Here is a 72,089-nt window from a genome sequence, read left to right as displayed (position 1 = left end):
TGACCCCTTTCCTGCAGAGGGTTTTGATTCTTGAATCCCTGGGCAGTGCTGGGATTGTCAGCATGGGAACAAAGCAAAGGATGGACGATGATACTACTTGCACACCCGGCAGCAACTCATCATCATCATCAAGAGCAGTATTATTGCCACGTGTGATCATTTCCTATGACGATGTATTTCCTGATGATACGTGGGGTGCGCTCCGTAATGGCGTCGCTTCACGGATCTCCCGAAGTGTTGTCTCGCTAGCTTCATTCGATGGAAATGCGGCGTTTTTTGCTTGCACAGGGTTTGTTATAGACTGCAACGCATGCTCCGCAAAAATCGTCACTTCGGCGAGTCTGGTCAGAGTTTCTGGTGATGTTAAGAAGATCAAGACAGACCTGAGGATTGAAGTGTGCCTTAGGAATCGATTTCGGGTCATAGGGATATTGAAAAGCTACGATTTAACGCTCAATGTAGCTTGCATTGAGATCATGGGGTACTGGAATCTTCTTGCATTGCGAGTCAGCCCACATGCCTATGATGGTCATGACATAGATGTAATTGTTGGATTATTAGGCAATTTCCGTGTGAGTTTAATTACCGAAAGCAAGATTACAGATGCACAAGCATACTTAACCATACACATCAGACTAAGCACATGCATCAGATCTGAACATGGAACAAGTAGCAGTGCAAGGTAGGAGAGGAAAAGCACGTACATAGCGACCGGGAAGGTCGCACCAGCAGCAGCACCACCACCACCATGGGAGTTGTTGATGTCCCCCATGGTGTAGTCGGATCTGTCGATGAAGCAGCCGAACCGTCGATGAAGAAGACGAACAGCAGCGAGCAGTCGCGCCGAGACGCTCCCCAAAAACCTTATCGCCCGTCTCCCGGTGCAGGATCACAACGGACGGGGTTTCGGAGGCCTGCTCTCCCGGACGACTGTGCACGCAATCGCCGGATGGGGAAGACTAGAGAGTAGCACAGCAAAAGGAACTTCGCGAGAGAGAGAGATCTAAGAGCACTGTTCTCCAGATCTGATCGGTCTCCTTGTATACCCTGGGAGGAGAGCCGCCCCGACCGCGTTGACACGCGTAGGAAGCCGGGGACACGCGGCGAGCATGCACATGCAGGTCGACACGTACCCAACACAGCTTGGTGCACCAAGCAAAAATTTAGGCTTCCTTGAGTGTGTCTCGAACTCGAACTCGAGTCACGAAACGCGACGTGCGTGACGTGTCGTGACGTGACGTGACGTGCCGAGCCGAGACGGGCGGGCGGAGGAGGAGGAGTGCGCGAGGGCTTCTTCTATTCTCACTCACTTGGAATGACTAGAACAGCAGCCCTTATATACCACTCCAACTCTCTCCCAACTAGCAATGTGGGACTAAACTTTGTCCCCCAAGGCTGTCCCAAGCTGCCAACGTGATGGGCCTTGAGATTTCAGGAATTGTAGACTATATGGGCTGCCTTACTGGGCTGCAGCCTCATCTACATTTAACAATCCCCCACCATATCTCATATGCACATCGGATGACACATTAGTTCCATTTACTCGTTTAATATACCTGCACTTCGGTGGAGACCGTTAAGTTGAACTTCCACTTAGGCAAGGTGCTACGCTTGACTACAACCGAACAATGGACTATGCCTTGAATTGTCGGTCTTTGTGCAGCAAGTTTCGCTCAATGCCGGCACGGTACTAGGCTACCTTAGCCTTCCCTCGGGTGGAGCTTATAAGTCATACTCCTCGGCCCTTCATGAGCTTACTAGAGATTCACCCAAATCTCCCACACTATGACCAGTAGTGTCACTCATATAGGTGTGTTCTTCAAAAGATCGCCCCGTAGGACGGCGTCTTCGCTCATCAAGAGCCGCTCGTAACACATTAAGACATTGTCAACCTGCCTTACAAGTAGCTATGAGAGAATTGCATCCGCAGCGGAGTGGGAGTATTAAATTTTCTCTCAACTCGCCTGCTCCGGTTTGTTTTCCCAGGTCCTACTTCACGGAATTTCCGATCACATAGGTTGGGTTACCCCCTCGCAACTCAAGTGGGTCTCAAACCCATCTCCCTCGATGCTAGGTCTATCATATTTCTTGATAGTCCTTTTGTGAAAGGATCTCGCCAGATTTTTAGCACTTTGGACATAATCCAATGCTATCACTCCGGAGTTCTTCAGCTTTCTCGACGGACTTCAATCTCCTCTTGATATGTTTGGAACTTTTCATATTATCCTTAGAACTTTTCACTTTGACAATCACAGCTTGATTATCACAGTTCATGAGGATAGCCGGTATTGGTTTTTCAACCATAGGCAAGTCCATCAAGAGCTCACGAAGCCATTCCGCTTCGACGATAGCCGTATCTAATGCCGTGAGTTCTGCTTCCATAGTTGACCTCGTTAAGATGGTCCGCTTGCAAGACTTCCAGAAACAGCGCCACCACCAAGAGTGAAAACATATCCACTTGTGGCTTTCATTTTAGCATCGTAAATCCAATTGGAATCACTATACCCTTCAAGTCCTCTTGGATACCCGGTATAATGAATTCCATAACTCATGGTTCCCTTTAGATAGCGCATTACTCTCTCAAGAGCATGCCAATGATCATCTCCCGGGTTGGCCACAAACCGGCTAAGTTTGCATACAGCAAACGAGATATCGAGCCTCGTAGCGCAAGCTAAGTACATGAGTGAACCAATGATTTGAGAGTATCTCAATTGATCTTTAGTTGCCTTTTCATTCTTTCGAAGCAAGACACTAGGATCATAAGGTGTGAGAGAAGATTTGCAATCAGCATAGCCAAATCTGCTCAACACCTTCTCAACATAATGAGATTGCACAAGAGTAATCCCATTATTCCCATCTCTCAATAGCTTGATGTTCAATATAACATCAGCTTTCCCCAAGATCTTTCATCTCAAAACACTGAGATAAGAAGGTTTTTACCTCCTCAATCACTTTGAGACTTGTCCCAAAAATTAGTATGTCATCCACATACAAGCATAGGACAACTCCCTCACCCCCACCATGGCGGTAATACACACATTTGTCGGCTTCATTAACAACAAAGCCCACAGATGTCAAAGTTCTTTCGAACTTCTCATGCCATTGTTTGGGTGCTTGTTTGAGACCATACAAAGATTTCTTTAATTTACACACCTTTCTTTCTTGACCTTGTAGTACAAAACCATCAGCCGTTCCATGTAAATTTCCTCGTCCAACTCTCCATTTAGGAAAGCCGTCTTAACGTCCATTTGATGAACGAGAAGACCGGTCTGAGGCAGCCAATGACAGTAGTACTCGAATGGTGGTCAATCTCGCCACTGGTGAGTAGGTATCGAAGAAATCTTCGCCTTCCTTTTGGGTATAGCCTTTGGCTACAAGCCGAGCCTTGTACTTCTCAATAGTACCATCAGCTCGAAGCTTCTTCTTAAATACCCATTTACATCCTACGAGTTTGCACCCATAAGGTCGCTCCGATAACTCCCACGTTCCATTAGCTAAGATGGAATCCATCTCGCTTTGAACCGCTTCCTTCCGATAGTCCGCATCGAGAGATGCGAGAGCTTCGAAATGGTAGTGGGAGTATCATCCACAAGATACACAATGAAATCATTACCAAAAGACTTTGCAGCTCCTTTGTCTCTTACTCCTTGTGGGAGCTTCATTGTCATCTTCATCGAATCTGAACTCTCATCATCGTATTCCTCATCGTACTCCATAGGAGTTTCATGTATTGGATCAGATTCCCAACTAGACATGCCATGCATATCTCTCATAGGAAATATATCCTCAAAGAATGTAGCATCTCTTGATTCAAAGATGGTGCCAACATTCATGTCGTCCACTCTGCATTTCATCATAAGAAATCTATAAGCAATGCTATGGGCAGCATAGCCAAGAAAGACACAGTCCACGGTTTTTGGTCCAAGCTTTCGCTTTTTGGTGATTGGCAAATTCACTTTTGCCAAACAACCCCAAGTTCGTAGGTAGGAGAGTGTTGGTCTTTTCTTTTCCCATTCCTCATAAGGGGTTGATACGTCTCCAACGTATCGATAATTTCTTGTGTTCCATGCCACATTATTGATGTTATCTACATGTTTTATGCACACTTTATGTCATATTCGTGCATTTTCTGGAACTAACCTATTAACAAGATGCCGAAATGCCGCTTGTCGTTTTCTCGCTGTTTTTGGTTTCAGAAATCCTAGTAAAGAAATATTCTCGGAATTGGACGAAATAAAAGCCCAGCAGGCCTATTTTCTCACGAAGCTTCCGGAAGACCGAAGACGAGACGGAGAGGGGCCACGGGGTGGCCAAACCCTAGGGCGGCGCGGCCCCACCCTTGGCCGCGCCGGCCTATGGTGTGGGCCCCCCGTGCCGCCTCTCGACTTGCCCTTCCGCCTACTTAAAGCCTCCGTGACGAAACCCCCAGTACCGAGAGCCACGATACGGAAAACCTTACTGAGACGCCGTCGCCGCCGATCCCATCTCGGGGGATCCCGGAGATCGCCTCCGGCACCCCGCCGGAGAGGGGAATCATCTCCCGGAGGACTCTACACCGCCATGGTCGCCTCCGGAGTGATGAGTGAGTAGTATACCCCTGGACTATGGGTCCATAGCAGTAGCTAGATGGTTGTCTTCTCCCCATTGTGCTATCATTGTCGGATCTTGTGAGCTGCCTATCATGATCAAGATCATCTATATGTAATTCTATATGTTGCGTTTGTTGGGATCCGATGAATAGAGAATACTTGTTATGTTGATTATCAAAGTTATGCTTATGTGTTGTTTATGATCTTGCATGCTCTCCGTTATTAGTAGATGCTCTGGCCAAGTAGATGCTTTTAACTCCAAGAGGGAGTACTTATGCTCGATAGTGGGTTCATGTCTGCATTGACACCTGGGACAGTGACAGAAAGTTCTAAGGTTGTGTTGTGCTGTTGCCACTAGGGATAAAACATTGATGCTATGTCTAAGGATGTAGTTGTTGATTACATTACGCACCATACTTAATGCAATTGTCTGTTGCTTTGCAACTTAATACCTGGAGGGGTTCGGATGATAACCTCGAAGGTGGACTTTTTAGGCATAGATGCAGTTGGATGGCGGTCTATGTACTTTGTCGTAATGCCCAATTAAATCTCACTATACTCATCATGATATGTATGTGCATGGTCATGCTCTCTTTATTTGTCAATTGCCCAACCGTAATTTGTTCACCCAACATGCTGTTCGTCTTATGGGAGAGACACCTCTAGTGAACTGTGGACCCCGGTCCAATTCTCTTTACTGAAATACAATCTACTTGCAATACTTGTTTTTACTGTTTTCTCTCGCAAACAATCATCTTCCACACAATACGGTTAATCCTTTGTTACAGCAAGCCGGTGAGATTGACAACCTCATCTGTTTCGTTGGGGCAAAGTACTTTGGTTGTGTTGTGCAGGTTCCACGTTGGCGCCGGAATCTCGGTGTTGCGCCGCACTACATCCCGCCGCCATCAACCTTCAACGTGCTTCTTGGCTCCTCCTGGTTCGATAAACCTTGGTTTCTTTCTGAGGGAAAACTTGCTGCTGTGCGCATCATACCTTCCTCTTGGGGTTGCCCAACGAACGTGTGAAATACACGCCATCAAGCTCTTTTTCTGGCGCCGTTGCCGGGAAACGAAGAAAAGTTACACCACAAAGATTTTCAACTCCCACGTCAACAGCTCTTTTCCTGGCGCCGTTGCCGGGGAGATCAAGACACGCTGCAAGGGGAGTCTCCACTTCTCAATCTCTTTACTTTGTTTTTGTCTTGCTTTATTTTATTTACTACTTTGTTTGCTGCACTAAATCAAAACACAAAAAAATTAGTTGCTAGTTTGTTTACTGTCTTGCACTCTATATCAAAATACAAAAAAATTAGTTGCTAGTTTTACTTTATTTACTATCTTGTTTGCTATATTGAAAACACAAAAAAATTAGTTACTAGCATTTACTTTACTTATTTCATCATGTTTCCTTTTAATTTTACCACAAAGAACATACCGGTAGGACGTGGGTCTATAGTTGGGAGAAATAATATAGAAGAATTCTTCAACCATGTTAGTACTATTGATGATTTTGAGGATAGACACTTGGTAGACCTTGCGCCTACTTATGAAATTGCTGCCGCGCATTTAGTTCGCTTGTTGGAAACCAAATTTATTAATCTCAATCCTATAATCCAACATATGTTTTTCACACTTGGTGATATGGAAGAAGGGGAAAAGAAAGATTTTGTTTTAGAAACCCTTCTTAGAGAATTTGGTGGTCTAGCAAGAGAAGCTAGAAAGGTCTTTGCTAAATTTAATATGCTTGGTTCTCCTACTAATTTTGCTAGTCTCCTTGAAAAGATGGATATGGATAGAATAAGATACACTAATAATATTGATGATGGAGAGGAGATCAAAGCACCAATACCATGCAAGCTCCTAGCTATGAATGATGCACTAGAAAATAATTATGCTTGGCTTGTTCCTGAAAATTTGTTTGATGAGAGTAGCACACCTAAGACTAATGAAAAGGGAGATGCTAAAACTTATGTATCTAATATAATATGCCTAGTTGAGAAAACTCCACACCTCGCTGAGAATGCACCACCATTCGATAATACTTGATACACACTTTCTGCGCCTAGCTGAAAGGCGTTAAAGAAAAGCGCTTATGGGAGACAACCCATGTTTTTACCTACAGTGCTTTGTTTTTATTTTGTGTCTTGGAAGTTGTTTACTACTGTAGCAACCTCTCCTTATCTTAGTTTTGAGTTTTGTTGTGCCAAGTTAAGCCGTTGATAGAAAAGTAAGTACTAGATTTGGATTACTGCGCAGTTCCAGATTTCTTTGCTGTCACGAATCTGAGCCCACTGCCCTGCAGGAAGCTCAGAAAATTATGCCAATTTACGTGCATGATCCTCAGATATGTACGCAACTTTCATTCAATTTGAGCATTTTCATTTGAGCAAGTCTGGTGCCATTTTAAAATTCGTCAATACGAACTGTTCTGTTTTGACAGATTCTGCCTTTTATTTCGCATTGCCTCTTTCGCTATGTTGGATGAATTTCTTTGATCCACTAATGTCCAGTAGCATTATGCAATGTCCAGAAGTGTTAAGAATGATTGTGTCACCTCTGAATATGTCAATTTATATTGTGCACTAACCCTCTAATGAGTTGTTTCGAGTTTGGTGTGGAGGAAGTTTTCAAGGATCAAGAGAGGAGTATGATGCAACATGATCAAGGAGAGTGAAAGCTCTAAGCTTGGGGATGCACCCGGTGGTTCACCCCTGCATATATCAAGAAGACTCAAGCGTCTAAGCTTGGGGATGCCCAAGGCATCCCCTTCTTCATCAACAAATTATCAGGTTCCTCCCCTGAAACTACATTTTTATTCGGCCACATCTTATGTGCTTTTTCTTGGAGCGTCGGTTTGTTTTTGTTTTTGTTTTGTTTGAATAAAATGGATCCTAGCATTCACTTTATGGGAGAGATACACGCTCCGCTGTAGCATATGGACAAATATGTCCTTGGTTTCTACTCATAGTATTCATGGCGAAGTTTCTCCTTCGTTAAATTGTTATATGGTTGGAATTGGAAAATGATACATGTAGTAATTGCTATAAATGTTTTGGGTAATGTGATACTTGGAAATTGTTGTGCTCATGTTTAAGCTCTTGCATCATATGCTTTGCACCCATTAATGAAGAAATACATAGAGCATGCTAAAATTTGGTTTGCATATTTGGTTTCTCTAAGGTCTAGATAATTTCTAGTGTTGAGTTTGAACAACAAGGAAGACGGTGTAGAGTCTTATAATGCTTTCAGTATGTCTTTTATGTGAGTTTTGCTGCACCGGTTCATCCTTGTGTTTGTTTCAAATAAGCCTTGCTAGCCTAAACCTTGTATCGAGAGGGAATACTTCTCATGCATCCAAAATACTTGAGCCAACCACTATGCCATTTGTGTCCACCATACCTACCTATACTACATGGTATTTTCCCGCCATTCCAAAGTAAATTGCTTGAGTGCTACCTTTAAAACTCCATCATTCACCTTTGCAATATATAGCTCATGGGACAAATAGCTTAAAAACTATTGTGGTATTGAATATGTAATTATGCACTTTATCTCTTATTAAGTTGCTTGTTGTGCGATAACCATGTTTACTGGGGAACGCCATCAACTCATTGTTGAATTTCATGTGAGTTGCTATGCATGTTCGTCTTGTATGAAGTAAGGGCGATCTACACTGAGTTGAATGGTTTGAGCATGCATATTGTGAGAGAAGAACATTGGGCCGCTAACTAAAGCCATGATTCATGGTGGAAGTTTCAGTTTTGGACAAATATCCTCAAATCTCTAATGAGAAAAGAATTAATTGTTGTCAAATGCTTAAAGCATTAAAAGAGGAGTCCATTATCTCGTTGTCTATGTTGTCCCGGTATGGATGTCTAAGTTGAGAATAATCAAAAGCGAGAAATCCAAATGCGAGCTTTCTCCTTAGACCTTTGTACGAGCGGCATAGAGGTACCCCTTTGTGAAACTTGGTTAAAGCATATGTATTGCGGTGATAATCCAGGTAGTCCAAGCTAATTAGGACAAGGTGCGAGCACTATTAGTACACTATGCATGAGGTTTGCAACTTATAAGATATAATTTACATGATGCATATGCTTTATTACTACCGTTGACAAAATTGTTTCATGTTTTCAAAATCAAAGCTCTAGCACAAATATAGCAATCGATGCTTTTCCTCTATGAGGACCATTCTTTTACTTTCAATGTTGAGTCGGTTCACCTATTTCTCTCCACCTCAAGAAGCAAACACTTGTGTGAACTGTGCATTGATTCTTACATATTTGCTTATTGCACTTATTATATTACTCTATGTTGACAATATCCATGAGATATACATGTTACAAGTTGAAAGCAACCGCTGAAACTTAATCTTCTTTTGTGTTGCTTCAATACCTTTACTTTGAATTATTGCTTTATGAGTTAACTCTTATGCAAGACTTATTGATGCTTGTCTTGAAGTGCTATTCATGAAAAGTCTTTGCTTTATGATTCACTTGTTTACTCATGTCATACACATTGTTTTGATCGCTGCATTCTCTACATATGCTTTACAAATAGTATGATCAAGTTTATGATGGCATGTCACTCCAGAAATTATCTTTGTTATCGTTTTACCGGCTCGGGACGAGCAGAACTAAGCTTGGGGATGCTGATACGTCTCCAACGTATCGATAATTTCTTGTGTTCCATGCCACATTATTGATGTTATCTACATGTTTTATGCACACTTTATGTCATATTCGTGCATTTTACGGAACTAACCTATTAACAAGATGCCGAAGTGCCGATTGCTTGTTTTCTGCTGTTTTTGGTTTCAGAAATCCTAGTAAAGAAATATTCTCGGAATTGGACGAAATAAAAGCCCAGAGGCCTATTTTCTCACGAAGCTTCCAGAAGACCGAAGACGAGACGGAGAGGGGCCACGGGGTGGCCAAACCCTAGGGCGGCGCGGCCCCACCCTTGGCCGCGCCGGCCTATGGTGTGGGCCCCCCGTGCCGCCTCTCGACTTGCCCTTCCGCCTACTTAAAGCCTCCATGACGAAACCCCCAGTACCGAGAGCCACGATACGGAAAACCTTACTGAGACGCCGTCGCCGCCGATCCCATCTCGGGGGATCCCGGAGATCGCCTCCGGCACCCTGCCGGAGAGGGGAATCATCTCCCGGAGGACTCTACACCGCCATGGTCGCTCTCGGAGTGATGAGTGAGTAGTCTACCCCTGGACTATGGGTCCATAGCAGTAGCTAGATGGTTGTCTTCTCCCCATTGTGCTATCATTGTCGGATCTTGTGAGCTGCCTATCATGATCAAGATCATCTATATGTAATTCTATATGTTGCGTTTGTTGGGATCCGATGAATAGAGAATACTTGTTATGTTGATTATCAAAGTTATGCTTATGTGTTGTTTATGATCTTGCATGCTCTCCGTTATTAGTAGATGCTGCGGCCAAGTAGATGCTTTTAACTCCAAGAGGGAGTACTTATGCTCGATAGTGGGTTCATGCCCGCATTGACACCGGGACGAGTGACGAAAGTTCTAAGGTTGTGTTGTGCTCGTTGCCACTAGGGATAAAACATTGATGCTATGTCTAAGGATGTAGTTGTTGATTACATTACGCACCATACTTAATGCAATTGTCTCGTTGCTTTGCAACTTAATACTCGGAGGGGTTCGGATGATAACTCGAAGGTGGACTTTTTAGGCATAGATGCAGTTGGATGGCGGTCTATGTACTTTGTCGTAATGCCCAATTAAATCTCACTATACTCATCATGATATGTATGTGCATGGTCATGCTCTCTTTATTTGTCAATTGCCCAACTGTAATTTGTTCACCCAACATGCTCGTTCGTCTTATGGGAGAGACACCTCTAGTGAACTGTGGACCCCGGTCCAATTCTCTTTACTTGAAATACAATCTACTGCAATACTTGTTTTTACTCGTTTTCTCTGCAAACAATCATCTTCCACACAATACGGTTAATCCTTTGTTACGAGCAAGCCGGTGAGATTGACAACCTCACTCGTTTCGTTGGGGCAAAGTACTTTGGTTGTGTTGTGCAGGTTCCACGTTGGCGCCGGAATCTCCGGTGTTGCGCCGCACTACATCCCGCCGCCATCAACCTTCAACGTGCTTCTTGGCTCCTCCTCGGTTCGATAAACCTTGGTTTCTTTACGAGGGAAAACTTGCTGCTGTGCGCATCATACCTTCCTCTTGGGGTTGCCCAACGAACGTGTGAAATACACGCCATCGGGGGTAATCTCTTTATTCTTGGTTGGAACACGGTTTAGGACATGACACGAAGTCAATATAGCCTCCCCCACCATTCCTTGGATAAACCCGAAACATCTAACATGGCGTTAACCAAATCCGTTAGAGTACGGTTTTTCCTTTCCGCAATCCCATTGGATTGTGGGGAATTGGGAGGCGTCCTCTCATGGATTATACCATGTTCCGCAGAGAATAAATTGAACTCATTAGAAAAGTACTCTCCACCACGATCGGACCGAACCCTTTTTATCTTTCTTTCAAGTTGATTCTCAACTTCAGCCTTATAGATTTTAAAGAAATCAAGAGCCTCATCTTTAGTTTTCAGGAGATACACATAACAGTACCTAGTGGAATCATCAATCAAAGTCATGAAAAATTTCTTTCCACCTTTTGTCAACTCACCATTCATCTCACATAGATCTGAATGTATGAGCTCTAGTGGTGCCAAGTTTCTTTCCTTCGCAGGCTTGTGAGGCTTGCGAGGCTGCTTTGCTTGCACACAAGCATGGCACTTAGAGCCTTTGACAAAGGTGAATTTCGGAATTAAACTCATATCGGCAAGCCGCGTCATACAACCGAAATTAACATGACAAAGTCGTGAATGCCAAACATTAGTTTCATTAACACTAGTGCTTACATGATTCACAACATTATCACGAAGTCTTCTAGAGAGAAACGCAACATTCCCTCACATTCATATCCCTTTCCAACAAAAGTTCCATACTTAGACAGTACAACTTTATTGGACTCAAACACCAACTTAAACCCATCTTTCATAAGACGGGAGCCACTAACGAGATACTTCTTGATAGAAGGGACATGCAGCACGTTCTTCAGTTGCACGATCTTTCCCGAAGTAAACTTCAGATCTACCGTGCCAACACCACGAACAGTAGCATGTAACCCATTCCCCATCATAACTGAGGAACCTCGGGCCTGATAAGAGGTAAACATGGAGATGTCAGCACACACATGAACATTGGCACTCGTATCAACCCACCATTCCGTGGGCTGAAACACCGAAAGAACAGTAGGTAACATATTACCATACCCTGTAGTTCCTTCCTCTGTGTTTCCAATGACCATGCTGACAGAATTTGAGTTCTGTCCAGCCTGACATTTCTTTCCTTTGCGTTGTGGACAACGATTAGCCCAGTGGCCAGTCTCGCCACACACCTAGCAAGGATCTTTCTTCTCCGTTTTCCCCTTCTTCTTGAAGTTGGTAGTCTGGGAGACTCCCTTGTTCTTTCCCTTGGACTTGTGGGCATTTTTCTGCACCATATTGGCAGCAGAACGTTCCTCGGTTCTTCCAGTGTGTTTGTCTTTTGTCCTCGCCTTCTCCTCAACATCCAGAGAGCCCATGATATTCTCAACAGAAAACTCATGCCTCTGATGTTTCAGGGAAGTGGCAAAGTTCCTCCATGTAGGGGGAAGCTTAGCGACAATGCATCCCGCGACAAATTTGTCCGGTAGCACACACTTGAGGAGCTCGAGTTCCTTTGCCATGATCTGTATCTCATGAGCCTGTTCTACTACAGATCGGTTCTCAACCATTCTGTAGTCATTGAACTGCTCCATAGCATACAGTTCACCTCCGGCATCGGCAGCACCAAACTTAGCGTCCAGTGCATCCCACAGTTCCTTCCCATTTCGTATGTGCAGATAAGCATCAACCAACTTGTCTCCAAGCACACTTAGGACGGCACCCACAAAGATTACGGTGGCATCCCCGAACGCTTTATCCTCGTCAGGAGTAAGCGGACCTCTGGGAGTACCTTCCGCAACTCGGTGCACGCCCATAGAAGTGAGCCACAAGAGAGTTTTACTCTGCCATCTCTTGAAATGAGAACCCGTAAACGGGCTCGGTTTAAGCGCATCAGCAAAACCAGACGGTGAAAATTGCCTATGCATATAAGGTTTTTGGATTGTTGGATTATTAGGCAATTTCCGTGTGAGTTTAATTACCGAAAGCAAGATTACAGATGCACAAGCATACTTAACCATACACATCAGACTAAGCACATGCATCAGATCTGAACATGGAACAAGTAGCGATGCAAGGTAGGAGAGGAAAAGCACGTACATAGCGACCGGGAAGGTCGCACCAGCAAGCAGACACCACCACCACCATGGGAGTTGTTGATGTCCCCCATGGTGTAGTCGGATCTGTCGATGAAGCAGCCGAACCGTCGATGAAGAAGACGAACAGCAGCGAGCAGTCGCGCCGAGACGCTCCCCAAAAACCTTATCGCCCGTCTCCCGGTGAAGGATCACAACGGACGGGGTTTCGGAGGCCTGCTCTCCCGGACGACTGTGCACGCAATCCCCGGGATGGGGAAGACTAGAGAGTAGCACAGCAAAAGGAACTTCGCGAGAGAGAGAGATCTAAGAGCACTGTTCTCCAGATCTGATCGGTCTCCTTGTATACCCTGGGAGGAGAGCCGCCCCGACCGCGTTGACACGCGTAGGAAGCCAGGGACACGCGGCGAGCATGCACATGCAGGTCGACACGTACCCAACACAGTTGGTGCACCAAGCAAAAATTTAGGCTTCCTTGAGTGTGTGTCGAACTCGAACTCGAACTCGAGTCACGAAACGCGACGTGCGTGACGTGACGTGACGTGACGTGCCGAGCCGAGACGGGCGGGCGGAGGAGGAGGAGTGCGCGAGGGCTTCTTCTATTCTCACTCACTTGGAATGACTAGAACAGCAGCCCTTATATACCACTCCAACTCTCTCCCAACTAGCAATGTGGGACTAAACTTTGTCCCCCAAGGCTGTCCCAAGCTGCCAACGTGATGGGCCTTGAGATTTCAGGAATTGTAGACTATATGGGCTGCCTTACTGGACTGCAGCCCATCTACATTTAACAGTAATAGCACTGGGTTGCATTTTTAATGGATTCAAGATAATGGCCACCAGTGGGAAATTGCTGAGAGACCACAAAAGCAAGCTCAATTGTCCAGACCTTTCAGTCTCCACTTGTAAAATCACCAGGGCTGGAGTTGGAGGCCCTCTTATGGATACTTCGGGGAATCTTCTTGGAATGAACTTTTATCATCACCAAGAAACTCCCTTCATTCCACAAGGATATTTGTTCCCCCTGACTGACTCTACTGGAGATGTGTCGGGCATAGGAGAATACACATGGCCTTTGCCCAAGCCATCTCTATATCGCCGGACGCCGCCTAGGGAGTTGACACCCAAACGTGTTAGGTCGTTCAACTTTGACTTCATCATACTGAAGCGAGTCAAGAAGCCAGAGAAAAAATAAGTGTGGGGTCATATTTCCTACAACAAAAGGACCAATAACGAGAATTTTATAATATATCTATAATATGAAGGTGTTTTGTACCCCCACACAGCTCCGCCACATGAATGAATGAACTTTCTATCAAAGTATTAAACTAGCACTTATTTTGTTGTTTGAGATATACCTCTGTTCTCTCGGTTCCTAACAACTTATCGTGACCTGTTCGTATGTGTTTTGTTTGTATTAATGTCTGCTGTGATAAGTTGAACTGCTGCATCACCTTTTTACATGTCTTTGGCCGGTCGTTGACAGGTGATTTTCCATTTCTGTGTGTGGTGTCTTCTGTGAAAAGTGTCTATACACCTATGATTTGTTCTAAAAACTGTATCTGAATGTCCATATTGGTCTTATCCGTCTATGCATATTTAATCTCCGTCTCTGCATGCTGTTACTCCGTGTGTTTGACACAACTGCTGCGCCATGTGTTCCAGTTTTACTTTGCATGCCTCGCTTCTCATAGTGTAACTTTCTGCCTAATAAAATCGACTATGCATATACTGTTAGCTATGTTACCTTTCAATACGATTATGCGTATCCACTTGTCTTGCGGCAAGCCGCGCTTCGTGCCTAGTTAGTTTAGATAGTGAGTGGCTTCCTTGGCGGGCAATATTGGAGTCATTAGGAATTTGTTATTTATGTTGGTTGTTTGATACATATGATTGAATCCTATAAAAAGTATTCCTAAAGATTGCATTGGAAAATGTTTTATAGAAAGTTTTGCATCTACTTCAACCTGTTGGAAATAAACCTTTGTTTTTCCTGCATGATTTGAATGTGTATGATGCTATAACCATGTTTTTGTTTTCCTTTTCTTGCCATCATGAAGAAACTCCGGTCACCCCACAAGGATATTTGTTTCCTGTCAGTGACTCTACAATACAGATGGCCTTTGCCCAGGCCATGTCCATATCGCCAGAAACCACCTAAGGAATCGAAACCCAGACGTGTTAAGTTGCCGGACTTCTACTTCATGACGTTGATGCCAGGGAAGAAGCCAGAGAAAAATAAGTGTGGGATCATACTTCCTACACCAAAAGGACCAATAACGAAATATCAATAATATGAAAGTTTTTGCACCCCAAAGCTTACACGCAGCTCCGCCACATGAATGAATGAACCTTTCTACCAAAGCATTAAACTAATTATTTTGTTGTTTGAGATGTTCCTCTGTTCTAGAAACAAAACATATATATGAGAAAGAGTTATACTATCAATATATCATGCTTTGGGCAATAATAAACATGGTACCGTAGCTTTGGGTACTGAATAGAAATAATATTTGGAAACAAAATTTAATTATTCGTAGTTCTCCATTATTTCTTAGTTCGATTATTTATTTGTCGCCCAATTTGATCTTGGTCCCTTTTTGACAAAGGAAAATATTCACTTTGCATTTGGTTGTTTTGGCATATTTGGTGGTCCTTGTTGGACTCCGTAGCTTACCTTAACGATGGTTGGACTTCGCTCTAAACTAGCCTAGTGCACCATGTTATCCTGCCCAATTCACTTGCCTTGTCTCCTAACAACTTGGGCACCACCGCACTAGAACCGTTGCACCATCTTTTTACATGTCGTTAGCCTGTCGTGACTGGTCCAAATGTGTTTTGTTTGTGTTACTGTCTGCTGTGGTAAGTTGAACTGTTGCATCACCTCTTTACATGTCTTTGGCCGGTCGTTGACAGGTGATTGATCATTTCTTTTCTTTGTGTGTGGTGCCTTATGTAAAAAGTGTATCTTAACACCTATGATTTGTTCTGATTTCTGAAAAGTGTATCTAAATGTCCATGATTGGTCTATCCGTCTATGCATATTTAATCTCCATCTCTGCTGCTCCGTGTGTTTTATTTTGCACCTCTCTCTTTTTATACTGCAACTTTCTGCCTAATAAAATCGACTATGTTCCATACTGTTAGCTCTGTTGTTTTTCACCACTGTTATTCATAACCGCTTACCTGCCATTTTGTATGCTCAATTTAACAATTTCAGACACTTCTACAAACTTTGAAGACTATGCACGAAGTTAAACGCAACTTTTCTTTATTTGTTTGTTAATCCTGCAAGCTCCCATTTAATATTTGAAACAAACATGAAACGTTTCAAACTTTCTCAAATGTCATGAAAACTACTACTTCATGAATAAGGGTGGCCGCAAATTGGGAGTCACTACCCTGTACAAATTACCATCTCTTATTGAATCAAAGTTTTTTTACGCAACTTCTGAATGAATTATCCGTTCTCCTCTGAACTCTGATCCTTCCATCTTTCACTACATCAAGTCAGCACCTGGAAATAATGCAAATAATTCACCGTTTTAAACCTATGTGCTGCTAGAATAAAAGAGGCCAATAACTATGTTCATATTTAGTAAAAATGCTATATGACATAAATGCAAAGGAAGAATTTGTACCTTATGTGTAAGGAAAATAATAGCTGCGCAATAGCTGCTGGGACAGCCTCCCATGATTATAAGCCTGTTTCTGCCGCTATGATCTACGTCCGCTAAAGCGCCGCTAATTACCGCTAAACAGTGTAGCCACAAGAGGAGCTATAGTGCTCATAAAAAGATTGCCGCACTAGGCTAGAATTTTAAGCCCAATGCATGTTTGCGTCGGCCCAAAACCACGCCCCCGTTGCATAGTCGATTGCTCCCAGCCGTAACCCTAGCCATTCCTCTCGTCTCCACTTGACCAGCGAGAAATTGAAACGAGATGCAGCTGACACCATCCCCAGACGCTAGAACCAAGCCGGTTGTGCTCCACAGCTGCTGCACCGAGGCCACGACGACCGGTGGCCAGGGAGACATGTGCTGAATCGAGACGACCAACAACACCGTGATGTCACATCCTGAAACCCAAGATGGATTATTTCTACTCCTTTGTCCTTTACTCCTTGTTCCTTGGTGAATTGTTTCAGTTTTCACTTTTCAGACACTAGAACTCCATAATTGATTTGTATATGGAAGCTTGCTTGTTCCATTCGGACACTAGAACTGCTATGTCGGAACTTGCACCTCTGTCCTTTCCCCTCTGTTCTATACTCCTATATATGGAACAGAAGCAGCCTGCTTATTCCATTCCATCCACATGCCATTTGTTCAGAAAAAAGGATTGTACATAGAAATCATTGAATTGGTGTATCTTGATCAGGTCTGTAGCAGATTATAATAAGCAATGTAATGGTCCTAAAGACCAAGAAAATTATTATTTTCCATGATGTATGCTAAAATTCCCTGTTTCTATGCCATATAATGATTTTCTTAGAAAAAACGCTTAGCTGCCACTATTATACCGGTACAGCTTCTATAGCTTCTGGAGGCAGCAGCTAAATCAAATAGCCAGCTATTTTTTTCCTTGTTTATATGACACTCAATAGTGCATGAGCAAAACATGGCAGTAAGTTTGTCCATCATCCAAAATCAGAAAGGGGCATTCAGTTGTGTAATAGGTGTAGCCTCAGTTAAAATTTCAGTTATGTAATTGGTAAATATATAAGATGATCTTTATCTTATATGAAAGCTGACCACAAATGGATTAATATGGCAATGTCAGATTATTTTAATTACATCATCCTATAGATGGTTAGCTTACGATGTTAAATATTGCTCATTGTACTACTCTTTCTGGAGAATGAACAAATAAGCATTTCACAAACTAGCCAACAGGGTCTCTTTAAAGTTTTGATTTACCTTGAACAACTCTCCTTGTTGCACCTGCTCTAGCAAAATCATCAGAAATCAGACTTGTGTAATGGCCTCTATAAAATTTGAAGCATTCAACTATCACCAGCATGAGTCAAAAGAAAAAAGAACCATATGATGGACAATCGAGAATAAATTTGTAACACTTTTAAGAAAATAAAAGAGTTCTGTACTGAGGTAAATAGCAATAACTTACAGGGATGATCTGATATAGAGCCAACTATGCATCTAAAAAGCATTTTTACTAACCATACACACACAAAAAACGTTCATAAGACGATTATCAGACAAATCAATAGTCCTGTCAGTTATTCAATAGAGCAATGCTAGCATAGGAGCACGGCTTGGTAAGTTAAAAAACCAGAGTTTGAAAAGGACACATATTCTTATAGAAGGCTTTCCAGGAGCTCTAGCAAACTATCTACAAATTCCTTGAGTACCTAGCCGGCTGCACCAAAGGTATATGATTATCTTGATTGTCACGACAATAATCCACGACCAGAGCACCAAAGGTATATGATTATCTTGATTGTCACGACAATAATCCACGCAATTGACCAGAGATCTTTCCTGTGGCTAAAACTAAAGAAATGTTGTAAGACAAATATGCATGATTGATTATCAAACCTAGTAAATAATAATAATGATGATGATAATAATAATAAATAGATATGCCCATCATTGCAGAGAAACAATGCAACCCTTCATACAGCCAAACTGTCTCTTAAAAGAATTAGCTGTCGTGAAATGAGAAAAGTGGATAATTGATCTTTATCTGAGCAGAATGGTTTGAAAGATGTGATACTTAAGTGAAGTAGGAATCTGCACCATTGAGGTCTCCAAAACAACGCTTCCGAAATGGACCCGGAGAAATTGTTGTTTTCCAGGCGCAACACCTTGAGGCAAACATGAAGTTAAAAGATGGGCATTGCCACTGAGTGTATTGTAACTTGCATCGAACACCTCCAGAATGGGAACAATGGTGTTGGATCACTCTCAAACACCTCACAGCAGATTATTTCAACTGATTGCAACTGAAATCAACATGAATTGGGAGCTGCAGCTGTGCAAATATATCATCCAACTTACCAACAAAACCGTTGCGGGAAGGGGGAGGGGGTCCAAATACTTCAATTTTCCTCATTAGACAGATGCAGATTTTGCAACAAAGTCACCCAACGCACAGGGAAGAACATGAATTGGGCGCTGCAGCTATGCAAATATGTCATCCAACTTACCGACAAAACTGTTGCCATGGGTCCAAATACTTCAATTTCCTCAAGTTTCAGAAACCCAACGGCAATGTGCCAACAAACGCTGCAATGAAGTAATAGAACCCATCATTAGTCAGATCCCTTCCGGACTTTGTAAAAAAAAAGAAATATAAACAAAAAATGCAAGGTGCTAATGTCATCGTTAACTATGTAGGAAGCATAAACCATAGAAATTTGGAATTGTAAAAGAGAAATGTGAAACAAAAATCCAGGCACTAATGTCTAGCGCATGCCAGCACGAGGGATGCAATTGCGCTTTTTTTACGACTATGTCCTCATTGTGGTTCTTTTCACTGCATTTTTTTTTCATCCGTGTGCACTTATCGGTGCTGGGTCACAGTGGGCTCGGAGGCCTTCTTTTCTCACATGTGCACTTTTTAGTGGTGGGTCACGGGCTGAAAGATAGTGTGCGTCTTATTTATTTCAACCTTCTCACCAGTATGCTGGTCAATATCTGAACGGACAACATTGTAACTCCCTTCTGACAATGGCTTCATGAATTTTGTATTTGTTAGCATCACCACATTCTGAGAAAAGTGCAACAGAGATTGTAACTGCCTCCACCTATTCACTCCCTCTGATGTATTTGTTAGCATCACCACAAAGTCGTGTATCGACCGACACCGACGACTCCGAAAAACAACAACTCCAAAAGGACTCCCCTTGTCGACGCACCATCTAAAGGAGAAAGATGGTGGAACTTAGTCGATCCCAAGGAGGCATCGTCTTGGCCTCGCCGACAATGGTGTGCATTGCGCCTCTGAAGAACAACCTTGGACGGCGGCGAGCACCGGAGGAGGGCAACCTAGATCCTCCATGTCGTGTCTCCAAACGCGATGCTCCCAACAAAGTAATGGCAACGTCAACGACACCGCCATCTTCATGCCGATCCAACTCCGGACCTAATGAGAAATGTGAGATAAAAAAGCCAGGCGCTAATGTCTAGCGCATGCCAGCACGGGGGATGCAGTTGCGCTTATTTTTTACGACTATGCCCTCATAGGGGTTCTTTTCACTGCATTTTTTTGTCCCTGCGCACTTATCGGTGCAGGGTCACGGTGGGCTCGGAGGCCTTCTTTTCTCCCGTGTGCACTTTTTAGTGCTGGGTCACGGGCTGGGCACGGTGGCCTCTTTTGTTTGTGCTCTTTGGCATCTTTCGCAGCTGATAGCCGTGCATCATCCCCGTGCTGGCGATGCAATCAGCGGAACTCAGCCTTATAAACAGGTAAGATTTTCACTAAACTTCCGGTACGGTACTAAAAACCGGGCAGAGAATAGCCGCGGACGGTATTTTCGCGTCCCGCGCCGCACCCGCACTAAAAGGCTTCTCTGATGAGGCCCAGCTAGGCCCGTTCGGCCCCCGAGGCCCGTTCCCCGTCCACTCTCGCGTCGTCGCCGCAAATTCTCGTGTCGTTGTCGCCGCCGCCGCCGCCCAGGTCAATTAGCCTCCCCGTTTTCTTCGTCCCCGCAGTCGGAGCAGCGAGGAGGCGCGGCAGCGTAGCGTGGCCGGCTCGATGCCTGTATGCGCGTGACGCAGCGGCGGCGACTGTGACCTTGACCCTGAGGTGGCCAACTCGACCGCGCGGTGGATCCACCAGCGTCGGAGATTCGTGGCTGCTCGAGGACGGCCTCCCGCAGGGGCACGTCGAGCACACCAACGGCGGCGGCGGCCGCCTCAGGTGCGCGACCATATGCTGCAGAGAATGGCAACTTGCCGGCCACCTTCCGCCGGCTCGGTTTGGAGCTCAAGATTTTCTTTCATGGCCATTGGGTCCGGTCATTGGTTCTGATGGGGAAGTTTTTGATGCTGATTTTGGTGATTGGAGGGAGGAGCAGCTGCGCATTGAAAGGATTTGGAGAAAAGATGGATCGGGGGAGCTTGGGACGGACCCGACGGGAAAGATGGACCGACAAATATAAATCTGGACAGTATCAAAGAAATTTTAAAAAGAATTTGAAGAAAACAAATCCTCAGTATCAAAGAAATTTTAATAAGAAAATAGATTTTAATCCTTCGGAGGTTGAGTTGTTAGGCCATCTCCAACGCGGCGACCATCCTGTGTTAGGGTCGAGCCGGATAAAATCGCGACACAACGTAGCGAAGCATTCCAAAATCGGATGACCGCGGTGTCCGAGACGACCCAAATCTGGCCCAAATCAGGGCCAGATTTGCGTGGCCGCGGATGGCACGCAGTACACTTCCCCACTCCCACTCCAACTCCCCACGCGCTCGCATCCGTCGCCATGGTCCCGAAGAGACCTTTCGCTCCCAACGCGAACGACGACGAGGCCGGCAGCAGCCGACGGATCGTGCCAACGATGAGAGCTGCCCGCCACCATGGTGGGCTCTACATCCAGGATGCGGGCCAAGTGGGCGCGGCAGTGGCGCAACCAGCGCTAGTGCCAAAGCCCGAGGAGGAGGACGACCCCGGCCTGCGCGCCGCTCTAGCGGCGTCCCTCGTGGAGGAGGCTGCCAAGTGGCTGCATCTCATGGAGGTGCTCTGCACCTCCGCGCCTAGGCGTTGCTGGGCCAGGCGCCAGGCGGAGCAGGAGCGCCACCTCCGCCTCAAGGAGGAGGCGGAGTTGCGGGCTATTGCGGAGGAGCTGCGGGCGTCCATCCCTCCGGACCCGCGGTCGGCCTGGGAAGAGGCCCAGTGGTTACCGTGGTCGGAGTCCCCGGCGTGCTCGAGCCACTACAGCGCGTCACCGCCCGGGGGCGTCATCGACGCCCACGGCGACAAAGTCAACTGGGACTAGGCGGCGCGTCGGCGGCCACCTCGTCTTATTTCTTTTTTAGTTGAAGCCCATATAGGGCTTTCTTTTGTATAAATTCGCCCACAATAGAGCATATGTTTAAATGAACTATGTTTTAAGTTTAATTATTGTTTTTGTGGTCTTTTACTTTTGTGATGCGTCCGCGCGTTGGACGCACTGTGCGACCTAAATGGACGGGCGTCCAGGTCCGCGTGTCCGCGCGGACACCCAAACGGCCCAATCCAGACGGGCCAACGCATCCGGTTTGGGTCGGTGCGTTGGGATGCCCTTAGGGCATGTAGAGGGCAGACAGATAGATCAGCAGTGCACGCTCCAGCGGGCCGCAAACAGAACGACTCGTCCATCGCAACACATCGGCACCACAAATTGGGAAACCGACGCGTTGGTGTGGACAGCGCGCGTGTTCGGTCGCGTGTGTCGTGGGTCCGCTTGGAAGCGACCTGGCGGTAGAAGGGACCGGCCGCAGTGTTTAGCCATCAAGGCCGTCGTTGAACACTGCGCCCGCCAATGAACTCCCGCGCCGACATTGATGCCAATGGCGCTGCAAATTGCGCACGTGCGCATCCGCATTGATGGCCATTGGTTTATGTCTTCGTTGCTGATTTTGGTGATTTCAAGGAGGATCAGCTTCAAATTGAGAGGATAGAACATATGGATCTCGAGAGCTGGGGACGGACCAGACAGGAAATCCGGATATGAGGATAGAAAAATAAAGAGAAGGAAATCCAGACAGATAGAGAGATTTGAAGGGAAAAATCCTTTTCAGTATCAAAGAAAAAAATTAAAAAGGTGACACTATTCTTTGTGGATGGAAATTCCCATGCAGATGACGAATTTCGGTTTCCTATGTGACAAATGCAAAATAGTATTATGTTTTCAAGCAATCAAAATTGTTTCGTTATGTAGAAGCAAAACTTCTATGTAAAAATTGTTGTGCTAGGCAGGAACCAGAAAATAAACTAAATTCTAGGGTATACAGCATGTTGATTGGACTTCCAAAGAACAAAGAAAACGTGAGGTTAATAAAATGTTAGAAATCCTCCGAAAATGAGATGAACGAAGAATTATATATGAAAAAAGAAAAACTTTGCAGGGGCATATGTGGATTTAGCATATTGACAAATCTCATATAGCAATACGAACATAATTAAGCTGTTTCAAACAAGCACTTGTTATTTGTGCGAAAAATAAGCAAAGGAAGTTGCACAAAAATTGATCAAAATTTGCATTAGTTGTTTTTCTACAGCACATCATCTCTAATTTGTTGTAGAGCAGCTGAGAAACTCACCCCTATTACATGTAAGATGCAAAACCTCAGCCCCTAACCCTACTTTGGTCTATTTTCTAACACTACTGGGGTGCAATTTCAGTTGCAACCAGCGAGGCACGATCGTCAAGGTGTACCGAGCATGCTACATATTTACGTTCAGGGAGGATATTCGCTAGATGAGAGCACTCCAAACAGAAGAATCACCTTCATCGCATCGAGCATGTACATCCTTGAGCCTCTCGACAGACTTGCATATGCCGCTACAGCTCCAATCAAAGGACACAACACAAACATTGCCAGCTTGCCCTTTCCACTCACAGTCTGTGGAAGTGTTGATGCACAATTAGGAGAGGCCAGAGAAGTGCATGATAAGGGTAAATAAAAAGTTAGAGAAGTGTATGATAAGGGTTGTTCAGCGGTGAGGAAGCAGACAGACCTGGTGGAGTTCCACAGCACATGTATCTTTCATCTATATGATTAACCTCTAAACCAATAAACCACGGCCTGGTGGAGTTCCACGATACATCTTCATTTCCATACTTGTACAAGATAGGCATGCCAAAGATCATATGAACCATTAGATTTACTTCATTTGTATCCAGGGGATTATTTTACAATATATGACCATCGACACAACACTGATTTATTCAGATATAGGTCGGAAGGTCTTTTGAGATGGCATATATCTATCTCGTAGCATGGTGGAAGTACTTGTTTCCATCCTCCCCAAATTTCCAGGACTCAGGTTCATGGCACTTCAAGTTCCCACATGACAAGAGCAGATTCAAGCAGGAAATTTGTAGTTTGTACCTCAAGCTAGCATTTAATTTCAAGAAAGTTTAGTTAGCATTACTTGTCAGCAAGAACTGGACCCAATTTCATGCAGCCTACGCAAGTTCTTGGTTTCAATTTATGACGAGCAAGGGTAGTGGCAAGTATTCCTGTTTTTTCCATGTAAAACATAACGATAAGGTGATAAATCGAACTGGGTTGGTTTTTTTTCTCCAAAAGAAGGCTATAATATCGAAGAAATAAAATGCACCTGAGTTCACATGCACGTCATCATCGACCTTGATGTAGAAGTCAACATTCCAAATGCCCAATTTAACAATTTTAGACAGTTTTAGAAACTTTTAAGACTATGCACGAAGTTAACGCATTTTTTTTATTTCTTTGTTAATCCTGCAACCTCCCATTTAATATTTGAAAGAAAAAACATGAAAAGTTCAAACTTGCTCAAGTGTTATGACAACTACTACTTCCATGAATAAGGGTAGCCGCAAATTGGGAGTTCACTTACCTGTACGAATTACCATCTTTTATTGAATAAAAGTTTCTTTACGAAACTTCTGGATGAATTCTCCGTTCTCGTCTGAAGTCTGCTCATTCCGTCTTTCGCTGTATCAAGGCTCCCTAATGCAACACCTAGAAATGATTCACCGTTCTTAAACAGTTAAACCTATGTGTTGCTAGAATAAAATAGGCCATTAGCTCTGTTTATATTTTGTAATAATATAGCACAGTTAATTGCTGCTAAACAGTGTAGCCGTAAGCAGGGACGGAGCCAGCTTTCGACCATGAGAGGGGCAAAATAGTGTTGTAAACTTCATGAGGGGGCAGAGTAAGCTAAATCAGCAAGAAATTACAGTTCTAGTGAGCAGTATTCTTCATAAAATCCAAACCATAGGGGGGGCCCTCGTCCCCCCTTGTCTCCGTCCCTGGCCGTAAGAGGATATATAGCGCCGCTAAAGAATTGCCACATCATGCTAGAATTTTAAGACCAATGCATGTTTACGTCGGCCCATAACCAAGCCCTTGTTGCATAGTCGATTTGCTCCCAGCCATAACCCTTAGCCATTCCTCTTGCATCTACTTGAACGGTGCGAGATTGAAACAAGATGCAGCTAACGCCATCCCCTGTCACCAGAACCAAGCCGATTGTGCTCCACGGCTGATGCACCAACGCTATGACGACCGATGGCCAGGGAGACATGTGCTGAATCGAGACGACCGACAACACCGTGATGTCACAGCCTGAAACCCAAGATGGATCGTTTCTACTCCTTTTTCCCACGATCATTTTGATATATTATACGCTTTTTCCTGACGTCGTAGGCAAAAGTGAATGCAATTTTACCTTTTTCTAAACTTTTTATACAAAAAAATTTGAAATTCAAATTTGTTAATTTTCCCTAATAGTAGGTTGCGTAACATACAGGAATCTCAAAAGATTTTATGTTTTGAATTTTCTATCATTTTCTTTTCTATTTTACATAGTTAAAAAAGGCGATCCAGGGGGGGTGTGTGGAGGTGCGTGGTGAGCAGAAAAACTAACCGGTGCTAAAGGATAGACCTTTAGCACCGGTTTGTGCCACGAACCGGTGCTAAAGGCTTGGCATCAGCCGCGAACCCTTTAGCACCGGTTCGTGTTACAAACCGGTGCTAATGCCGCGGCTGATCCCCTGGGTGTCCAGACCGCACGAACCGGTGCTAATGACCCCTTTAGCACCGGTTCGGGCCAAATCCGATGCTAATGCTCTTTGGAGCAAAAACCCAAAGCCCTCTTTTCTACTAGTGAATGAACCTTTCTACCAAAGCATTAAACTAATTATTTTGTTGTTTGAGATGTACCTCTGTTCTAGAAAAAAACATATATATGAGAAAGAGTTATACTATCAATATATCATGCTTTGGGCAATAATAAACATGGCACCGCAGTTTTGGGTACTGAATAGAAACAATATTTGGAAACAAAATTTAATTATTCGTAGTTCTCCATTATTTATTAGTTCGATTATTTATTTGTCACCCAATTTGATCTTGGTCCCTTTTTGACAAAGGAAAATGTTCACTTTGCATTTGGTTGTTTTGGCATATTTGGTGGTCCTTGTTGGACTCCGTAGCTTACCTTAACGATGGTTGGACTTCGCTCTAAACTAGCCTAGTGCACCATGTTACCCTGCCCAATTCACTCGCCTTGTCTCCTAACAACTTGGGCACCACCGCACTAGAACCGTTGCACCATCTTTTTGCATGTCGTTAGCCTGTCGTGACTGGTCCAAATGTGTTTTGTTTGTGTTACTGTCTGTTGTGGTAAGTTGAACTGTTGCATCACCTCTTTACATATCTTTGGCCGGTCGTTGACAGGTGATTGATCATTTCTTTTCTTTGTGTGTGGTGTCTTATGTAAAAAGTGTATCTAAACACCTATGATTTATTCTGAAAAGTGTATCTAAATGTCCATGATTGGTCTATCCGTCTACGCATATTTAATCTCCATCTTTGCTGCTCCGTGTGTTTTATTTTGCACCTCTCGTTTTTATACTGCAACTTTCAACTTTCTGCCTAATAAAATCGACTATGTTCCATACTGTTAGCTCTGTTGTTTTTCACCACCGTTATTCGAAACTCCCTTTCCTACTTCTCCAACATGGCTGAGCACCCGCAGCCCTCCTCCATCTTCCACCTCCTGCAGGTCAAGGACTTGCCACCGACGCAGCTGTCGCAGTCCGGATAGCTACGAAACGGCAGAGGCCCTAAGACCTAGATCCGGCTGTATTTGGGCCCAGATTTGGTCCGTACTTCCACCGCCATGGCCATCGGCCACTGGTCATCTGCGGCCTCCGCCGCCTCCTGTAGCCGTCGGCGGTGGCTATGGCACCACCACATCCTCCTCCCGAGCCCAGGGAGGGCCGCGCCACCGCTAGGACGACATCCTTACCCTCGTCGAGCGTCAACCTTCGCGCATCTAGCTCTGCTCCAAGGTGCTTCGCCATATCCAGCTCTAGCCCAGCTCCTCCTCCCGCCGTGCGCCCCCGCTCAACACCGCCTCCAAGCGCCACCCATTGACGTCTCCAGCCGCACATCGTTGGCCCGTATGGGCGCGTCCTCCCTCCTCCATGCCTCCTTCGACGACTAGGGGGGCGCCACCACCGCCGGTGGCAGGGGGAAGTTCGGGGAGGTGGCGGCTGGTTAGGGTTTCGGCCCCCGGGGTCGCCCGCGTGTGCGACCCGGGATGGGAGAGAGATGCGACCGGGAACGATATCGATCCTTCCGCATTGGATCACTCTCAACTGATTATTTCAAATGATTGTAACTGAAATCAACATGAATTGGGCGTTGCAACTGTGCAAATATGTCATCAAACTTACCGACAAAGTCGTTGCCACGGGTGTCCAAATACTTCAATTTCTTCAAGTTTCAGAGCCCCAATGTCAATGTGCCACCAATCGCTGCAATGAAGGACAAAACCCGTCATTAGTCAGATCCACATGCTACAACGAAGTCACCCAATGCACGAGGAAGACCACTTCTACACTTTGTAAAAAAAAATATAAAACAACAATGCCAAGAGCCAGTGTCTATTTAGAAGATGAATTAGCAAATGCGGAAAATATGGCATAAACCCTAGAAATTTCAGGCACTTTTAAGACTATGCACGAAGTTAACGCATTTTTTTTATTTCTTTGTTAATCCTGCAACCTCCCATTTAATATTTGAAATAAACATGAAAACTTCAAACTTGCTGAAGTGCTATGACAACTACTACTTCACTGAATAAGGGTAGCCGCAAATTGGGAGTCACTTAACCTGTACGAATTACCATCTCTTATTGAATCAAAGTTTCTTTACGAAACTTCTGGATGAATTCTCCGTTCTCGTCTGAACTCTGCTACTTCCGTCTTTCGCTGTATCAAGGCTCCCTAATGCAACACCTGGAAATGATTCACCGTTCTTAAACAGTTAAACCTATGTGCTGCTAGAATAAAATAGGCCATTAGCTCTGTTTATATTTTGTAATAATATGGCGCCGCTAATTACCGCTAAACAGTGTAGCCGCAAGAGGATATATAGCGCCGCTAAAGAATTGCCACACCACGCTAAAATTTTAAGACCAATGCATGTTTACGTCGGCCCAAAACCACGCCCTCGTTGCATAGTCGATTTGCTCCCAGCCATAACCCTTAGCCATTCCTCTTATCTCTACTTGACCGGTGCAGGATTGAAACAGGATGCAGCTAACGCCATCCCCGGACGCCAGAACCAAGTCGATTGTGCTCCACGGCTGATGCACCGAGGCTGTGATGACTGATGGCCAGGGAGACATGTGCTGAATCGAGACGACCGACAGCACCGTGATGTCACAGCCTGAAACCCAAGATGGATCGTTTCTACTCCTTTGTCCTTTCCTTCTTGTTTCTTGGTGAATTGTTTCAGCTTTTAGACACTAGAACCACATAATTGATTTGTATATGGAAGCTTGCTCGTTACATTCGGACACTGGAACTGCTACGTCAGGGCTTGCTTCTTTGTTCTATACTTCTATATATGGAACAGATGCAGTCTGCTTATTCCATTCCATCAACATGTCATTTGTTCAGAAATAAGGATTGTAGATAGAAATCCTTAAATAGGTGTATCTAGATTAGGTATGGAAGATTATAATAAGCAATGTAATGGTCAGGAAGAGCAAGAAAATTATTATTTTCCATGATATATGCTGAAATTTCGTGTTTCTGTGCCATACATTGCTTTTCTTAGTAAACCACTAAATAATTTAGCTGCCAGTATTGCGCCGGTATAGCTTCTGTAACTTCTGGAGGCAGCAGCCAAATCAAATAGCCAGCTATTTTTTTTCCTTGGTTATGTGACACTCAATCGTGCATGAGCAAAACATGGCAGTAAGTTTGTGCATCATCCAAAATCCAAAATCAGAAAGGGAGCATTCAATTGTGTAATAGATGCAGCCTCAGTTAAAAGTCAGCTATGTAATCGGTAAATATATAAGATGATCATTTATCTTAATGAAAGCCGGTGGCAAATTGATTAATTTGGCAAAGTTAGATTATTTTAATTCCATCATCCTATAGATGGTTAGTTTACAATGTTAAATATTGCTCGTTGTACTACTCTTTCTGAAGGACGAACAAATAAATATTTTTACAAAATAGGAAACAACACGGTATCTTTCAAGTTTTGATTTACCTGAACAACTCTCCTCGTTGTATATGCTCTAGAAAAATCATCTGAAATCATACCCTGTGTAATTGCCTCTATAAAATTTGAAGCATTCAACTACATCTGCATGAGTTAAGAAAAAAAGAATCAATGGTAGACAATTGAGAATAAATCCGTAACAAAAGAGTTTTGCACATAGGTAAATAGTATTAACTTGCAGGGATGATCTGATATAGATCCAACCATGCATCTAAAAAGCATTTTATTAGCCATACACAAAAAAAACATTCATAAGACAATTATCAGACAAATAGATAGTCCTTTCAATTATTCAATAGAACAATGCTTGCATATGAGCACGACTTGATAGCTTTAAAAACGAAAGTTTGAAAAGGATACATATTCTTACAAAAGGCTTTCCAGGAGTTCTAGCGGACCTTCTGCAAATTCCTTGAGTACCTGTGCCGCTACACCAGAGGTATATGATTATCTTCATTGTCACAACAATAATCCAAGTAACTAACCAGAGATCTTTCCTGTAGTTGAAACTAAAGATAAGTTTCATGACCGCTATAGCTGCCGGGACAGCCTTCCATGACGATAAGCCTGTTTCTGCCGCTACGGTGCTATGTCCAACAAAGCTCCGTTAATTACCGCTAAATAGTGTAGCCACAAGAGGAGCTATAGTGCCGCTAAACCAAATTCCACACCATGCTAGAAATTTAAGCCCAATGCATGTTTGCGTCAGCCCAAAACTACACCCTTGTTTCATAGTCGATTTGCTCCCAGCCATAACCCTAGCCATTCCTCTCGTCTCCACTCGACCGACGCGGTATTGAAACGAGATGCAGCTGACGCAATCCCCAGACACCAGCATCAACCTGGCCATGTTCCACGACTGCTGCTCCGAGGCCACGACAACCAGTGGCCAGGGAGACATGGGCTGAAGTGAGACACCAACAACACCGTGATGTCTCACCCGGAAGTTCCTCGGTGAATTGTTACAGCTTTAAGACACTAGAACCGCATAATTGATTTGTATATAGAAGCTTGATTGTTCCATTTAAACACTAGAAGTCTAGAACTGCTACGATACTAGCTTCTCTGTCATTTCCTCTCTGTTCTATACTTGTATGTATGGAACATATGCAGTCTGCTTATTCCATTCCATCCCCATGTCATTTGTTCAGAATTTAGGATTGTAGATAGAAATCATAGAATTGGTGTATCTAGAAATCTTAGAATCCTGACAACCAAGAAAAATATTATTTTCCATGATGTACGCTGAAATACCCTATTTATATGCCATATAGTACTTTTGTTAGAAAACCCGCTAAATGGTTTAACTGCCACTATTGCGCCGCTATAGCTTCTATAGCTTCTCGAGGCAACAACTAAATCAAATAGGCCAGCTATTTTTTCCTTGGTTATGTGACACTCAATCGCGCATGAGCAAAACATGACAGTAAGTTTGTTCATCATCCAAAATCAGAAAGGGGCATTCAGTTGTGTAATAGGTGTAGCCTCATTTAAAATTTCAATTATGTAATCGGTAAATATATAAGATGATTATTTATCTTATATGAAAGCCATCATTTATCTTATATGAAAGCCGATCGCAAATAGATTAATAAGGCAAAGTCACATTGTTTAAATTTCATTATCATATAGATGGTTAGCTTACAATGTTAAATATTTCTACTCCTTCTACATGACAAAATAAATAAACAGTTTACAAAATAGGCAACAATAGGGTACCTTTTGAGTTTTACTTTATCTTGAAGAACTTCTCCTCGTTGTATCTTCTCTAGCAAAATCATCTGAAATCAGATCCTGTGTAACGGCCTCTATACAATCTGAAGCATTCAACTATCACCTGGATGAGTGAAGAAAAAAATAATCATATGGTAGACAATCAAGAATAAATTCATAACACTTTTAAGAAAATAAAAAATTGCAACGAGGTAAAGTACTAACTCGCAGGGACAATCTGATATAGAGCCAACCAAACACCTGAAAAAGCATTTGATTAGGCATACACCCATAAGCCAATTATCAGATTTGTCCCTGACACATAGGTAGTCGTTTCAATTATTCAATGGAGCAATGCTAGCATAGGAGCATGACTTGATAACTTAAAAAATCAAAGTTTGAAAAGGACACATATTCATATAGAAGGCTTTCGAGGAGCCCTAGCGGACTATCTACAAATTCCTTGAGTACCTGCGTGGTTGCGCTCTTAGTATATGATTATCTTCTTTATCAAGACAATAACCCACAAAAATGACCGGAGATCCTTCATGTGGGTGAATCTGAAGAAAAGCTGTAAGAGGAAGACACATATGCATGATTGATGATCAAACGTAGTAAATAATAATAATAAATAGATAAGTCCATCAATGCAGAGAAACACTGTGGAGCCTCATAGGACCAAACTGGAGTCATTCTCTCTCAGAAGAATTAGTTGTCCTGAATCGTGAAATGATAAAAGTGCAGAATTGATCTTTACCTGAGCAGAATGGTTAAAGAGATGTGATACTTGAGTGAAGTAGGAATATGCAGCATTTCAAGGATACGTCATGGATAGGCGCATCGGTTACATAGAAGAGAAGACCAATAGGCCGAGTTACAACACGGTCGACACAAGCATCGAGACCGCAAGATCCACATTGTCACGAGGACAGCCACGCCCGAGAAAGCCTACTCTCACAACCTCCACCTGTCCACTAATGCTAGACTAGTCCAAAACAGGTTGGCTACTCTCCACAACTTTGCCTCAACATAGATCTTACTAAGCACCATCGTAGGTGATGAGGTGAAGGAGCCGCTCCCTCAAAGACGATGTCGTCGCGGTGGAGCCACATGCACCAACAAACCAAAGCTATCCGTGTCCAAAACTCACGGATCACGTCTCTTCCGCCACACCATCCCTACATACGAACGTGAACCACCATTGAGGTAGAGAAATTATTGCTCAACACTTTGAGGGAAATCGTGAAGTTAAACCAGAGGGCATTGCCACTAAGCGCATTGTAACTTGTATCGAACACCTCGAGAATGACGAACAATGGCGTTGGATCACTCTCAAAAGCCTAACTAGATTATTTCAACTGACTGCAGCTGAAATCAACATGAATTGGGCGCTGCAAATGTGCAAATATGGCATTTTCACTTCTAGAATGTCGAACAATGGCATTGGATCACTCTCTTTTTTTCGAGAGTACGCCTACCATATTTTTATAGAAGGCGGAGGTTTGAGTACAGGAACACTACCACTTGCGAAGAAGCAACAAGTGTAGCAACAGCTCCACACCGGCTAGTCCTAACTCCTAAGACAACCACACCGACAAAACAACAACACAACATGAAGAGCTTGTCCTAAGCTATACACAAAGTCGTGTCTTGACCGACGCCTCCGAAGAACAACAACTCCAAAAGGACTCCCCTTGTCGACGCACCATCTAAAGGAGAAAGATGGTGGAACTTAGTCGGTCCCAAAAAGGCATCGTCTTGGCCTCGCCGACAATGGTGTGCATTGCGCCTCTGAAGAACAACCTTGGACGAGGGCAACCTGGATCCTCCATGCCGTTTCTCCAAACGCGATGCTCCCAACAGAGTAATGGCGACGTCAAGGACGCCGCCATCATCACGCCGATCCAACTCCGGACCTAGGCTTTCGCCCTCAGACAAACAACCAAACTGGAGAAAGAGCGAGAGACATGTTGACACACTTCAACGATGCCTCCAAGGAGGGAAACAACACCCGCGAGTGCCATCATCGCCGGCACCGAACGAAGACGGGCAAGATTTTCATCCGTATCGTCGCACACCTCCTTCTCAATCCACCGGAATGGGGAAAGAATCCACATTGTTCACACAGCTGTCACCACATCACCTCATCATCATGGTCGAAGTGTCACAAACTCCCGCGAGCCACACGGACATGAGCAGTCCGTTGAGCACCTGCAACCCTCCTCCGTCTTCCACCTCCTGCAGGTCAAGGACTTGCCGCCGGTCGCACTCCGGACAGCTACGAATGGCGGAGGCCCAAAGACCCAGGCCCTGTTGGGCCCAGATCAGGGCCGCACTTGCACCACCATGGTCGTTGACCCTTGCCTCTGCCGAGGACACCGCCCGGTTACCCTTGCGGAGCGCCGGCCTCTGCCGCATCTGGCTCCGCTCCAAGGTGCTCCGCCATATCCAGCTCAGCCCAACTCCTCCTCCCGCCGTGCGCCGCCGCTCGACCTTGAAATTTGCCGTTGTAAAAGGGGAATGTGAAACAAAAAGCCAGGCGCTAATGTCTAGCGCATGCCAGCACGGGGGATGCAGTTGCGCTTATTTTTTACGACTATGCCCTCATAGGGGATCTTTTCACTGCATTTTTTCGTCCGTGCGCACTTATCGGTGCAGGGTCACGGTGGGCTCGGAGGCCTTCTTTTGTCCCGTGTGCACTTTTTAGTGCTGGGTCACGGGCTGGGCACAGTGGCCTCTTTTGTTTGTGCTCTTTGGCATCTTTCGCAGCTGATAGCCGTGCATCAGCCCCGTGCTGGCGATGCAATCAGCAGAACTCAGCCTTATAAACAGGTCAGATTTTACCTAAACTTCCGGTACGGTACTAAAAACCGAGCAGAGAATAGCCGCGGACGGTATTTTCGCGTCCCGCACCGCACCGGCACTACAAGGCCTTCTCTGAAAAACTGAGGCCCAGCTAGGACCGTTTCGGCCCCCGAGGCCCGTTTCCCTTCCAGCAGCTCGTTGTCGTCGTCGCCGCCGCCGCCAGCAGCACGGCCGTCGTCGCTGGCTGCTCCCCGTTCTCTTCATCCCCGCGGAGCGACAACGGAGGGGCAGCGAGGAGGCCCTGCTGGAGCGGAGGGACAACGGAGTCGCCGTCGCTGTTGCGGCACCGTAGCGGGCGCCGGCTCGACGCCTGTATACGTGTGTGGCCGCGGCGGCGATTGTGACCCTGAGGTGGCCAACTCGACCGCGCGGACGGCCTCCCGCATTGGAGATTCGTGGCTGCTCGAGGACGGCCTCCCGCAGGGGCACGTCGAGCACACGAACGGCTCGGTTTGGAGCTCAAGACTTACCTTTTGGTTCTGTCATGGCGATTGGGTCTGGTCAATGGTGCCGCAGATGGGGAAGTTTTTGGTGTCTGCTTGCTGATTTTGGTGCTTGGAGGGAGGAGCAGCTGCGCATTGGCAGGATTTGGAGAAAAGATGGATCTGGACTCTAGAGAGGTTGGGACGGACCCGACAGGAAAGGAAGGATTGGGATGTCAGGAGTCAGGACAGAAAAATAGATACCTGGACTGGACAGATGGAGAGATTTGAAGATACACTTAATAGAAAAAAAAAACCTTTTCAGTACCAAATATAAAATTGTGACACTTATTCTTTGTGGATGGAAATTCTCATGCAGATGATGAATTTCGGTTTTCTATGTGACAAAGGCAATGTATTGTTTAATCAAATTTGTTTCTTTCTTTCTCTAAAAGCAAAATCTTTGAATCAAAATTTTCCAGCAAGATAAAAAACCAAATATGTTGTGCCGTAATAAATATTGTGCATGATCCTAGGGGTATCTAGTGTCCAACCTCATGCAGCCCCACGACCACTCCCCCGTCGTCGTGGGGAAATGATTGTTGAGGTCCCATGGTCGGCGTCGGCTGGTTCTCTCGCTGCCTCGGGTGGCCCGCCCTCCTCTCCGAGCCATGGTTGTAGCTGCCCACGCGCCTCCTCTCATCGACCCAAGCCCCAGCCACTACTCTTCCCCTATGAGCTAGCCGTCGTTTCCCTAAGCTCACCGCCATTGCCATGGTTTCATGGGATATGAACGAGGAGAGTGAGCCCCTCGACACTATCGGGAACAACTCAAACTTGTCTAACAAGGTACATTTTTGCAGGGTTTGCTCCATTGGTGTATTTGTGAAGTTTTGTTGAATTGACTTGCTTTATGAAAAATTTAGAAATCTACGTGTGATTGTGGTTTGAAAGTTCAGTTTAGATGTTATCTTGAATAGGAAAAAAAAAGGCTTACATCAGAAGATTTGACTTTGTGGTTAAGCCAGACTAACTAACTTAGAAACTGGGAAACAACTAATCTAGAGATAAGGCATATCTTAGGGCAGCAGCCTTCCCCTTGGGTGACCCCACATAACAGTAGCAGTACCTTGGTTAGGTAATCTGATCCAACATCAAAAGACTTAACTGATTTTTTTTGAGAGAACTGTGCGCTTTATTGATCAAGTAATCATAATGTCATTACAAATAGCCTCACGGATACAATCCGGAGAAACACCACGCAACATGGCATCTACAGAAAACTCATACTTCCTAGCTAAGTTATGGGCAACCACATTTAGAGAACGAAACACATGACTAAAAGAGCACACCTCGAAAGATTTAGCTATAAGCTTCATGTCTTCAATCACAGGGCCACAACTGAAGTGATCCACCAAATCCTCCCCGATGCGATTGATTACAGTCAAAAGCAAAGATCACCTTGAAATAACCTTCTTTGGCAGCAAAATAAACAACACAGCGGATAGCAAGAGCTTCCACCTTCTCAGGGTTGGTTACCTCCACCAGACGCCTTCACATGCGGCAATGAAGGTCCCAGTATGGTCGCGGACGACGACGCCCACGCCAATTCGCCTCGAAGAAGCAAAAGTAGGTGCATCAACGTTAACAAGCAAAGAACCTACGGGCGGCGAAACCCATTTTGTTTTTCAAGAAGAAGGTTCACGTCTGTTAGAAGGCTTTGGCTTGTACAGCTGTTGATAAATCAGATCAATGTAAGCTTTTATTTTTGCAGCTAGAGACTTTGGATGCATCATGCCATCACCCTCACGAAATTTGTTCCTTGAATCCCGAATGTGCCACATAGAAACCATAAAAATAGTAGCTTCCAGTTCAGCTGATAGATGAAATCAAGCACCACACTCGTGGTGATGTGAAGGCTCTCCGATGCAAGTGAATCATGTGATCAGATTTTACTTCTTTCCAAATTTCATTGGCATATGGACAAAAACAAGGCATGCTCAATAGTCTCATGTTTGTTGCAATAGATGCAGGACGGTTGAGAAGAAAAATAGCGCTTCTGAAGTTGATGACCACACGGTAAACAGTAGCGTGATCTTCATTTTACCTGGTGCCTTAGCTGACCACAATTTTTTCCAAATCTTGGAAATATCAACCCTCGCTGATGATGAACCCTGGCCAGCTTTGCAACAGAAGATTTTGTACCTGCAATGGAAGGGAACGTTCAGTTAGGTGTAAGGAAAATAATAGCTGCACTATAGCTGCCGCGACAGCCTTCCATGACGATAAGCCTGTTTCTGCCGCTAGGGTGCTACGTCCAGTAAAGCTCTGTTAATTACCGCTAAACAGTGTAGCCACAAGAGGAGCTATAATGCTGCTAAAAAAAATCCACACCATGCTAGAAATTTATGCCCAATGCATGTTTGCGTCGGTCCAAAACTACGCCCCTGTCGATTTGCTCCCAGCCATAACCCTAGCCATTCCTCTCGTCTCCACTCGACCGGCGCAGTATTGAAACGAGATGCAGCTGAAGCCATCCCCAGACACCAACATCAACCTGGCCATGCTCCACGGCTGCTGCCCCGAGGCCACGACAACCAGTGGCCACGGAGACATGGGCTGAAGTGAGAAACCGACAACACCGTGATGTCTCACCCGGAAGTTCTCGGTGAATTGTTACAGCTTTCAGACACTAGAACCGCATAATTGATTTGTATATAGAAGATTGCTTGTTCCATTCAAACACTAGAAGTCTAGAACTGCTATGATGCGAGCTTCTCTGTGATTTCCTCTCTGTTCTATACTTCTATGTATGGAGTGTCAGTCTGCTTATTCCATTCCATCCTCATGTCATTTGTTCAGAAATAAGGATTGTAGACAGAAATCATAAATTTGGTGTATCTAGAAATCTTAGAATCCTGGCGACCAAGAAAAATATTATTTTCCATGATGTACGCTGAAATTCCCTATTTATATGCCATATAGTGTTTTTGTTAGAAAACCCGCTAAATGGTTTAACTGCCACTATTGCGCCGCTATAGCTTCTATAGCTTCTCGAGGCAACAACTAAATCAAATAGGCCAGCTATTTTTTTCCTTGGTTATGTGACACTCAATCGCCCATGAGCAAAACATGACAGTAAGTTTGTTCATCATCCAAAATCAGAAAGGGGCATTCAGTTGTGTAATAGGTGTAGCCTCATTTAAAATTTCAGTTATGTAATCGGTAAATACATAAGATGATTATTTATCTTATATGAAAGCCATCATTTATCTTATATATGAAAGCCTATCGCAAATAGATTAATAAGGCAAAGTCACATTGTTTAAAGTTCATTATCATATAGATGGTTAGCTTACAATGTTAAATATTGCTACTCCTTCTACATGACAAAATAAATAAACAGTTTACAAAATAGGCAACAATAGGGTACCTTTTGAGTTTTAATTTATCTTGAAGAACTTCTCCTCGTTGTATTTTCTCTAGCAAAATCATCTGAAATCAGATCCTGTGTAACGGCCTCTATACAATCTGAAGAATTCAACTATCACCTGGATGAGTGAATAAAAAAAATCATATGGTAGACAATCAAGAATAAATTCATGAAACTTTTAAGAAAATAAAAAAGTTTGCAACAAGGTAAAGTACTAACTCGCAGGGACAATCTGATATAGAGCCAACCAAGCATCTGAAAAGCATTTGATTAGGCATACACAAAGAGAAGGTCCATAAGCCAATTATCAGATTTGTCCCTGACAGCGTTTCAATTATTCAATGGAGCAATGCTAGCATAGGAGCATGACTTAACTTACAAAATCAAAGTTTGAAAAGGACACATATTCATATAGACAGCTTTCGAGGAGCCCTAGCGGACTATCTACAAATTCCTTGAGTACTTGCGTGGTTGCGTTCTTAGTATATGATTATCTTGTTTGTCAAGACAATAACCCACAAAAATGACCGGAGATCCTTCATGTGGGTGAATCTGAAGACAATAACACATATGCATGATTCATGATCAAACGTAGTAAATAATAATAATAAATAGATAAGTCCATCAATGCAGAGAAACAATGCAGAACCTCATAGGACCAAACTGGAGTCATTCTCTCTCAAAAGAATTAGCTATCGTGAATCTTGAAATGAGAAAAGTGCAGAATTGATCTTTACCTGAGCAGAATTGTTAGAGAGATGTGATACTTGAGTGAAGTAGGAATATGCACCATTTCAAGGATACGTCATGGAAAGGCGCATCGGTTACATAGAAGAGAAGACCAATAGGCCGAGTTACAACACGGCCGACACAAGCATCGAGACCGCAAGATTCACAAGGACAGACACGCTCGAGAAAGCCTACTCTCACAACCTCCACCTGTCCACTAATGCTAGACTAGTCCAAAATAGGTTGGCTACTCTCCACAACTCTGCCCCAACATAGATCTTATTAAGCACCATCGCAGGTGATGAGGTGAAGGAGTCGCTCCCTCAAAGACGATGGCATCGCGGTGGAGCCACATGCACCAACAAACCAAAGATATATGTGTCCAAAACTCACGGATCACGTCTCTTCCGCCACACCATCCCTGCATACAAACGTGAACCACCATTGACGTAGAGAAATTATTGCTCAACATGCTCAACACTTTGAGGGAAAATCATGAAGTTAAACTAGAGGGCATTGCCACTAAGCGCATTGTAACTTGTATCGAACACCTCGAGAATGGCGAACAATGGCGTTGGATCACTCTCAAACACCTAACCAGATTGTTTCAACTGATTGCAGCTCAAATCAACATGAATTGGGCGCTGCAAATGTGCAAATATCGCATTTTCACCTCTAGAATGTCGAACAATGGCATTGGATCTCTCTTTTTTTTCGAGAGTACGCCAAAGGCGTACCATATTTTTATAGAAGGCAGATGTTTGAGTACAAGAACACTACCACGTGTTGCAAGCAACAAGTGTAGCAACAACTCCACACCGGCTAGTCCTAACTCCTAAGACAACCACACCGACAAAACAGCAACACAACATGAAGAGCTTGTCCTAAGCTATACACGAAGTCGTGTCTCGACCGATGCCGATGACTCCGAAGAACAACAACTCCAAAAGGACTCCCCTTGACGACACACCATCTAAAGGAGAAAGATGGTGGAACTTAGTCGGTCCCAAGAAGGCATCGTCTTGGCCTCGCCGACAATGGTGTGCATTGCGCCTTTGAAGAACAACCTTGGACAGCGGCAAGCACCGGAGGAGGGCAACCTGGATCCTCCATGCCGTTTCTCCAAACGCGATGCTCCCAACAGAGTAATGGTGACGTCAAGGACGTCGCCATCATCACGCCGATCCAACTCCGGACCTAGGCTTTCACCCTGAGACAAGCAACCAAACTGGAGAAAGATCGAGAGACGTGTCGACACACCTCAACGATGCCTCCAAGCAGGGAAACGACACCCGCTAGTGCCATCGTCGCCGACACCGAACGAAGACGGGCAAGATTTTCATCTGTATCGCCGCACACCTCCTTCCCAATCCACCGGAATGGTGCAAGCGTCCACATTGTTCACACAGCTGCCACCACATCACCTCATCATCATGGCCGAAGTGTCCCAGAACTCCCGCGAGCCGCACGGACGTGAGCAGTCCGTTGAGCACCTGCAGCCCTCCTCCGTTTTCCACCTCGTGCAGGTAAAGGACTTGTAGCCGACACAACTTTCGCACTCCGGACAGCTACTAATGGCGGAGGCCCAAAGACCCAGATCAGCCCTGTTGGGCCTAGATCAGAGCCGCAGTTCCACCACTAAACAATGAGGCAGGTTCCTCACCTGTAGGTTGCAATCTGTATGATTTCTTTTCTCGATCTCCTTCTTGTGTTTTACCTCGCACCTAAGCATCACGTTCCTAGGGACAGCAATCATAGTACTACCAGCATGGTTACATCGTTCTGCGGGCAAACTTCAACTTCAAAGTGACCTGATTTCGCACCAGCCAAAGGAGACATCTGCGCTCTAAGGCAATCATAGTACTACCAGCATGCTTTGTGAAGGCCCACGCGCCACTAGGACACTGCCCGGTTACCCTCGCCGAGCGCCAGCCTCTGCCGCATCTGGCTCCGCTCCAAGGTGCTCCGCCATATCCAGCTCCAGGCCAACTCCTCCTCCCGCCGTGCGCCGCCGCTCAACCCTTGAAATTTGGCGTTGTAAAAGGGGAATGTGAAACAAAAAGCCATGCGCTAATGTCTAGTGCATGCCAGCACGAGGGATGCAATTGCTCTTATTTTTTACACCTATGCCCTCATAGGGTTCTTTTCACTGCATTTTTTTCGTCTGTGCGCACTTATCGGTGCAGGGTGACGGTGGGCTCGGAGGCCTTCTTTGTGAAGGCTGACTCGCCACTAGGACGCCACCCGGTTACCCTCGCCGAGCGCCGGCCTCAGCCGCATCTGGCTCCGCTCCAAGGTGCTCCGCCATATCCAGCTCTAGCCCAGCTCCTCCTCCCGCCGTGCGCCCCCGCTCAACACCGCCTCCAAGCGCCACCCATTGACGTCTCCAGCCGCACGTCGTTGGCCCGTATGGGCGCGCCCTCCCTCCTCCATGCCTCCTTCGACGACTAGGGGGCGCCACCACCGCCGGTGGCAGGGGGAAGCTCAGGGACGTGGCGGCTGGTTAGGGTTTCGGCTCCCGGAGAGATGCGACCGGGATCGATATCGATCCTTCCGCATTGGATCACTATCAACTAATTATTTCAAATGATTGCAACTGAAATCAACATGAATTGGGCGTTGCAACTTACCGACAAAGTCGTTGCCACGGGGGTCCAAATACTTCAATTTCCTCAAGTTTCAGAGACCCAATGTCAATGTGCCACCAAACGCTGCAATGAAGTGACAAAACCCGTCATTCGTCAGATCCACATGCTACAACGAAGTCACCCAATGCACGGGAAAGACCCCTTCCAGACTTTGTAAAAAAAATATAAAACAATAATGCCAAGAGCCAATGTCTATTTAGAAGGATGAATTAGGCAATGTGGAAAATATGGTATAAACCCTAGAAATTTGGAATTGTAAAAAGAGAAATGTGAAACAAAAAGCCAGGCCTCTGCCGCATCTGGCTCCGCTCCAAGGTGCTCCGCCATATCCAGCTCAGCCCAACTCCTCCTCCCGCCGTGCGCCGCCGCTCGACCTTGAAATTTGCCGTTGTAAAAGGAGAATGTGAAACAAAAAGCCAGGCGCTAATGTCTAGCGCATGCCAGCACGGGGGATGCAGTTGCGCTTTTTTTTTACGACTATGCCCGCATAGGGGTTCTTTTCACTGCATATTTTCGTCCGTGCGCACTTATCGTGCTCCGCCATATCCAGCTCAGCCCAACTCCTCCTCCCGCCGTGCGCCGCCGCTCGACCTTGAAATTTGCCGTTGTAAAAGGAGAATGTGAAACAAAAAGCCAGGCGCTAATGTCTAGCGCATGCCAGCACGGGGGATGCAGTTGCGCTTTTTTTTTACGACTATGCCCGCATAGGGGTTCTTTTCACTGCATATTTTCGTCCGTGCGCACTTATCGGTGCAGGGTCACGGTGGGCTCGGAGGCCTTCTTTTGTCCCGTGTGCACTTTATAGTTCACTGCATATTTTCGTCCGTGCGCACTTATCGGTGCAGGGTCACGGTGGGCTCGGAGACCTTCTTTTGTCCCGTGTGCACTTTATAGTGCTGGGTCACGGGCTGGGCACGGTGGCCTCTTTTGTTTGTGCTCTTTGGCATCTTCCGCAGCTGATAGCCGTGCATCATCCCCGTACTGGCGATGCAATCAGCAGAACTCAGCCTTATAAACAGGTAAAATTTTCACTAAACTTCCGGTACGGTACTAAAAACCGCGCAAAGAATAGCCGGGGACGGTAGATTTCGCGTCCCGCACCGGCACTGAAAGGCCTCTCTGAAAAACTGAGGCCCAGCTAGGAGCGTTCCGGCCCCCGAGGCCCGTTCCCCTTCCAGCAGCTCGTCTCGTGGTCGTCGCTGCCGCCGCCAGCAGCACGGCCGTCGACGCCCCGTTCTCTTCATCCCCGCGGAGCGACAACGGAGGGGCAGCGAGGAGGCCCTGCTGGTGCGGCACCGTAGCGGGCGCCGGCTCGACGCCTGTATGCGTGTGAGGCCGCGGCGGCGAGTGTGACCCTGAGGTGGCCAACTCGAGCGCGCGGTCGGTCGGTCCAGCAGCGTCGGAGTCGTGGCTGCTCGAGGACGGCCTCCGCAGGGGCACGTAGAGCACACGAACGGCGGCGGCCGCCTCTCCTCAGGTGCGCGACCACATGGTGTAGAGAATGGCAACTTGCCGGCCACCTTCCGACGGCTCGGTTTGGAGCTCAAGACTTCCTTTTTGCTTCTGTCATGGCGATTGGGTCTGGTCAATGGTGCCGCAGATGGGGAAGTTCTTGATGTTACTTGCTGATTTTGGTGATTGGAGGGAGGAGCAGCTGCGCATTCAGAGGATTTGGAGCCTGGTCGAGGACGGCCTCCCGCAGGGGCACGTCGAGCACACGAACGGCTCGGTTTGGAGCTCAAGACTTACCTTTTGGTTCTGTCATGGCGATTGGGTCTGGTCAATGGTGCCGCAGATGGGGAAGTTTTTGATGTCTGCTTGCTGATTTTGGTGCTTGGAGGGAGGAGCAGCTGCGCATTGGCAGGATTTGGAGAAAAGATGGATCTGGACTCTAGAGAGGTTGGGACGGACCCGACAGGAAAGGAAGGATTGGGATGAGCGACCCAAACGGACGTGCTGGGCCGTCCGTTTTGAGCAGTTTGGGTGGCCGAACGGATATCCGGACAGCGACCCGCGTCTGCGTGTTCGTTTGGGTCGTACGCTGCGCCCAACGCGCGGACCCAGCGCATATGTAATTAAAAAACAAAAATGAAAATAAAAAAGAAAAACAGCCAAAAATAAATTTAAACTAGTGGTTAATTAAACTTAGCCCTATTTTGGGCAATTTTTACACAAAAGAAAGCCCTATATGGGCTTTAAACTATATAAAAAAAGCAAACCCTACCAGGGTTTGCTTGCACGGTGGCCGCCGGCAGCAGTACTACTCCCAGTAGTACTCGTCGTCGTCGCCGTCGATGAGGACGACGCCCCCCGGCGGCGACGCGTTGTTCCGGCTCGAAACGCCGGAGGGCGCCGGGGACTCGGCCGGGCGACCACTGCGCCCTTTCCCGGGCGGAGTGTGGGTCCGGAGGGCTCGCCGGCCTGCGCGGTCGTGCCCTCCGCGCGGACTCCTTCCGGAGCTGCTCCTCCGCCGCGGCTCGCGGCCTCCGCCTCTAGCCGGAGCGCGGCCCGGCCGCTCCTCCTCCGCCGGGAGCGCGCCCGGCGCTCCTCCTCCTCCCGGAGCGCCGCCTGGCGCGTGGCCTCCTCCTGCCGGCGCGCCATCTCCAGGAAGGACCACGCCTCCACCTGGGCATCCTCCTAGGCCTTCCTGGCCGCCTCCTCCAGCGCGGAGGTGCGCAGCGTCTCGGCGAGGTGCGGCCATTTGGCCAGCTCGCGGGACGCCGCGAGCGCCGCCTGCAGCTCCGGGCCGTCCTCCTCCTCCTGGGGCTGGGGCTGGGGCCGGGGCTCGCCGATGTAGAGGCCGCCGGGCGGCCTCCAGCCCGCCTTGCTGGTGTGCGCGGCTGCGCGCGAGGACGCGCCGTCGCGGACGTGAAGCACGTGCGCCGGCGCGCATCGTGCTCCACCTCGAACCACAAGTCCCAGTTGGGACTTGCGTCGCTGTACGCGGGGTCCTGCTGGAGGTTCACCGGCAGCGGAGCGCGGCGCCTCCGGATCTCGGTGAAGTGGGCGCGGCCGGAGCCCGGGATGGGCGGCACCGGAACCCGATCTGGGCTCAGGTGCCAGCCGTGGGGGAGGTGCACGTCCCCCCACGGCATTGGGACGCCGGCGTCCCAGAACATCTGCGCCACCGCTACGGTGACGTAGATCCGGTCACGTCTGGGAGGGGCCGGCGGCCCCATAGCGAACGTCGGCGGCGCGACTTGCCGGCTGCTGCCGGCCTCGTGGTCGTTGGCGGATGGCTCGAACTCGCGCTTCGGGGCCATGGCGGCGCGGGGCGTGCGTGTGGTCGGAGTGGAGAGTGGGGACTAGATAGGGACAGTCCCCCTCCCCCAGTCCACATTTAATAGGACTGGGGCACCGACAGCTGGGCCAGCCACACGGACCAGGCGGACACGCGAGGACGTCGCGTGCCATCCGCGGCCACGCAAATCCGGCCCAGATTTAGGCCGGGATTCCGTCGTTCCGGACGCCGCGGCCGTCCGCATTTGCGGTGCGTCGCCGCGTTGGGCCGGTTTTTTGTCCGGCTCGACCCATCCGGACGCGCGGGCGCGGGATGGGTCGCCCCGTTGGAGATGCCCTCAGGAGTCAGGACAGAAAAATAGATACCTGGACTGGACAGATGGAGAGATTTGAAGATACACTTGAATAGAAATAAAAAACCTTTTCAGTACCAATTTTTTGTGACATTTATTCTTTGTGGATGGAAATTCCCATGATGATGAATTTCGGTTTCCTATGTGACAAAGACAATGTATTGTTTAATCAAATTTGTTTCTTTTTTTCTCTAAAAGCAAAAAAAATTGTATCAAAATTTTCCAGCATGATAAAAAACCAAATATGTTATGTTGTACTAGATATTGTGCATGATCCTAGGGGTATCGTCGATGTGTCGAAGCTCATGCAGCCCCACGACCACTCCCCCGCCGTCGTGGCTAAACTACAGAAAAAGACAGATTAGTACCTGAGGCGCCGGCTTGTCCTCGGAGAAAGGCTGCAGCCCGTCGTCAAGGGAGGCGAAGGTGGCTGTGGTGACCTTGGCGAGCACCTTCCGGTACTTGTCCTCACCCCAATCGACTGCCGTTGAGCGGGTGCAGTCGTTCTGCCCCCGGTATTCCCTCATGTAGTGGTCGCGGCAGCGTAGAGGAATCAGGCGACGGGAGAGCCAACAGTTGTACATGTTGGCGGCCGTCAACCCGCCGTCCTTCAGCGCCTGGATCGCCAGGCCTATCTCCTTCACCACCTCCTCCTGGTCGCGCGGCAGCGACCGCACATTAAGGTGCCGGGGCACGCTCGGCTCGGGCGAGTACTGGGGAATATGAACCTCCCTAGGCCGAGTGTGCTCCAGGGCGTAGAACCAGAATCGGCGCCATTGCGATTGCGCCTTCTTGGGGAGCGCCATGTCGATGAAGCTCTCCCCGGACTTCACCTGAAACGTGATCCCGCAGTTCGGGATGAGCGACTGGTCGCTCTTGCTGACCCGAGTCGCCCGCCCATGGAAGATCAACACCCACAATGGGAAATAGGGCGGGCTGCCCAGGTAGCACTCGCACAACGCCACGAACAGCGCAATCTGCTGGACGCTGTGCGGCCCGAGGTCGGAGATCTTGATGTTGTAGAAGGCTAGAAGTTGCCGCAAGAAATCGGAGGTGGGGAGCGCGAAGCCGCGGTCGAGGAAGATCACGAACTCCCCCGGCCTCAGGTGCGGCTCCACCTCGTTCGCCGCCGGCACCCTCCATCGCTCCTGCTTGAACTCGGGGATAATCCCCGTGGCAATGTACGGGAGGAGGGATTCCCGGGTAACCTTCGATTTACCCCAACCCTTCGCCGCCATGAACGCATTTGGAGCTCGAAATGAGAGAGAGAAGATGACAGAAGGAGAAAGAGGAGTGCGGCGGCATGGGAAGCCCTAATTCCCGGAGCGCCCCTTTATATTGCCGCACTCGCCCAAAGTAAGGAATGAGATCCACCCTCCAAAGCTGTTCCGAAATCGCCGCCCCGTGATCAACGGCCGAGATCTGCGCCGGATTAAGCTAAGTAGCCGTTAGCTAGCCGTTTGCGGTCACGTCAAGTCCAACGGTCAACTGCATGCCAACGGCGCCCGCCTCGGTCAACGTGAAATCTAGTCGTTGGGTCCTCCACGTGTCTCCGTGACGGGCAAACGCCGAATGGCAAACGACGACTGGCCAACGCCGACTATCATACGCCGACTAGCCAATCAACCTTTGCCGACTGAAGACTGGGGCTAGGCCTGTGACTTCGTTTTCTGGGAGCCCGATGGCGACTAGCGTTGATCCATCACCGCGCCTCTTCATCACCATCGCGCTCGGGGACTACTGATGGGGATACGCCCTAAGGGGGGTGTGTCGCCAGTCCCACTCGCCATGGAGGTGAAGGCCCAAGAAGGCTGTCAGTCGCCCAAGCGACTGGGTGACTGGGTCCTGCAGCGACCGGGTGTCTGAGCCCTGTAGCGACTGGGTCGTAATCCCTGGATGAAGATCTACGCGACTGGAGGAGGAGAGTACTTGCAAGAGGGGTGGCAAATCCCGGATTAGTAGCAACCGATATGATTCGGAGTTATCCTCATGTAACCCTAGATCACAGGTGCCTATATAAACCCCCGAGCTAAACCCTAGAAGACACATCATCTGAGATCCGATCTCTCCCTTGTAGCTCTTGGCGTAGCCGCCGACTAAGCTCCCCATTGTAATTCTCCACTGAGTAATAGATCTAGCAGGACGTAGGCCTTTTACTCTCCGGAGGGGCTGAACCTGGGTAAAACCTTGTGTCTTGTGCACCTCGATCCGCAGATGGCTGAGTTCCCTTGCCCCCGCATCAACGAAGTGCTGCCCCCCGTAGCACCTGTCGTGGTCATATCCACGACAGTTTGCGTCAGCCCAAAACTACGCCCCTGTTGCATAGTCGATTTGCTCCCAGCCATAACCCTAGCCATTCCTCTCGTCTCCACTCGACCGGCGCGGTATTGAAATGAGATGCAGCTGACGCCATCCCCAGACACCAGCATCAACCTGACCATGCTCCACGACTGCTGCCCCGAGGCCACGACAACCAGTGGCCAGGGAGACATGGGCTGAAGTGAGACACCGACAACACCGTGATGTCTCACCCGGAAGTTCCTCGGTGAATTGTTACAGCTTTCAGACACTAGAACCGCATAATTGATTTGTATATAGAAGCTTGATTGTTCCATTCAAACACTAGAAGTCTAGAACTGCTACGATGCTAGCTTCTCTTTCATTTCCTCTCTATTCTATACTTCTATGTATGGAACATATGCAGTCTGCTTATTCCATTCCATCCCCATGTCATTTGTTCAGAAATAAGGGTTGTAGATAGAAATCATAGAATTGGTGTATCCAGAAATCTTAGAATCCCGACGAACCAAGAAAAATATTATTTTTCATGATGTATGCTGAAATTCCCTATTTATATGATATATAGTGCTTTTGTTAGAAAACCCGCAAAATCGTTTAACTGCCACTATTGCGCCGCTATAGCTTCTATAGCTTCTCGAGGCAACAGCTAAATCAAATAGGATCTGAGGAAGATTGGAACTGTGGCGGCGGCGCAACAATGGCGAAAGAAGGAAGAAGGGGAAGAATGAGGAGATGCTGCGGGAACCGTGGAGAAGATTGCGAATTTTTTGCCCTTTGGAGATTTTAAGAAGAAGTCAGAGCAAGCACGTGGCGCTTAAGGAAGGGAGAGAACTGACGGCCCACTACGCCCACGATTGCGCGAAAATCGAGGAGCCACCTCGATCGTTACACGGTCAAACCCTAAAACGTTGAATGAACAGGGCTAGGGCTAGCTTGTCATGATGAACCCGTCAAATCAGCCTCCAGCAGTTATACGTCATCAATGACGTCATGACCAGCTATTTTTTTCCTTGGTTATGTGACACTCAATCGCGCATGAGCAAAACATGACAGTAAGTTTGTTCATCATCCAAAATCAGAAAGGGGCATTCAGTTGTGTAATAGGTGTAGCCTCATTTAAAATTTCAGTTATGTAATCGGTAAATATATAATATGATTATTTATCTTATATGAAAGCCATCATTTATCTTATATGAAAGCCGATAGCAAATAGATTAATAAGGCAAAGTCACATTGTTTAAATTTCATTATCATATAGATGGTTAGCTTACAATATTAAATATTGCTACTCCTTCTACATGACAAAATAAATAAACAGTTTACGAAATAGGAAACAATAGGGTACCTTTTGAGTTTTAATTTATCTTCAAGAACTTCTCCTCGTTGTATCTTCTCTAGCAAAATCATCTAAAATCAGATCCTGTGTAACGGCCTCTATACAATCTGAAGCATTCAACAATCACCTGGATGAGTGAAGAAAAAAATAATCATATTGTAGACAATCAAGAATAAATTCATAACACTTTTAAGAAAATAAAAAAGTTTGCAACGAGGTAAAGTACTAACTCGCAGGGACAATCTGATATAGAGCCAACCAAACACCTGAAAAAGCATTTGATTAGGCATACAGAAAAAGAAGGTCCATAAGCCAATTATCAGATTTGTCCCTGATAGGTAGTCGTTTCAATTATTCTATGGAGAAATGGTAGCATATGAGCATGACTTGATAACTTTAAAAATCAAAGTTTGAAAAGGACACATATTCATATAGAAGGCTTTCGAGGAGCCCTAGCGGACTATCTACAAATTACTTGAGTACCTGCGTGGTTGCGCTCTTAGTATATGATTATCTTCTTTGTCAAGACAATAACCCACAAAAATGACCGGAGATCCTTCATGTGGGTGAATCTGAAGAAAAGTTGTAAGAGTAAGACACATATGCATGATTGATGATCAAACGTAGTAAATAATAATAATAAATAGATAAATCCATCAATGCAGAGAAACAATGCGGAGCCTCATAGGACCAAACTGGAGTCATTCTCTCTCAAAAGAATTAGCTGTCCTGAATCGTGAAATGAGAAAACTGCAGAATTGATCTTTACCTGAGCAGAATGGTTACAGAGATGTGATAATTGAGTGAAGTAGGAATATGCAACATTTCAAGGATACGTCAGGATAGGCGCATCGGTTACATAGAAGAGAAGACCAATAGGGCGAGTTACAACACGGTCGACACAAGCATCGAGACCGCAAGATCCACATTGTCACGAGGACAGCCACGCCCGAGAAAGCCTACTCTCGCAACATCCACCTGTCCACTAATGCTAGACTAGTCTAAAACAGGTTGGCTACTCTCCATAACTTTGCCTCAACATAGATCTTACTAAGCACCATCGTAGGTGATGAGGTGAAGGAGCCGCTCACTCAAAGACAATGTCGTCGCGGTGGAGCCACATGCACCAACAAACCAAAGCTATCTGTGTCCAAAACTCACGGATCACGTCTCTTCCACCACACCATCCCTGCATACGGAAGTGAACCACCATTGAGGTAGAGAAATTATTGCTCAACACTTTGAGGGAAATCGTGAAGTTAAACCAGAGGGCATTGCCACTAAGCGCATTGTAACTTGTATCGAACACCTCGAGAATGATGAACAATGGCGTTGGATCACTCTCAAACGCCTAACTAGATTATTTCAACTGATTGCAGCTGAAATCAACATGAATTGGGCGCTGCAAATGTGCAAATATGGCATTTTCACCTCTAGAATGTCAAACAATGGCATTGGATCACTCTTTTTTTTTAGAGAGTACGCCTACCATATTTTTATAGAAGGCGGAGGTTTGAGTAAGGAACACTACCACTTGCTGCAAGCAACAAGTGTAGCAACAACTCCACACTGGCTAGTCCTAACTCCTAAGGCAACCACACCGACAAAACAACAACACAACATGAAGAGTTTGTCCTAAGCTATACACAAAGTCGTGTCTCGACCGACGCCTCCGAAGAACAACAACTCCAAAAGGACTCCCCTTGTCGACGCACCATCTAAAGGAGAAAGATGGTGGAACTTAGTCGGTCCCAAAAAAGGCATCGTCTTGGCCCCGCCAACAATGGTGTGCATTGCGCCTCTGAAGAACAACCTTGGACAGCGGCAAGCACCAGAGGAGGGCAACCTGGATCCTCCATGCTATTTCTCCAAACGCGATGCTCCCAACAGAGTAATGGCGACGTCAAGGACGCCGCCATCATCACGCCGATTCAACTCCGGACCTAGGCTTTCGCCCTGAGACAAACAACCAAACTGGAGAAAGAGCGAGAGATGTGTTGACACACCTCAACGATGCCTCCAAGGAGGGAAACGACACCGGCGAGTGCCATCATCGCCGACACCGAACGAAGACGTGCAAGATTTTCATCCGTATCGCCGCACACCTCCTTCTCAATCCACCGGAATGGGGCAATAATCCACATTGTTCACACAGCTGTCACCACATCACCTCATCATCATGGTCGAAGTGTCGCAGAACTCCCGCGAGCCGCACGAACGTGAGTAGTCCGTTTCCTCCTTCTCCAACATTGCTAAGCACCTGCATCCCTCCTCCGTCTTGCACCTCCTGCAGGCCAAGGACTTGCCGCCGAGGCAGCTGTCGCACTCCGGACAACTACGAATGGCGGAGGCCCAAAGACCCAGATCAGTGTCGCACTTCCACCACCATGGTCGTTGGCCCCTGCTCCTCTGCGACCTCCGCCACCTCATGTAGCCGTCACCGGCGGCCTTTGCACCACCACATCCTCCACCCGATCCCGGGGAGGCCCGCGCGATGCTAGGATGTCGCCCGGTTACCTAGCATACACAAAAAGAAGGTCCATAAGCCAATTATCAGATTTGTCCCTGACATATAGGTAGTCGTTTCAATTATTCAATGGAGCAATGCTAGCATAGGAGCATGACTTGATAACTTACAAAATCAAAGTTTGAAAAGGACACATAGTCTTTTGAGGAGCCCTAGCGGAGTATCTACAAATTCCATAGTACCTGTGTGGCTGCGCTCTTAGTATATGATTATCTTCTTTGTCAAGATAATAACCTACAAAAATGACCGGATATCCTTCATGTGGGTGAATCTGAAGAAAAGTTGTAAGAGTAACACACATATGCATGATTGATGATCAAACGTAGTAAATAATAATAGTAAATAGATAAGTCCATCAATGCAGAGAAACAATGCATAACCTCATAGGACCAAACTGGAGTCATTCTCTCTCAAAAGAATTAGCTGTCGTGAATCGTAAAATGAGAAAAGTGCAGAATTGATCTTTACCTGAGCAGAATGGTTAGATAGATGTGATACTTGAGTGAAGTAGAAATATGCACAATTTCAAAGATACGTGATGGAAAGGCCCATCGGTTACATAGAAGAGAAGACCAATAGGCCGAGTTACAACACGGTCGATACAAGCATCGAGACCGCAAGATCCACACTGTCCACGCTCGAGAAAGCCTACTCTCACAACCTCCACCTGTCCACTAATGCTAGACTAGTCCAAAATAGGTTGGTTACTCTCCACAACTCTGCCTCAACATAGATCTTGTAAGCACCATCGCAGGTGATGAGGTGAAGGAGCCGCTCCCTCAAAGACGATGTCATCGCGCTGGAGCCACATGCACCACAAACCAAAGCTATATGTGTCCAAAACTCACGGATAACGTCTCTTCCGCCACACCATCCCTGCATACAAACGTGAACCACCATTGAGGTAGAGAAATTATTGCTCAACATGCTCAACACTTTGAGGGAAATCATGAAGTTAAACCAGAGGGCATTGCCACTAAGCGCATTGTAACTTGTATCGAACACCTCGAGAATGACAAACAATGGCATTGGATCACTCTCAAACACCTAACCAGATTATTTCAACTGATTGCAGCTGAAATCAACATGAATTGGGCGCTGCAAATGTGCAAATATGGCATTTTCACCTCTAGAATGTCGACAATGGCATTGGATCACTCTCTTTTTTTCGAGAGTACGCCAAAGGTGTACCATATTTTTATAGAAGACAAAGGTTTGAGTACAAAAACACTACCACTTGCTGCAAGCAACAAGTGTAGCAACAACTCCACACCAGCTAGTCCTAACTCCTAAGACAACCACACCGACAAAATAACAACACAACATGAAGAGCTTGTCCTAAGCTATACACAAAGTCGTGCCTCGACCGACGCCGACGACTCCGAAGAACAGCAACTCCAAAAGGACTCCCCTTGTCGACGCACCATCTAAAGGAGAAAGATGGTGGAACTTCGTCGGTCCCAAGAAGGCATCGTCTTGGACTCGCCGACAATGTTGTGCATTGCGCCACTGAAGAATAACCTTGGACAGCGGCAAGCACCAGAGGAGGGCAACCTGGATCCTACATGTCGTTTCTCCAAACGCGATGCTCCCAACATAGTAATGGCGACATCAAGGACGCCGCCATCATCACGCCGATCCAACTCCGGACCTAGGCTTTCGCCCTGAGACAAACAACCAAACTGGAGAAAGAATGAGACGTGTCGACACACCTCAATGATGCCTCCAAGCGGAATGGGGCAAGCGTCCACATTGTTCACACAGCTGCCACCACATCACCTCATCATCATGGCCGAAGTGTCACAAAACTCCCGCGAGCCGCACGAACGTGAGCAGATCCGTTGAACACCCGCAACCCTCCTCCGTCTTCCACCTCCTACAGGTCGACTTGCCGCCGACGTAGCTTTCGCACTCCGGACAGCAACTAATGGCGGAGGCCCAAAGACCCAGATTAGGCCCTGTTGGGCCCAGATCAGGGCCGCACTTCCACCACCGAAAAATGAGGCGGATTCCTCATTAGTAGGTTGCAATCTGTATGATTTATTTTCTCGGTCTCCATCTTGTGTTCCTAGGGTCAGAGACATCTGCGCTCTAAGGCAATCATAGTACTACCAGCATGGTTACATCATTCTAAGGCAAGTCCTCGCCGAGCGCCGGCCTCCACCGCATTTGGCTCCGCTCCAAGGTGCTTCGCCATATACAGCTCCAGCCCAACTCCTCCTCCCGCCGTGTGCTGCCGCTCAACCCTTGAAATTTGGCATTGTAAAAAAGGAATGTGAAACAAAAAAGCCAGGCGCTAATGTCTAGCGCATGCCAGCACGGGGGATGCAATTGCGCTTATTTTTTACGACTATGCCCTCATAGGGGTTCTTTTCACTGCATTTTTTCGTCCGTGCGCACTTATCGGTGCAGGGTCACGGTGGGCTCGGAGGCCTTCTTTTGTCCCGTGTGCACTTTTTAGTGCTGGGTCACGGGCTGGGCACAGTGGCCTCTTTTGTTTGTGCTCTGTGGCATCTTTCGCAGCTGATAGCCGTGCATCATCCCCGTGCTGGCGATGCAATCAGCGGAACTCAGCCTTATAAACAGGTAAGATTTTCACTAAACTTCCGGTACGGTACTAAACTGCGCAGAGAATAGGGCGGACGGTAGATCGCGTCCCGCTCCGCTCCGCTCCCGCACCGCATCGGCCCTAAAAGGCCTCTCTGGAAAACTCAGAAGAGGCCCAGCTAGGCCCGTTCCGGCCCCGAGGCCCGTTCCCCTTCCACTCTCGCGTCGTCGCCGCAAATTCTCTCCGTCGTCTGCTCCTTGCTCTGTGGAGCTCCGTCGTCTCTCCAGATCAGGCCAGAGGACGAAGGCGGCCACCCAAGCTGCTAGAGGGCGGAGACTCGCATCGTCCCCAAGCTCCTGTTCCCCATGCGGAGACTTGGAGGTGTTCTCTCATGGCGGATCTGGGACCTATGCGCGCACGTTGTGGTCGTCGCCGCCGCCAACAGCATGGCCGCCGGCGCCATCGTCGCTGGCTGCTTCCTTGTCTCCTTGTCTCCACCTATCAATTAGCCTCCCTGTTCTCGTCATCCTGCGGAGTGACAACGGAGGAGCAGCGAGGAGGCCCTGTCAGTGCGGCACCGTAGAGGGCGCCGGCTCAAAACTCGAGCGCGCGGTCGGTCCACCAGCATCGGATATTCGTGGCTGCTCGAGGACGGCATCCCGCAGGCCGCAGGGGCACGTCGAGCACACGAACGGCGGCGGCCGCCTCAGGTGCGCGACCAGGTATGGCAACTTGCCGGCCACGGGCCACCATGCCAAGGCTCGGTTTGGAGCTCAATATTTCCTTTCATGGCGATTGGGTCCGGTCATTGGTACTGCAGATGAGGAAATATTTGATGTCTACTTCTGATTTTGGTGATTGGAGGGGAGGAGCAGCTGTACATTGAGAGGATTTGGAGAAAAGATGGATCGGGAGAGCTTGGGACGGATCCGACGGGAAAGAAGGATCGGGATATATCAGGAGAGTAAAATAGAAACCTGTACAGATGGAGAGATTTGAAGATGCACGGAAAAAATAATCCTGTTCAGTATATCAAACAAATTTTCCCAATGTGACACTATTCTTTGTGGATGGAAATTCCCATGCAGATGATGAATCTCGGTTTCCTATCTGACAAAGGCAATGTATTGTTTTTTCAAGCAATCAAAATTGTTTCTTTCTCTAGATGCAAAACTTCTTTGTAAAAATTGTTGGACCATGCAGGAACCAGAAACTAAACTAATTTGTAGGGTATGCCGCACGTTGATAGGACTTTCAAATAAAGAAAACATGAGGTTCAAAAATAATTAGGAATCCCACGAAAATGAGACAAACCAAGAATTTATATATATTAAAAAGAAAAACTTTGTAGCGGCATATGTGGGTTTAGCATTACAAATTTCATATATGAATACGAACATAATTAAGCCGTTTCAAACAAGCACTTGGTGTTTGTGCGAAAAATAACAACAGGAAGTTGCACAAAAATTGACCAAAAAATTGCATTATATGTTTTTACACGATCTCTAATTTGTTGCAGAGCAGCTGAGAAACTCACCCCTGCTACATGTAAGATGCAAAATCTCAGCACCCAAACCTACTTTGGTCTCTCTTCTAACACTACCGGGGTCACTGATGGTAACATAAAGCAATTCACATCTCAGCAACCCAACAAGTATCATCTACACTACACGTGTTGCCTTAAGCCGAACTTCAACTACCAAAGCTCGAGTCCATCAGTTAGGACCCGTATTGTGCAATTTCAGTTGCAGCCACCGAGACCGAGGCACGATCGTCAAGGTGTACAGAGCATGCTACATATTTACGTTCGGGGAGGGTATTCGCTAGATGAGAGCACTCAAAACAGAAGAATCGCCTTCACCTCATTGAGCAAGTACATCCTTGAGCCTCTCGACGGACTTGCGTATGCCGCTACAGCTCCAATCAAAGGATGCAACACAAACATTGCCAGCTTGCCCTTTCCACTCGCAATCTGCAGAAGTGTTGATGCACAATTAGGAGAGGCCAGCGAAGTGCATGATAAGGGTAAAGAAAAGTTAGAGAAGTGTATGATAAGGGTTGTTCAGCGGTGAGGAAGCAGACATACCTGGTGGAGTTCCATAGCACATGTTCCTTTCATCTATATGATTAACCTCTAAACCAATAAACCACGACCCGAGTGATACATCTTCATTTGCATACTTGTGTAAGATAGGCATGCCAAAGATCATAGGAACCATTAGATTTACTTCATTTGTATCCAGGGGATTATTTTACAATATATGACCATCGACAAAACACTGATTTATTGAGATATAGGTCGGAAGGTCTTTTGAGATGGCATATATCTGTCTCGTAGCATGGTGGAAGTACTTGTTTCCATCATCCCCAAATTTCCAGGACTCAGGTTCATGGTACTTCAAGTTCCTACATGACAGGAGCAGATTCAAGCAGGAAATTTGTAGTTTGTACCTCAAGCTAGCATTTAATTTCAAGAAAGTTTAGTTGGCATTACTTGTCAGCAAGAACTGGACCCAACTTCATGCAGCCTATGCAAGTTCTTGGTTTCGATTTATGATGAGCAAGGGTTGTGGCAAACATTACTGTTTTTTCCATGTAAAACATACCGATAAAAGGTGATAAATAGACCTAGGTTGGTTTTTTTCTCCAAAAGAAGGCTATAATATCGAAGAAATAAAATGCACCTAAGTTGACATGCACGTCATCATCGACCTTGACGTAGAAGTCAGCATCCCAAATTCCCAATTTAACAATTTCAGACACTTTTAAGACTACGCACGAAGTTAACGCATTTTTTTTATTTCTTTGTTAATCCTGCAACCTCCCATTTAATATTTGAAATAAACATGAAAACTTCAAACTTGCTCAAGTGTTATGACAAAGGGTAGCCGCAAATTGGGAGTCACTTACCCTGTACGAATTACCATCTCTTATTGAATCAAAGTTTCTTTACGAAACTTCTGGATGAATTCTCCGTTCTCGTCTGAATTCTGCTCCTTCCATCTTACGCTGTATCAAGGCTCTCTAATGCAACACCTGGAAATGATTCACCGTTCCTAAACAGTTAAACCTATGTGCTGCTAGAATAAAATAGGCCATTAGCTCTGTTTATATTTTGTAATAATATAGCGCCGCTAATTACCGCTAAACAGTGTAGCCGCAAGAGGATATATAGCGCCGCTAAAGAATTGCCACACCACGCTAGAATTTTAGGACCAATGCACGTTTACGTCGGCCCAAAACCACGCCCTCGTTGCATAGTCAATTTGCTCCCAGCCATAACCCTTAGCCATTCCTCTTATCTCTACTTGACCGGTGCAGGATTGAAACAGGATGCGGCTAACGCCATCCGCGGACGCCAGAACCAAGCCGATTTTGCTCCACAGCTGATGCACCGAGGCTGTGATGACCGATTGATGAGGGACAGTATATAAAATAAAATAAAAATAAAACATAAGTAAGATCTAGTACTAGCTTCTACACACTTCTACTATATTCTAGGTAATATGGTCCTCTAGTTATGTGTGTTGTAGTGGTTTCCAGAGTATTCTAGTATAAGTTGTAACTAGGATATTTGAAGTTCTTTCCCTAGCTTATGTAGTGTTCTCTAGAACACTCTAGTTGTAAGTAGAGCTAAGTAGTGAAGGCTCATGCAGCCTATAAATAGAGGTCCAACCTCTACCTATGTAATCGGACTATGTACCCCCTACCTATCAAATAAATGGAACTTTGTGTTCTGTCTTAAGATCTTGGACTAAATCTTGTGTGTTGAGAGTTTCAGATTGAACTCTTGACAGCCCCGCCCCCAGAGCGATATCTAGCCTACGCCCCTAGAGCGATATCTAGCGCAGCACGTTGAAGTGGTTCCTTCAACAATTGTGCTGCCCACGTTGTAGCAACACGGTGGAGTTGTTCCTCCACAACATTGTGCTGCTTCAGGTGGTATCAGAGCCTTGCTGATCCGATCCAGCTGTTGGTCTCCTCATTGAGAGTTGCACCAAGCAATGGAGGATTTGGGGAAAAGAGTGGATGTTGTAGATCAACAAATCCAAGCGCTCCGTGAAGATCTTAACCGCAGATTTGATCAGCTAGTTGAGATGTTAAGGAAGGGTGTTCCTCCCGTTGCCAATGAAGAATCATCAAAAGAGGCACATGATAGGCGTCGAAGAATAGGAGGTCGTATTGAAGCAAAAACACCTCATTCACGTGTTGTTCAGCGTACTTCAAGGAGGCCAATGTATGTTGAAGCTTCCGAAGGTGATGAATATGACGAGGGCCTTGAAGAACCTGATCTCCATACATATCCGAGAGTACACCGCTCTACATATGCGAGGGATACATACAAGGTGAGAGCTGAGATCCCCACTTTTAATGGAAATGTTGATATTGAGGGGTGCCTTGATTGGTTGTATGAGGTGGAGACTTTCTTTGAGGTTATGGATATTCCGGAAGATCGTAGAGTTTCTTTGGTTGCATAAAAGCTAAAAGGAGGAGCTGGTGCATGGTGGAATCGCCTTCAAGAAGATCGCAGGCTAAGAGGAGAACCTCGTGTGAGATCTTGGCGGCAGATGAAGAATCTTTTGAAAGGGAGATTTTTTCCTGCAGATTACGATCAGATCCTATTTATGCAGTTTTAGAATTGTGCCCAAGGAAATAGGACCGTTTCAGAATACACAGAGGAGTTCCTAAGGCTACAAGTGAGGTGCCACCTTGGTGAAACTGAAGATCAACAAGTTGCAAGGTACATCAATGGTCTCAATGATGCTATCCAGGATCGTTTGATGATGCAGCAAATTTGGTCCCTTGATCAAGCACAAGCTCTAGCATTAAAGGTAGAGAGATTGGTAAAGGCAAGAAAGGCAAGTAAGGCTCCATATTCTCATATGGAAGACTCATCTCGGAGTCACTCCCACGGAATGGAAGAAGTGACCACTCAACCTCGATGCAAAAGAAACTCGTCCCAAAGCAAGCCGGAGGTAAGAATAGGGCAAAGCCTGTGATAAAATGCTATAAATGTTGTGAAGAGGGACATGTATCTAGCAATTGCCCATTAAGGAAATTTGTCAACACAACAATCCATGATGGCAAAGATGGCGAAGGATATGAATGCGAAGATGTAGAAGGACAAGATATTTGTGAAGAAGAGGGAGAAGAGGTGGTATGCGTGATTCAGCGCCCCTTGTGCTCAACACTGCAGCCCGATAACACACAACAAAAGAAAATATTTGAGAGCAAATGCACGGTGAATGGCAAGGTATGCAAATTAGTGATTGATAGTTGCGAATTTGTGAAAATCTTATCTCTCAGAATTTGGTGAACCATTTAAAGCTTGAGACACATGATCATCCAAACCCCTACACTATTGGGTGGATTAAGAAAGGAGTGAATATGAGGGTCACCAAACAATGCAACCTGCCACTCTCTTTGGGCAAGCACTATCACGCAAATGTGTTATGTGATGTTGTTGATATGGATGCCACCCATGTTCTCCTTGGGAGACCTTGGCAATATGATGTGAATACAACACACAAAGGGAAGAAAAATTCTTACTCTTTCACTTGGAACAAGCGGAAGATCATCATTCTACCAAATCAATCAAATCGTCATAGCTCCAAGGAGAAGGAGAAAGTGACCACAAACGGAGGCTAAAATCATTCCAGGTTGGTGATAAGGTGATTGTATACCTCCGGAAAGAAGGACCGCCATTAGACATCAAAGAGAAACTTAGATGGTGGAAATACGGGCCCTTCTCTGTTCTAAGGAAGATAAATGATAATGCCTACATGATAGATCTTCCAGCTGAGATGGGAATATCCAACATATTCAATGTGGCAGACTTGGCTCTTTATCATCAAGAACAAGTACTCTATGAAGATAACTCGAGGTCGAGTTCTAAACAACCAGGGGAGAATGATGAGGGATAGTATATAAAATAAAATAAAAATAAAACATAAGTAAGATCTAGTACTAGCTTCTACACACTTCTACTATATTCTAGGTAATATGGTCCTCTAGTTATGTGTGTTGTAGTGGTTTCCGAGTATTCTAGTATAAGTTGTAACTAGGATATTTGAAGTTCTTTCCCTAGCTTATGTAGTGTTCTCTAGAACACTCTAGTTGTAAGTAGAGCTAAGTAGTGAAGGCTCATGCAGCCTATAAATAGAGGTCCAACCTCTACCTATGTAATCGGACTATGTACCCCTACCTATCAAATAAATGGAACTTTGTGTTCTGTCTTAAGATCTTGGACTAAATCTTGTGTGTTGAGAGTTTCAGATTGAACTCTTGACAGCCCCGCCCCCAGAGCGATATCTAGCCTACGTACGCCCCTAGAGCGATATCTAGCGCAGCACGTTGAAGCGGTTTCTTCAACAATTGTGCTGCCCACGTTGTAGCAACACGGTGGAGTTGTTCCTCCACAACATTGTGCTGCTTCAGGTGGTATCAGAGCCTTGCTGATCCGATCCAGCTGTTGGTCTCCTCATTGAGAGTTGCACCAAGCAATGGAGGATTTGGGGAAAAGAGTGGATGTTGTAGATCAACAAATCCAAGCGCTCCGTGAAGATCTTAACCGCAGATTTGATCAGCTAGTTGAGATGTTAAGGAAGGGTGTTCCTCCCGTTGCCAATGAAGAATCATCAAAAGAGGCACATGATAGGCGTCGAAGAATGGGAGGTCGTATTGAAGCAAAAACACCTCATTCACGTGTTGTTCAGCGTACTTCAAGGAGGCCAATGTATGTTGAAGCTTCCGAAGGTGATGAATATGACGAGGGCCTTGAAGAACCTGATCTCCATACATATCCGAGAGTACACCGCTCTACATATGCGAGGGATACATACAAGGTGAGAGCTGAGATCCCCACTTTTAATGGAAATGTTGATATTGAGGGGTGCCTTGATTGGTTGTATGAGGTGGAGACTTTCTTTGAGGTTATGGATATTCCGGAAGATCGTAGAGTTTCTTTGGTTGCATAAAAGCTAAAAGGAGGAGCTGGTGCATGGTGGCATCGCCTTCAAGAAGATCGCAGGCTAAGAGGAGAACCTCGTGTGAGATCTTGGCGGCAGATGAAGAATCTTTTGAAAGGGAGATTTTTTCCTGCAGATTACGATCAGATCCTATTTATGCAGTTTTAGAATTGTGCCCAAGGAAATAGGACCGTTTCGGAATACACGGAGGAGTTCCTAAGGCTACAAGTGAGGTGCCACCTTGGTGAAACTGAAGATCAACAAGTTGCAAGGTACATCAATGGTCTCAATGATGCTATCCAGGATCGTTTGATGATGCAGCAAATTTGGTCCCTTGATCAAGCACAAGCTCTAGCATTAAAGGTAGAGAGATTGGTAAAGGCAAGAAAGGCAAGTAAGGCTCCATATTCTCATATGGAAGACTCATCTCGGAGTCACTCCCACGGAATGGAAGAAGTGACCACTCAACCTGATGCAAAAGAAACTGTCCCAAAGCAAGCCGGAGGTAAGAGTAGGGCAAAGCCTGTGATAAAATGCTATAAATGTTGTGAAGAGGGACATGTATCTAGCAATTGCCCATTAAGGAAATTTGTCAACACAACAATCCATGATGGCAAAGATGGCGAAGGATATGAATCTGAAGATGTAGAAGGACAAGATATTTGTGAAGAAGAGGGAGAAGAGGTGGTATGCGTGATTCAGCGCCCCTTGTGCTCAACACTGCAGCCCGATAACACACAACAAAAGAAAATATTTGAGAGCAAATGCACGGTGAATGGCAAGGTATGCAAATTAGTGATTGATAGTTGCAGCTGTGAAAATCTTATCTCTCAGAATTTGGTGAACCATTTAAAGCTTGAGACACATGATCATCCAAACCCCTACACTATTGGGTGGATTAAGAAAGGAGTGAATATGAGGGTCACCAAACAATGCAACCTGCCACTCTCTTTTGGCAAGCACTATCACGCAAATGTGTTATGTGATGTTGTTGATATGGATGCCACCCATGTTCTCCTTGGGAGACATTGGCAATATGATGTGAATACAACACACAAAGGGAAGAAAAATTCTTACTCTTTCACTTGGAACAAGCGGAAGATCATCATTCTACCAAATCAATCAAATCGTCATAGCTCCAAGGAGAAGGAGAAAGTGACCACAAACGGAGGCTAAAATCATTCCAGAGTTGGTGATAAGGTGATTGTATACCTCCGGAAAGAAGGACCGCCATTAGACATCAAAGAGAAACTTAGATGGTGGAAATACGGGCCCTTCTCTGTTCTAAGGAAGATAAATGATAATGCCTACATGATAGATCTTCCAGCTGAGATGGGAATATCCAACATATTCAATGTGGCGTACTTGGCTCTTTATCATCAAGAACAAGTACTCTATGAAGATAACTCGAGGTCGAGTTCTAAACAACCAGGGGAGAATGATGAGGGACAAGTATATAAAATAAAATAAAAATAAAACATAAGTAAGATCTAGTACTAGCTTCTACACACTTCTACTATATTCTAGGTAATATGGTCCTCTAGTTATGTGTGTTGTAGTGGTTTCCGAGTATTCTAGTATAAGTTGTAACTAGGATATTTGAAGTTCTTTCCCTAGCTTATGTAGTGTTCTCTAGAACACTCTAGTTGTAAGTAGAGCTAAGTAGTGAAGGCTCATGCAGCCTATAAATAGAGGTCCAACCTCTACCTATGTAATCGGACTATGTACCCCCTACCTATCAAATAAATGGAACTTTGTGTTCTGTCTTAAGATCTTGGACTAGATCTTGTGTGTTGAGAGTTTCAGATTGAACTCTTGACAGCCCCGCCCCTAGAGCGATATCTAGCCTACACCCCTAGAGCGATATCTAGCGCAGCACGTTGAAGCGGTTCCTTCAACAATTGTGCTGCCCACGTTGTAGCAACACGGTGGAGTTGTTCCTCCACAACATTGTGCTGCTTACATGTGCTGAATCGAGACGACCGACAGCACCGTGATGTCACAGCCTGAAACCCAAGATGGATTGTTTCTACTCCTTTGTCCTTTCCTTCTTGTTTCTTGGTGAATTGTTTCAGCTTTTAGACACTAGAACCACATAATTGATTTGTATATGGAAGCTTAATTGATTTGTATATGGAAGCTTGCTCGTTACATTCGGACATTGGAACTCCTACGTCAGGGCTTGCTTCTTTGTTCTATACTTCTATATATGGAACAGATGCAGTCTGCTTATTCCATTCCATCAACATGTCATTTTGTTCAGAAATAAGGATTGTAGATAGAAATCATTAAATAGGTGTATCTAGATTAGGTATGGAAGATTATAATAAGCAATGTAATGGTCAGGAAGACCAAGAAAATTATTATTTTCCATGATATATGCTGAAATTTTGTGTTTTTGTGCCATACATTGCTTTTCTTAGTAAACCACTAAATAATTTAGCTGCTATTTTTTTTCCTTGGTTATGTGACACTCAATCGTGCATGAGCAAAACATGGCAGTAAGTTTGTGCATCATCCAAAATCCAAAATCAGAAAGGGAGCATTCAATTGTGTAATAGATGCAGCCTCGCTTAAAAATTCAGCTATGTAATCGGTAAATATATAAGATGATCATTTATCTTAATGAAAGCCGGTGGCAAATAGATTAATTTGGCAAAGTTAGATTATTTTAATTCCATCATCCTATAGATGGTTAGTTTACAATGTTAAATATTGCTCGTTGTACTACTCTTTCTGAAGGACGAACAAATAAATATTTTTACAAAATAGGAAACAACACGGTATCTTTCAAGTTTTGATTTACCCGAACAACTCTCCTTGTTGTATATGCTCTAGAAAAATCATCTGAAATCATACCCTGTGTAATTGCCTCTATAAAATTTGAAGCATTCAACTACACCTGCATGAGTCAAGAAAAAAAGAATCATATGGTAGACAATTGAGAATAAATCCGTAACAAAAGAGTTTTGAACAGAGGTAAATAGTATTAACTTGCAGGGATGATCTGCTATAGATCCAACCATGCATCTAAAAAGCATTTTATTAGCCATACACAAAAAAAAACATTCATAAGATGATTATCAGACAAATAGATAGTCCTTTCAATTATTCAATAGAACAATCCTTGCATATGAGCACGACTTGATAGCTTAAAAAACGAAAGTTTGAAAAGGATACATATTCTTACAAAAGACTTTCCAGGAGTTCTAGCGGACCTTCTACAAATTCCTTGAGTACCTGTGCCGCTACACCAGAGGTATCTACACCAGAGGTATATGATTATCTTCAATGTCACAAAAATATCCAAGCAACTGACCAGAGATCTTTCCTGTAGTTGAAAATAAAGATAAGTTTCATGACCGCTATAGTTGCCGGGACAGCCTTCCATGACGATAAGCATGTTTCTGCCGCTACGGTGCTATGTCCAATAAAGCTCCGTGAATTACCCCTAAACAGTGTAGCCACAAGAGGAGCTATAGTGCCGCTAAAACAAATTCCACACCATGCTAGAAATTTAAGCCCAATGCATGTTTGCGTCGGCCCAAAACTACGCCCCTGTTGCATAGTCGATTTGCACCCAGCCATAACCCTAGCCATTCCTCTCGTCTCCACTCGACCGACGCGGTATTGAAACGAGATGCAGCTGACGCCATCACCAGACACCAGCATCAACCTGGCCATGCTCCACGACTGCTGCTCCAAGGCCACGACAACCAGTGGCCAGGGAGACATGGGCTGAAGTGAGACACCGACAACACCGTGATGTATCACCCGGAAGTTCCTCGGTGAATTGTTACAGCTTTCAGACACTAGAACCGCATAATTGATTTGTATATAGAAGCTTGATTGTTCCATTAAAACACTAGAAGCCTAGAACTGCTACGATGCTAGCTTCTCTGTCATTTCCTCTCTCTTCTATACTTCTATGTATGGAACATCTGCAGTCTGCTTATTCCATTCCACCCCCATGTCATGTGTTTAGAAATAAGGATTGTAGATAGAAATCATAGAATTTTGGTGTATCTAGAAATCTTAGAATCCTGGCGACCAATAAAATATTATTTTCCATGATGTACGCTGAAATTCCCAATTTCTATGCCATATAGTGCTTTTGTTAGAAAACCCGCTAAATGGTTTAACTGCCACTATTGCGCCGCTATAGCTTCTATAGCTTCTCGAGGCAACAACTAAATCAAATAGGCCAGCTATTTTTTTCCTTGGTTATGTGACACTCAATCGCGCATGAGCAAAACATGACAGTAAGTTTGTTCATCATCCAAAATCAGAAAGGGGCATTCAGTTGTGTAATAGGTGTAGCCTCATTTAAAATTTCAGTTATGTAATCGTAAATATATAAGATGATTATTTATCTTATATGAAAGCCATCATTTATCTTATATGAAAGCCGATCGCAAATAGATTAATAAGGTAAAGTCACATTGTTTAAATTTCATTATCATATAGATGGTTAGCTTACAATGTTAAATATTGCTACTCCTTCTACATGACAAAATAAATAAACAGTTTACAAAATAGGCAAAAATAAGGTACCTTTTGAGTTTTAATTTATCTTGAAGAACTTCTCCTCGTTGTATCTTCTCTAGCAAAATCATCTGAAATCAGATCATGTGTAACGGCCTCTATACAATCTGAATCATTCAACTATCACCTGGATGAGTGAAGAAAAAAAGAATCATATGGTAGACAATCAAGAATAAATTCATAATACTTTTAAGGAAATAAAAAATTGGAACGAGGTAAAGTACTAACTCGCAGGGACAATCTGATATAGAGCCAACCAAACACCTGAAAAAACATTTGATTAGGCATACACAAAAAGAAGGTCCATAAGCCAATTATCAGATTTGTTGACAGATAGGTAGTCGTTTCAATTATTCAATGGAGCAATGCTAGCATAGGAGCATGACTTGATAACTTTAAAAATCAAAGTTTGAAAAGGACACATATTCATATAGAAGGCTTTCGAAGAGCCCTAGCGGACTATCTACAAATTCCTTGAGTACCTGTGTGGTTGCGCTCTTAGTATATGATTATCTTCTTTGTCAAGACAATAACCCACAAAAATGACCGGAGATCCTTCATGTGGGTGAATCTGAAGAAAAGCTGTAAGAGTAAGACACATATGCATGATTGATGATCAAACGTAGTAAATAATAATAATAAATAGATAAGTCCATCAATGCAGAGAAACAATACGGAGCCTCATAGGACCAAACTGGAGTCATTCTCTCTCAAAAGAATTAGCTGTCCTGAATCGTGAAATGAGAAAAGTGCAGAATTGATCTTTACCTGAGCAGTAATGGTTAGAGAGATGTGATACTTGAGTGAAGTAGGAATATGCAGCATTTCAAGGATACGTCATGGATAGGCGCATCGGTTACATAGAAGAGAAGACCAATAGGCCGAATTACAACACGGTCGACACAAGCATCGAGACCGCAAGATCCACATTGTCACGAGGACAGCCACGCCCGAGAAAGCCTACTCTCACAACCTCCACCTGTCCACTAATGCTAGACTAGTCCAAAACAGGTTGGCTACTCTCCACAACTCTGCCTCAACATAGATCTTACTAAGCACCATCGTAGGTGATGAGGTGAAGGAGTCGCTCCCTTAAAGACGATGTCGTCGCAGGTGGAGCCACATGCACCAACAAACCAAAGCTATCCGTGTCCAAAACTCACGGATCACGTCTCTTCCGCCACACCATCCCTGCATACAACGTGAACCACCATTGAGGTAGAGAAATTATTGCTCAACACTTGTCGACGCACCATGTAAAGGATAAAGATGGTGGAACTTAGTCGGTCCCAAAAAGGCATCGTCTTGGCCTCGCCGACAATGGTGTGCATTGCGCCTCTGAAGAACAACCTTGGACAGCGGCAAGCACCGGAGGAGGGCAACCTGGATCCTCCATGCCGTTTCTCCAAACGCGATGCTCCCAACAGAGTAATGGTGACGTCAAGGAGGCCGCCATCATCACGCCGATCCAACTCCGGACCTAGGCTTTCGCCCTGAGACAAACGAGCAAACTGGAGAAAGAGCGAGAGACGTGTTGACACACCTCAACGATGCCTTCAAGGAGGGAAACGACACCCGCGAGTGCCATCATCGCCGGCACCGAACGAAGACGGGCAAGATTTTCATCCGTATCGCCGCACACCTCCTTCTCAATCCACCGAAATGGGGCAAGAATCCACATTGTTCACACAGCTGCCACCACATCACCTCATCATCATGGTCGAAGTGTCACAAACTCCCGCGAGCCGCACGGACGTGAGCAGTCCGTTGAGCACCTGCAACCCTCCTCCGTCTTCCACCTCCTGCAGGTCAAGGACTTGCCGCCGACGAAGCTGTCGCACTCCGGACAGCTACGAATGGTGGAGGCCCGAAGACCCAGATGGCCCTGTTGGGCCCAGATCAGGGCCGCACTTGCACCACCATGGTCGTTGACCCCTGCTTCGCTGCCGCCTCCTGTAGCCGTCTCCCGCGGCCGTGGCACCACCACATCCTCCACCCGTGCCCGGGGAGGCCCGCGCGCCACTAGGACGCCGCCCGGTTACCCTTGCAGAGCGCCGACCTCCGCCACATCTGGCTCCGCTCAGGTGCTCCGCCATATCCAACTCCAGCCCAACTCCTCCTCCCGAAATTTGCCGTTGTAAAAGGGGAATGTGAAACAAAAAGCCAGGCGCTAATGTCTAGCGCATGCCAGCACGGGGGATGCAATTGCGCTTATTTTTTACGACTATGCCCTCATAGGGGTTCTTTTCACCGCATTTTTTCGTCCGTGCGCACTTATCGGTGCAGGGTCACGGTGGGCTCGGAGGCCTTCTTTTGTCCCGTGTGCACTTTTTAGTGCTGGGTCACGGGCTGGGCACAGTGGCCTCTTTTGTTTGTGCTCTTTGGCATCTTTCGCAGCTGATAGCCGTGCATCATCCCCGTGCTGGCGATGCAATCAGTAGAATTCTGCCTTATAAACAGGTCAGATTTTACCTAAACTTCCGGTACGGTACTAAACCGTCCAGAGAATAGGCGCAGACGGTGATTTCGCGTCCCGCACCGCACCGGCCCTAAAAGGGCTCTCTGAAAAACTCAAATGAGGCCCAGCTAGGCCCGTTCCCCTTCCACTCTCGTCTCGTTGTCGTCGTCGCCGCCGCCGCCGCCGCCACCAGCACGGCCGTCGTCGCTGGGCTGCTCCCCGTTCTCTTCATCCCGGCGGAGCGACAACGGAGGGGCAGCGAGGAGGCCATGCTGGTGCGGAGGGACAACGGAGTCGCCGTCGCTGTTGCGGCACCGTAGCGGGCGCCGCCTCGACGCATGTATGCTTGTGAGGCAGCGACGGCGACTGTGACCCTGAGCCTGAGGTGGCCAACTCGACCGCGCGGTCGGTCCACCAGCGTCGGAGATTCGTGGCTGCTCGAGGACGGCCTCCCGCAGGGGCACGTCGAGCACACGAACGGCGGCGGCCGCCTCAGGTGCGCGACCACATGCTGCAGAGAATGGCAACTTGTCGGCCACCTTCCGACGGCTCGGTTTGGAGCTCAAGATTTTCTTTCATGGCCATTGGGTCCGGTCATTGGTGCTGCAGATGGGGAAGTTTTTGATGTCTACTTGGTGATTTTGGTGATTGGAGGGAGGAGCAGCTGCGCAGTGGGAGGATTTGGAGAAAAGATGGATCGGGGGAGCTTGGGACGGACCCGACAGGAAAGATGGATTGGGATATCAGGAGAGAAAAATATAAATCTGGACAGATACACTTGAAGAAAACAAATCCTTTTTCAGTATCAAATAAATTTTAAAAAGAAAAAGGATTTTAATCCCTCGGAGGTTGAGTTGTTAGAGCATCTCCAATCGCGTCGTCCCCAAAGGGGCCGGACAAAAAAAAGTTCACAGCCGCGTCCTCCAAATCCGTTTTTTATCCGACGCGGTTCGATACGGTGTGCAGCGCTTCGAGCCCGTCTCCGCCCCACAGGAAACGCTCCGGGCACGCCGGACACAACAAAAAGCGAGGCGAGGCGTGGCGGGACCGACGCGTCAGCGGGATAGAAAAAATTCGTCCCCCTCTCCCGCCAAATCGTGCCTCTCTCGCCACATCGCGCCTCTTTCACGCTGATGCATTGCTATAGCAAGCTTAAAATGAACGAGAAATGGCAGTTGACGCGTCAGTCATTGTCGAAGGGGAAATACGCCATTGATATGGATGCGCCGCTGGCAACATCGGCAGGGCGCCCTATCGACAACAAGGCTGCCAAGGCCACCTTGGCCGACGCTGCGTCGTTCGAGAAGACGCACGGTCGATCACGAAATGCCTCGTTGAGGTCTCCTCGGCCCTGCTCTCCCGCGATAAAAAGGCCGACGAAAGGTGGGCGGCGCTGCTCAAGAGGCAAGAGGAGAAGATGGAGCTCAAGAAACGTAGGGACGACATGTCCCTGGTGAGAGCGTCGATAGAAAAAATGTCTCCCCGGACGCGGGCGGCGCACAACTTTTTCAAAGGCCAGATCCTCGACGACATCGAAGCCAAAATAGCGGCGGCCGAGGCGGCGGCCCAGGCAGCGGCAGCGCCAGCAACCCCAACCTCGGAGCAAGAGCCGACAGACGCATCTGCGACAGCATCTGCTACTATACCTGCATCGTCCTCTGCCTCGGCATCTGTGACGGAGCATGCACACCGGGCAGATCACGACGAGTTCATCGTGATCGATGGGCCTACGTCGACTCAGGATGCGCCGTCGGCGTCGGCGTCGCCCAACCCCTTCCCCTTCTTCTAATTCTTACGTCGGCCTGTAATATGATCGCGCGCCTAGTACTTTGATCGCCGCTACTCTGATCGCAACGACTTCGGCGGGAACGATCTCTTTTGAATGCAAACTATTTGAATTTCTGATTAGGGACGACGTTTGGGGGACGCGGCTGGGGAGCGACATCCCCCAAATGTGGCACGAACAAAACTCATCCCCCAAACGCTCGATCTGGCGCCGTTTGGGGGACGGTTTGGGGGACACGGCTAGAGATGCTCTTAGGCCATCTCCCCCGCGTCTGGATGGGTCGCGACGGACAAAATCGCGGCCCAACGCCGCGACGCATCCCAAAAGCGGATGGCCGCGGTATCCGGGACGACCCAAATCTGAGTCAGGTTTGCGTGGCCGTAGATGGCACGCGGCGTCCTCCCGCGTCCGCCTGCTCGCCTCCCTAGGCCCAGCTGTCGGTGGTGGGCGTGCGTCTTATTAAATTTGGACTGGGAGGGGACTGTCTTGTCCAATCCACTTCCCCACTCCCACTCCAACTCCCCACACGCTCGCATCCGCCGCCACTGCCCCGAAGAGACCTTTGTTCCCGGCGCGAACGATGACGAGGCCGGCGCCAGCGATGAGGGTTGCCCGCCACCACGGCGGGCTCTACATCTAGGATGCGAGCCCAGTGGCCGCGGTAGTGGCGCAACCCGCGCCAGTGCCGAAGCCCGAGGAAGAGGACGACCCCGACCTGCGCGCCGCTCTGGCAGCATCCCTCGCGGAGGAGGCCGTCAAGTGGTCGCATCTCGCGGAGGTGCTCCGCACCTCCACGATGGAGGAGGAGGAGGCCAGGAAGGCGGTCGAGGACGCCGAGGCCAGGAAGAGGCCCAGTGGTCGCCGTTGCCGGAGTCCCCAGCGCGCTCGTGCCACAACAGCGTGTCGCTGCCCGGGGGCGTCATCGAAGCCCACGGCGTCGAGGTCAACTGGTACTAGGCGGTGCGTCGGTGGCCACCTCGTCCACCTCAAACCCTAGCCACGGTTTTTTTATTATTATTTAAAGCCCATATAGGGACTTCTTTTGTATAAATTTGCCCAAAATAGGGCATATGTTTAAATGAACTATGTTTTAAGTTTAATTGTTTTTGTTTTATTTTTTTTGTGGTCTTTTACTTTTGCGCTACGTCCACACGTTGGGTGCACTGTGCGACCCAAACGTACCGTCGGCCAGGTCCGCTTGTCCGCGCGGACACCCAAATGGCCCAATCCGGACGGGTGATGGCGCGTGAGACACACGTCTGTTGGAAACCCCAAGAGGAAGGTGTGATGCGTACAACAGCAAGTTTTCCCTCAGTAAGAAACCAAGGTTATCGAACCAGTAGGAGATGAAGGCCACGTGAAGGTTGTTGGTGGAGGAGTGTAGTGCGGCGCAACACCAGGGATTCCGGCGCCAACGTGGAACCTGCACAACACAATCAAAATACTTTGCCCCAACTTAAGAGTGAGGTTGTCAATCTCACCGGCTTGCTGTAAACAAAGGATTAAACGTATGGTGTGGAAAATGATGTTTGTTTGCGAAGAACAACAGAGAACAGAGCTTGCAGTAGATTGTATTTCAGATGTAAAAGAATGGACCGGGGTCCACAGTTCACTAGTGGTGTCTCTCCAATAAGAAATAGCATGTTGGGTGAACAAATTACAGTTGGGCAATTGACAAATAGAGAGGGCATAACAATGCGCATACATATCACGATGACTAATATGAGATTTAATCAGGGCATTACGATAAAATACATAGACCGCTATCCAGCATGCATCTGTGCCTAAAAAGTCCACCTTCAGGTTAGCATCCGCACCCCTTCCAGTATTAAGGCAAACAACAGACAATTGCATTAAGTATGGTGCGTAATGTAATCAACACAAATATCCTTAGACAAAGCATTGATGTTTTATCCCTAGTGGCAACAAGACATCCACAACCTTAGAACTTTCCGTCAACGTCCCGCATTCAATGGAGGCATGAACCCACTATCGAGCATAAATACTCCCTCTTGGACTCACAAGTTCAACTTGGCCACAGCCTCTACTAGCAACGGAGAGCATGCAAGAACATAAAAAAACACATATATGATAGATCAATAATCAACTTGACATTGTATTCCATATTCATCGGATCCCAACAAACACAACATGTAGCATTACAAATAGATGATCTTGATCATGATAGGCAGCTCACAAGATCTAACATGATACCACAATGAGGAGAAGATAACCATCTAGCTACTGCTATGGACCCATAGTCCAAGGATGAACTACTCACACATCAGTCCGGAGGCGATCATGGTGATGAAGAGTCCTCCGGGAGATGAGTCCCCTCTCCGGCAGGGTGCCGGAGGCGATCTCCTGAATCCCCCGAGATGGGATTGGCGGCGGCGGTGTCTCTCGAACTTTTTCCGTATCGTGGCTCTCGGTAATAGGGTTTTCGCGACGGAGAGTATATGTAGGCGGAAGGGCAGAGTCGGGAGGCTCAAGAGGGGCCCACACCATAGGGCGGCACGGGCCCCTCCTTGGCCGCGCCGCCTTGTGGTGTCGCCACCTCGAGGCCCCACTTCGTATCTCCTTCGGTCTTCTGGAAGCTCCGTGGAAAAATAAGACCCTAGGCGTTCGTTTCGTCCAATTCCGAGAATATTTCCTGTGTAGGATTTCTGAAACCAAAAACAGCACAAAACATGAACTGGCGCTTCGGCATCTCGTTAATAGGTTAGTGCCGGAAAATGCATAATAATGATGTAAAGTGTGTATAAAACATGTGAGTATTATCATAAAACTAGCATGGAACATAAGAAATTATAGATACGTTTGAGACGTATCAAGCATCCCCAAGCTTAGTTCCTACTCGCCCTCGAGTAGGTAAACAATAACAAGGATAATTTCTGAAGTGACATGCTATCATAATTTTGATCAATACTATTGTAAAGCATATGAGATGAATGAAGTGATTCGAAGCAATGGTAAAGACAATGACTTAAACAACTGAATCATATAGCAAAGACTTTTCATGAA

General features: G+C 46.4%; 1 protein-coding gene and 2 long non-coding RNA genes across 3 annotated transcripts; all 3 read right to left on the bottom strand.

Annotated features, from left to right (window-relative positions):
- Positions 1-23,127: 23,127 nt before the first annotated feature.
- On the bottom strand, positions 23,128-56,235 carry LOC124690461 (beta-1,6-galactosyltransferase GALT31A-like). Its single transcript, XM_047223847.1, has 6 exons — positions 56,226-56,235; positions 55,993-56,079; positions 55,803-55,890; positions 55,587-55,714; positions 55,395-55,502; positions 23,128-23,517 (listed from the first exon to the last, which is right to left on the bottom strand). Exons 1-6 carry the CDS (start codon positions 56,233-56,235, stop codon positions 23,369-23,371), a joined length of 570 nt encoding a protein of 189 aa, XP_047079803.1. The 3' UTR covers positions 23,128-23,368.
- LOC124692816 lies at positions 23,578-32,347 on the bottom strand. The gene is made up of 8 exons (XR_006999693.1): positions 31,378-32,347; positions 31,132-31,167; positions 30,913-31,030; positions 29,564-29,621; positions 29,182-29,277; positions 27,787-27,911; positions 27,348-27,428; positions 23,578-24,621 (listed from the first exon to the last, which is right to left on the bottom strand). It is a non-coding gene; the product is annotated as an uncharacterized LOC124692816 (long non-coding RNA).
- Positions 56,236-64,838: 8,603 nt separating the features above from the next.
- Positions 64,839-65,401, bottom strand: LOC124692817. The gene is made up of 3 exons (XR_006999694.1): positions 65,304-65,401; positions 65,050-65,085; positions 64,839-64,948 (listed from the first exon to the last, which is right to left on the bottom strand). It is a non-coding gene; the product is annotated as an uncharacterized LOC124692817 (long non-coding RNA).
- Between the last annotated feature and the right edge of the window lie 6,688 nt (positions 65,402-72,089).

Source organism: Lolium rigidum, chromosome 2, assembly GCF_022539505.1.
Source record: "Lolium rigidum isolate FL_2022 chromosome 2, APGP_CSIRO_Lrig_0.1, whole genome shotgun sequence".
In the NCBI taxonomy this organism is placed as follows: Eukaryota; Viridiplantae; Streptophyta; class Magnoliopsida; order Poales; family Poaceae; genus Lolium; species Lolium rigidum.
Note: the sequence above shows the minus strand (reverse complement) of the source record. Positions and strands in the feature narration are given on the sequence as shown.

Coding starts and splice junctions, on each gene's coding strand:
- LOC124690461 (XM_047223847.1), bottom strand. Junction 55,891..55,992: donor TGACGTGCATGTCAACTTAG/GTGCATTTTATT, acceptor TGGAAAAAACAG/TAATGTTTGCCACAACCCTT. Junction 55,503..55,586: donor CTATATCTCAATAAATCAGT/GTTTTGTCGATG, acceptor TCTTTGGCATGC/CTATCTTACACAAGTATGCA.